The sequence below is a fragment of the Dromiciops gliroides genome, chromosome 2 (genome assembly GCF_019393635.1).
Source record: "Dromiciops gliroides isolate mDroGli1 chromosome 2, mDroGli1.pri, whole genome shotgun sequence".
NCBI lineage: Eukaryota > Metazoa > Chordata > Mammalia > Microbiotheria > Microbiotheriidae > Dromiciops > Dromiciops gliroides.
In genome coordinates, this window is record NC_057862.1 from 300335929 (window position 1) to 300408017 (window position 72089).

The 72089-nt window shown below is 36.0% G+C and overlaps 1 pseudogene; it reads right to left on the bottom strand.

Annotated features, from left to right (window-relative positions):
- Positions 1–37161: 37161 nt before the first annotated feature.
- LOC122738768 lies at positions 37162–51939 on the bottom strand (annotated as a pseudogene).
- Between the last annotated feature and the right edge of the window lie 20150 nt (positions 51940–72089).

Here is a 72089-nt window from a genome sequence, read left to right on the forward strand (position 1 = left end):
AAAGGTGAAAGATGTTCCTTATCAGCCCCTTCCTTGCCCAGCACCTTCCACAACCCCTCTACAATCTTCTTTTCTTCAACTACAGTGATATCTATTTATTCCATCTAAACTGATGTACAGCTATTGATAAAGGAACCTAAGATGGAAAGTAATCAGTGTGCTCATGTGTATGTGTGCATGTGTCTAAATAATACACTTTATGTTCTCCAATATTGCTGCTATATTCTGTCTAAAAATGAGCTAAATGGTTTTAACAAAAATAAGCCATTCAACTTAGTGTAAATGTCACAGCGTCAAATATCAAATATGGAAAATTATTAACGTAAGTGGCCTCCTATTATAAAGCTCATTATTAATAGGCCTATTAGCCCACCATTCATTTTAAGTGACAGCCCCTTATTTAAAAAGCAGCAGTCCTCTAACTCTGCCCATCAAAGACCCCTTTAAAAAAATCTGAAATGTTTTAAAGCAGTGAGGGGAAGAACAGCAGAATCAAGCAAGTGGGGACTCCATTTATTGAAATGCCCATTGAACCCTAGAGGTCATAGAATCTATTCCCCTACCTCTGGGGAAAACCAAATTCAATAAACAAATCCATGCTATACTGATATGTTGTTAGCTATTAAAGGTTGAACTAAACATAAGTTACAAAGTTTTTGAGAGGATGTGATGCCAGCTTCACAAAGACTATATTATTTATAGAAAATATCCCTGGGGTCCATTCAACCAGGAAAAGCTGTGTATCCAGAGACCTAGTGACACTGTGCACCATGAAAGGTCTGCTTGGGGATGATATAGTCAGGTTTATGACTAGGGTGTTGGCTATCAGGAAATTTGTTTTTGTTTCTGTTCATTAATTTATTTTGGGCGCAGAAGTTTGAGAATCTATATCATTGAAAACTGAATATAAAGTATATAAATCAGTGTAATAATGACTTTTAAAATGATGAAGATCTCTTTATATAAGACCCTGCATTAGATGATTTAGGATGTACAGAGAAACATAAAATTTAGTCCCTTCCTTCTCAAAGGAATTATCTTGTGGATGGGGGATGGAGATTATGTAAAAAGATTAACAAAGATGAAAAAGTTAAACAGGACAATTCAAGAGATGGGTTCAGAGGGAAGAAATGTACAAGGCTAAGAGCCCAATGAGTGGCACATTTGTTAAGAGCTATGGGTTGGGGGGGTGGGGGTGGAATGAGCCAACATGGAGGGGAGAAGCCAGGAAGTTGCCCAAGTTCTCCAAAATTACACTTGGAAACAATATTAAATCAAGACTCTAAATGGATTCTAAGAACCTACAAAAAGACAGAGTGAAACAATTTTCCATCCAGCTTAAGATAACGTATAAAGACTTCAGAAAAGGTCTGTCTCACCTGGGTAAAGGGGGAGCACAGCTTCACTTCATCAAAGAGAATGACAATAATGCAACAACATACCAACATTTATGGGATGCAGCCAAAGCAGTTCTTAGGAGACATTTTATATCTCTAAATGTTTGTGAATAAAATAGAGAGAGGAGATCAATTGGGCATGCAAATAAAAAAGCTTGAAAAGGAACAACTTAAAAATCCCCAATTAAATACCAAATTAGAAATTCTTAATATCAAAAGAGATCAATGAAATTGAAAGTAAGAAAACTATTGAATTAATAAATAAAATTTAAAAACTGGTTTTAAGGGAAAAAAACAATACAACAGATAAATCCTTGGTTACTTTGATTTTAAAAATGAAAGAAAACCAAATTACCATCATCAAAAATGAGTGGCATGTAAAACTATAGGTATGGTCACCTTATTTCTGTCCCAAGATTGGGGAAAATTAGCTAGGGTTCCTAATATAGATGTTATTTATAAATTAGAAGCTTTAGCACAACTTTGGGGGCATTATGCATTTATTAAAGTATATTAAATATTAGTAAAGAGATTGCACATGTCTCTGAAAGTTAGGAAAGGGCCTATCTAGGCTAGAGGAGGGAATAAAGCTCAGCCTGGCCTTCTAGCTTAGAGGAAAAATAGAGCTCAGCCTGGCCTGCTTCTTCCTCCAAGTCCTCTGCCAGCACGAGCACCTCCAAGAGAGTCTGACTGAGAGTAACTGTTGTGGAAGTAAGGGTCCAGATGAGAGGTGGTACTTACACACTGCTTCAAGCTAATTGGCTGGTGTCACCCAAATGCATTGGTTCACTGGGCTTGAGGGTAGTCCTGTGTTGAGGTGAGAGTTCACACCCTCTGAGAACACCCTCTTGAGGGCCAGGCAGGTGAGGTTTTAATTGAGTTAACTTTAAGTGAGTTAATCAGTGAAGTCAATCAATCCAATCAATCTTAATCAAATCAATCCCCTTGGGGGGGGTGGGGTAAAACCCTATTATTTTCTTCACAAATGAAAGGGGTGAATGCACCGCCAATGAAGAAAAAATTAAAGCAATAATTAGGAGCTATTTTGCCCAATTGTATGCAAATAAAATTGACAATATAAATGAATATATTTTGTACATATAGGTCCTTTAAACTTTTGTTTTGTTTTGTTTTTTATATCTTTTTGGAGAGTGACCTAGAAGTACTATTACTAGGTCAAAGAATATAGATGGTTTTATATTCCTTTGGCCATAGTTCCACATTGCTCCACAGAATATTTGAATCAGTTTATAATTCCACCAACAGTGCATTTATGTCTCATTTTCCACATATCACCTACAGTATTTGTCATTTTCCTCTGCTTTCTTATTATCCAACACAATATGTATGAGATAGTACCCCAAAATTGTTTTGACTTGTATCTTTCTAATCAATAGTGAGTTACAACTTTTTTCTATGACAATAGATTTTATTATTTTATCTGAAAGGTTTTCATATCTTTTGATCATTTATCAATTGGTTAATGGTTCTTCTTTTAATACATTTAAATCAGTTCTCTATAAGTTTGAGAAATGAGGCCTTTGTCAGAAAAAAAAAGACCCAACTTGCTTCAAAATTTTTTCAGTTACTATTTTTAACTGAGTTTCCCTCCATCCTATGCCCTCCCCATACCATTTACTCTATTCTCTATCTCCTTTTACCCAGTCCCTCCTCAAAAGTGTTTTGCTTTTGACTGCCCCCTCCCCAAACCTGCCCTCCCTTTTATCACCCCCTCTATCCCCTTCCCCTTCCCCTTTCCTTCAGGATAAGATAGATTATTCTACCCAACTGAGTGTCTATGTCATTCCTTCTTTGAGCCAATTCTGATGAGAGTAAAGTTCACTCACTCCCCAGCACATGCTCCATCTTCTCCTCCATTGTATAAGCTCTTACTCCATTCCACCTCTCCTTTTCCCTTATTCTCAATACATTCGTCTCTTAGTTCTTAATTTTATTCTTAAAAGACATCATCCCTTCATATTCAACTAAAACCTATGCCTTTAGCCTAAATATACTCCAACCAGCTGCCCTAATAATAAGAAAATTGTGGGGCAGCTAGGTGGGGCAGTGGATAGAGCACTGGCCCTGGAGTCAGGAGTACCTGAGTTCAAATCCGGCCTCAGAGACTTATCACTTACTAGCTGTGTGACCCTGGGCAAGTCACTTAACCCCAATTGCCTCACTAAAAGAAAAAGAAAAAAAAAGAAAATTCCTATGAGGTACAAGTATCATCTTCCTATGCAATTGAAAGTCAAATTTTGTATTTAGTTCAGGTCTTTTCATCAAGAATGCCTGAAAGTGATGACTTGGAGGTGGAGCCAAGAAGGCGGAAAGGAATCAGCAAGCTGCCTGAGCTCTCCTTCTGTTCCCTCAAAAAGAACATTAAATCAATCCTCTGGACAGATTCTGAAACTACAGAACCTACAAAGAGACAAAGAGACACAGTCTTCCAACCAGAGATAATTTAGAAGACTTCAGGAAAAGATAAGTCTGACTCATGCAAAAGGGAAGCCCAGCACAGGGCAGCAGTGCAGCACCAAGGGGGTCGGGGCAAGTCAGCAGGAAGCTGCGGGCCACAGCAGAACAACTGAGGCCCCCGGAACCTGGCTCAAAAATCTGGTGGCCTAGTAGGACAGCAGAAAAACCTACCTGCACCAGCCAAGAGGGCAAGTTGCCAGCTGTAGGACCATGAACGAATGAGAAAGGAGTGACTAGGCAAACTGATCTAGTGCACTCAGACAGGAAGTGCAGGGGGGTGAACTGCACACACTATAAAGGCCTCAAAGTAAAAAGTCAATCACACAGCACCTATACCCCTGCACAAGAAGTCCAAAACATGGACCCTGGTGCCCCCAGAGCAGACCTCAACTTAAAAAATAAATAAATAAGCTGCAATAATGAGTAAGAAGCAAAAAAGGCCCTCTCCACTGAGAGCTTCTGTATCAATAGGGAAGAAGCCAACAGGAACTCAGATGAGGACAATACCCTCAAATTGCCTACATGTGAAGCCTCACAAAGGAAGATGAATTGGTCTAAAGAAGAAAAAGCCTTCCTAGAAGAGCTCAAAAAGGATTTTAAAAATCAATTGAGAGAGGTAGAAGAAAAATGGGGAGAGAAATGAAAGCAAAACAAGAAAATTATGAAAAAAGAATCAGCAACTTGGAAAAGGAAGCACAAAGATTGACTGCAGAAAACAATTCCTTAAAAAATTCATCTGGCCAAATGGAAAAAAAAGGTGCATAATCTCACTGAAGAAAACAATGCCTTAAAAAAATTTATTTGGCCAAATGGAAAAAAAGGTGCATGATCTCATTGAAGAAAACAATGCATTAAAAATTAAAATTGGACAGTAGGAAGATAAGGAATCCATGAGACACTGGGAATCAGTCAAGCAGAATCAAAAGAATGAAAAAATATAAGAAAATGTGAAATACCACATTTGAAAGACAACTGATCTGGAAAACAGATCCAGGAGAGACAATTTGAGAATCACTGGACTGACTGAAAGCCATGACCAGAAAAATAATCTAGACACCAAATTCCAGGAAATTATTAAGGAGAACTGCCCTGATATCATAGAATCAGAGTATAAAATGATCATTGAAAGAATCCACCTATCACCTCCTGAAAGAGACCCCAAAAGGAAAAGTCCAAGGAATATTGTAGCCAAATTCCAGAATTATCAGGTGAAGGAGAAAATACTCCAAGCAGCCAGAAAGAAGCAATTTAAATATCATGGAGCCACAGTCAGGATTGCTCAGGAACTGGCAGCATCAACATTAAAGGACCACAAGGCTTGGAATATGCTGTTCTGGAAGGCAAAGGAGCTTGGATTGCAGCCAAGAATCTACTACCCAGCAAAACTGAGCATTCTCTTTCAGGGGAAAAGATGGACATTTAATGACATTGGGGACTTTCAATGTTTCCTGAGGAAAAGACCAAGATTGAATAGAAAATTCAATCTTAACATACAAGACTCAAGAGAAGTTTAAAAAGGTAAACAAAGGGGAAAAAAAGGTACTAAATTAGGTTAAACTGTTTACATCCCTACATGGGAAGATAATACTTATAACTCTTAAGAACTGTAAATGTATTTGGGCAGAGAGAAGGACTTTACACAGAGGGTATAAATATAAATTGTCTTTGATGTGATGATACAAAGAAAATTAAGGAGCTAAAAAGGGAATCTATGGGGAGGATAGGAAAGGGGAGGTGGGATGGGGTGAATTATATCATATGAAGAGGTGGAAAAAAAACCTATTACAATAGAGGGAAAGAAAGGAGGGGTGAACATTGTTTCAACCCTACTCTCACTAGATTTGATTCAAAGAGGGAATAACATATATCTTCATTGGGATAAAGAAACTTATCTCATCGTTTACAGAAGCAAAAGGAGAAGGGAAAGGGGGGGACTGATAGAAAGGAAGACAAAAGCAAGGGAGAAAAGGGTAAAGAAAAGATAGGGGGTGATAAAAAGGGAGGGCAGATTGGGGGAGACAGGGATAAGAAGTAAAACATCGGTGAGGAGGTATAGGGTGAAAGAAGGGAGAAAAAGTATAAAGGGGGTAAATAGAATGGAGGGGAATAGACAGTCAGTAATAATAACTGTGAATGTGAATGGGATGAACTCTGCTATAAAATGGAAGCTAATTGCAGAGTAGATTAAAAACCAGAATCCTACAATATGCTGTTTACAAGAAACACATTTGAAGCAGAGAGATACACACAGAGTAAAGGTAAAGTAAAAAAAGCAGGGGTAGCAATCCTTATCTCAGACAAAGCAAAGGCAAAAATAGAACTCATTAAAAAAAGATAAGAAAGGAAACTACATCTTACTAAAAGGTACGATATGCGGGCAGCTAGATGGCGCAGTGGATAGAGCACTGGCCCTGGATTCAGGAGTACCTGAGTTCAAATCCGGCCTCAGACACTTAACACTTACTAGCTGTGTGATCCTGGGCAAGTCACTTAACCCCAATTGCCTTACTAAAAAAAAAATATATATATATATATATATATATATATATATATATATATATATATATATATGTATATATATGTATGTATGTATATATATAAGGTACGATAGATAATTAAGTAATATCAATATTAAATATGTATGCACCAAGTGGTATAGCATTCAAATTCTTAGAGGAGAAGTTAAATGAGTTACAAGAGGAATTAGACAGTAATACTATACTAGTGGGGGATCTGATTAGACAGTAATACTATACTAGTGGGGGATCTGAATCTCCTCTCTGAATTAGATAAATCTAGCTGAAAAATAAAGAAGAAAGAAGTGAAAGAGGTGAATAGATGACTAGAAAAGTTAGACATTATAGATGTCTGGAGAAAATTGAATGGGGATAGAAAGGAATATACCTGTTCCTCAGCTGTACAAGGAAGATTTTCAAAAACTGACCATATATTAGGGCAGAAAAACATCATAGTCAAATGTAGAAAGGCAAAAATAGTAAATGCATCCTTCTCAGATCATGATGCAATAAAAATTACATGTAATAAAGAGCCAGGGAAAAGTATAATGAAAATCAATTGGAAACTAAATAATTTCATTCTAAAGAATGAATGAGGGGCAGCTAGATGGCACAGTGGACAGAGCACCGACCCTGGAGTCAGGAGTACCTGAGTTCAAATCCGGCCTCAGACACTTAACACTTACTAGCTGTGTGACCCTAGGCAAGTCACTTAATCCCAATTGCCTCACTAAAAAAAAAAAAGAATGAATGAGCCAAACAACAAATCATAGAAACAATCAATAACTATATCCAAGAGAATGACAATGATGAGACAACATACCAAAATCTATGGGATGCAGCCAAAACAGTGCTTAGCGGAAAATTTATGGCTCTAAATGCTTACATGAATAAAAAAGAGAAAGAGGAGATTAATGAATTGGGCATGCAACTTAAAAAGCTAGAAAAAGAACATATTAGAAATCCCCAATCTGGTACTAAACCAGAGATCCTGAAAATTAAAGGAGAAATTAATAAGATTGGAAACAAAAAAATCTATAGAATTAATCAATAAAACTAAGAGCTGGTTTTATGAAAAAACCAATAAAATAGATAAAATATTGGTTAATTTGATTAAAAAAAGAAAGAAGAAAACCAAATTACCAGTATCAAAAATGAAAAGGGTGATGTTACCACCAATGAAGTGGAAATTAAAACAATAATTAGGAATTCTGTATGCCAATAAATTTGACAATCTAAATGAAATGGATACATACTTACAAAAATACAAACTGCCCAGGGTTAACTGAAGATGAAATAAAATCCTTAAATAAACCCATATTAGAAAAAGAAATTGAACATGCCATTAATGAACTCCCTAAGAAAAAATCACCAGGGCCAGATGGATTTACAGGTGAATTCTACCAAACATTTAGTGAACAATTAATTCCAATATTATACAAATTATTTGGAAAAATAGGTGAAGAAGGAGTTCTACCAAATTCGTTTTATGACACAAATATGGTGGTGATGCCAAAACCAGGCAAAGCAAAAACAGAGAAAGAAAACTGTAGACCAATTTCCTTAATGAATATATTGATACTAAAATCTTAAATAAGATATTAGCAAGGAGATTATAGCAAGTGATCACCAGGATAATACACTATGACCAGGTGGGATTTATACCAGGAATGCAGGGCTGGTTCAACATTAGGAAAACTATTAACATAATCAACCACATTAATAAGAAAACTAACCAAAATCATATGATTATCTCAATAGATGCAGAGAAAGCTTTTGACAACATGCAGCACCCATTCCTAATGAAAACACTAGAGAGTTTAGAAAGAGGTGGAGATTTCCTTAAAATAATAAACAGTACCTAAAACCATCTGCAAGCATTATATGTAATGGAGATTAGTTAGAGGCCTTCCCAATAAGATCAGGATTGAAACAGGGATGTCCATTATCACCCCTATTATTCAATATTGTCCTAGAAATGTTAGCTTTAGCAATCAGAGAAGAAAAAGGAATTGAAGGAATTAGAATAAGTAAGGAGGAAACAAAACTGTCACTCTTTGCAGATGATATGAGGGTATACTTAAAGAATCCTAGAGAATTAACTCAAAAATTACTTGAAACAATTAACAACTTTAGCAAAGTAGCGGGATATAAAATAAATCCACATAATTCATCAGCATTTCTATACATGACCAACAAAGTCCAGCAGCAAAAGAGATAGAAAGAGAAATTCCATTTAAAGTAACAGTAGATAATATAAAATACTTCGGAGTCTACTTGACAAGACAAACCCAGGAACTCTGTGAACACAACTACCAAACACTCTTTGCACACATCAAATCAGATCTAAATAATTGGAAAGATAGCAATGCCTCATGGATAGGCAGAACTAATATAGTAAAAATGGCAACACTATGTAAATTAATTTATTTATTCAGTGCCATACCAATCAGAATATCTAAAAATTATTTTATAGAGCTAGAAAAAATAATAACAAAATTCATCTGGAAAAACAAAAAATCAAGAATATACAGGGAAATAATGAAAAAAAATTGACAGGAAGGTGGGTTAGCGGTACCAAACCTGGAGCTTTAGCATAAAGCAGCAGTCATTAAAACTATCTGGTACTGGCTAAGAAATAGAGTGGAGGATCAATGGAATAGGCTAGGCTCAGGAAATGCAGTAGTAAATGACACTAGTAATGTAGTGTTTGATAAACCCAAAGACTCCAGTTTCTGGAATAGGAACTCAGTATTTGACAAAAACTGCTGGGAAAACTGGAAGGTAGTATGGCAGAAATTAGGCTTAGACCAACATCTTACACCTTATACTAAAATAAGGTCAAAATGGATACATGATTTAGACATAAGAGATGATATCATAGGTAAATTAGGAGAGAAAGGAATAGTGTACCTATCAGATCTTTGGAAAGGAAAACAGTTTATGACCAAACAAGAGATAGAGTATATTGTAAAATGCAAAATGGATTATTTTGATTACATTAAATTAAGAAATTTTTGTACAAACAGAAGCAATGCATCCAAAATTAGAAGGGAGGCAGAAAGCTGGGAAACAATTTTTATGGCCAGTACTTCTGATAAAGGCCTCATTTCTAAATATATAAAGGGAACTAAATCAAATTTATAAGAATCCAAGTCATTTCCCAATTGAGAAATGGTCAAAGGATATGAACAGGCAGTTTTCTGATGAACAAACCAAAGCTATCTATCCCCATATGAAAAAATGCTCTAAATCTCTGATGATTAGAGAGAGACAAATTAAAACAACTCTGAGGTACCACCTGACACCTATCAGATTGGCTAAAATGACAAAAAAAAGAAAATAATAAATGTTAGAGAAGCTGTGGAAAAAATGGAACACTAGTGCATTGTTGTTGGAGCTGTAAACTGATCCAACCATTCTGGAGAGCAATTTGGAATTATGCCCAAAGGGGGATAAAGATGTGCATACCCTTTGACAAAGCAATACCACTTTTGGGTCTTTTGCCCAAAGAAATCATGGAAAGGGGAAAGGGACCCACATGTACAAAAATATTTATAGCTGCTCTTTATGTGGTGAGAAGGAATTGGAACTTGAGGGGATGCCCATCAATTGGGGAATGACTGGACAAGTTGTGGTATATGAATACAATGGAATACTATTGTGCTGTAAGAAATGATGAGCAGGAGAAGTTCAGAGAAACCTGGAGGGTATTAAGTGGGCTGATGCTGAGTGAAATGAGCAGAACCAGAAGAACATTGTACACAGTATTATCAACATTGAGTGTTGATCTACCGAGATGGACTATATTCTTCTCACCAATGCAATGGTACAGAAGAATTCCAGGGAACTCATGATAGAAGAAAATCTCCAAATCCAGGGAAAAAAAAAAGAACTGTGGAGTATAGATGCTGAATGAACCATACTATTTCTTTTGTTTTTGGTGCTGATGTTTTTCTATTTTGAGGTTTTTCGTCATTGCTCTGATTTTTCTCTTATAACATGACTAATGCAGGAATATGTTTAATGTTAAGTATATATATATATATATATATATATATATATATATATATATATAAAACCTATATCAGATTACCTGCTGTCTAAGGGAGTGGGGAGGGAGGGGAGGGAGGGAGAAAAATCTGAAATTGGAAAGCTTGTATAAACAAAAGTTGAGAACTGTTTTTACATGTAACAGGAAAAAATATTTTATTAATTAAAAAGAGATTATTGGCAGACTCTTTCAACTTTTTCTTTACCTTTAGGTTCTAGAATATCAGGGTAATTTTCCCCTTCAATTTCTTGGAAGATGATATCTAGGCTCTTTTTTTTTTTTATCATGACTTTCAGGAAGTCCAAAATTTTTCTCTCTCTCCTGAATCTATTTTCCAAGTCAGTTGTTTTTCCAATGAGGTATTTCACCTTGATTTCTATTTTTTCATTCTTTTTGTTTTGCTTTATTGTTTCTTGATTTCTCATAAAGTCCTTAGTTTCCATTTCTTCCATCCTAATTTTTAAAGAGTATTTTCCTTCAGAGAGCTTTTGTACCTCCTTTTCCATCTGGCCAAGTTGGCTTTTCATGGAATTGTTTTCCTCATTGACTTTTTGGACCTCTTTTACCATTTGGCCTATTCTGTTTTTTAAGGTGTTGTTTACTTCAGTGTTGTGTGTGTGTGTGTGTATCTCCTTTACAAAGCTTTTGAATTTTTTTTCATGATTTTCTTGCACCACTCTCATTTCTCTTTCAATTTTGTCCTCTATTTGTCTTACTTTGTTTTTGTAGTCATTTTTAAGTGTTTCTATAGCCTGAGACCAATTCATATTTTTCTTAGAAGATTGAATGTAGGAGCTTTGACTTTGTTATCTTCTTCTGAGGATGAATTTTTTTCTTCCTTGTCACCATAGAAACTTTCTATGGTCAGCATTTTTGATTGCTCATTTTCCAAGCCTATTGCTTAATTTTTAACTCTTTGTTAAAGTAGGTCACTGCTTTCAGGGTAAAAGGCACACTGTCCCAAGCTTCAGGGGGTTTGTGCAGCTGTATTCAGAGATACTTCTAGGAATTTGTAAATTTTTAGTTCTTCCAAGGTGCTATGATTTAAGGGGAGGTATCTTTACTACTCTCCTAGCCTGTGCTCTGGTCTACAAGAAATGGTAGGCCTGCTTTTCTGCCCTGGAACTATGAACAAAATCCAACTCCACTGTGTCCACAAGCTCCAGGGTGTTTGTGCTCCTCTCCCACCTGGGACCACCACCAAGACTGTGATCTGGAACCAACTATGGGCTGCACAACAACATGCTGCCTCAATGCTGGCAATGAGATGCCTGTAATCTCCTCTGGCCAATTTTTGAACCCCTTACTGTCTGTGAGCTGAGTTCCAGAAGCAGCTTCTGCTGATACTGATTCAGAAGCTCCCAAAGCCTGCTCCTGGTTTTCTGTGAATTAAGCTGGTTCTATGCTGGGGCTAGGTCTGCACTGGGCTGCACTCCACTCTCACCCTGGTACAACAGACCTTTCCTGCAGACTTTCTTAGTTGTTTTTGGTTGGAGAATTATTTCACCCTATGTTTTTGTGTGTTCTGCTGCTCCAGGAATTGTCTTATGGCATTATTTTAAGGTATTTAGAGGGGTCTTGGGGAAAGCTCAGACAGAGCACTGCCTTTCCTCCACCATCTTGGCTCCACTCATGGAGTTTCACTTAAAGACAGCTGTCACAAACCTTCTATGTCCTCTTCATTTCTACTTCTGATTGTAGAGGGAGAAAGTTTTGGGGAAAGGAATGAAAGGAGAGAGAGAAAGGGAAAGGACTTAGCTAAATATTATGGATAAGGAAATTGTGTTTGTGATTAGAGGGTTTTAGACTAGGGAAGTAAGTCTGAGGGTAAATTTGGGGAGGAGAAATATTGGGGAAATAGAACAAAATATGAAAAATAATTTCTAGGCCCAGATATTGGCCTAGATACAAACTATAAAGTAAATAAGAGCAGGGCAAAAGATGATTAAAGAGGCTATAAAAGGGTTAAGGAGGAACAAATAGAATCTGGAGAAGACACAAGGTAAAAAAGGAGAAAATAGTTGACAAAAAAGTCAAGATAAGTAAGAAAAAGGTAAGGAGATATACCACAGGGTAGAACAGGTTGATGTATTTGATTGTTGGGGTGGGGATGGGGGAGGGGAGGGAGGGAAGTATTGAAACATATATTAGTTCAGTACTTGAATAGTAGGTTTGTTATGACTGGACTTGCTATTGATACTAACAAAATGAAATTATAAAGGCCTGTCAAATTATTCAGAGGTGATAATTGACTATTTTATCCAGGTGTTTAGTGCTGAGGTATAAATACCCATGCACTTTATGAAATAGCCTGAAATCTCAATCAAAATTGATATTAGGGAGAATTATGTAGTTTAAAAAGGAGTGAATTCCAACCATGGGGTGATAACTGGTAAAAATTGAGGGTGATGGGAATGGTCAGTCAGTATAGTTGGAATGTAGATTAATTTGAAGGTAATGGTATGCAGTAAGGCTGGAAAGCAGGTTAGATTCCATGTAAATGGTAGAGTTTATCTTTTTCCCTAGAGTTAATAGGGAATTACTAAATTAAATTGAATTAAAGGATTATTGTGTTGGTAAAAGTTTCCTGATATAACTCCCCTTACTCTAACAAAGCTTTCTCTACCTACAGAACCCTCATACAATGTCCTTTATCCCCAGTATCCCTAGAGGCTTCCCTGGTGAAGCTTCTTCATATCATGAATCCTGATTGGCCCTAGCTTCTATAAGGCAGCTTCCTGGCCTAGAAGTAATTTTTCTAAAAAGCCAGGTGGGCTCCAGGCTTCTCAGAATTGATGCGTACCTGAAACTACACAAGTCAGGAATCGAAGTCAGGATTGACTGATTATATCTATAAGTTTCCAGATAGAGACAGATAGAGACTAACTGGCCTACATTTATGAGTTTTCAAGTGGAGATGGGCAGGGGCACATCTGTAGTTACTATATACTTGCTATATATTATCATTGTATATCATAGCTTTATTCATTTTTTGTGGGGCAATGAGGGTTAAGTGACACAGCTAGTAAGTGTCAAATATCAGAGGCTGAATTTGAAGTCTGGTTCTCCTGAATCCAGGGCCAGTGCTTTATCTACTGTGCCACCTAGGTGACCCCTGGCCAGTTCTATTTTAAAAATATTTTTTCTTTAGTATTTTTATGCCTCTTTTATTGAGGTGTTAATTTTCTTTTTGTGATTTTTTTGAATCTCATTTCTTTTTCTAAATTTTCCTTAACTACTCATCTCTTTTATTTTAACTCTTCCAAGATTTCTTGTTGGACTTTTGTGTCCCACTTGTATTTTTCTTTGATCTTTTACTTGTAGATGTTTTCATGATGTTGTCTTCTTCTGAATTTGTATCTTGGTTTTCCCTGCCAACATATTTGGTTTTTATGGTCAGGTTCCTTTTTTGTTTTCTACTCATTTTTCCATCATATTTCTTCACTTTCAAATTTAAAGTTAGGCTTTGCTCACATTGGAGATGGGGAGACATTTTTCCAAGCTTCAGGTTTTTAATATTTAGTTTGGGGGGGAGTTGCAAGTTTTCAGTACTTCCAAAATTGTATTCTTTTGGGAGAGATGTGGTCACTGCCTTCCTATTCTTTTCTCTTGTATTTAACAAGGACTTCTCATATTTACCCATTTATGCCCTGGAAATGTGGCCTAGAATGGTGCATGGATAATTATAGTGTTGCCAAATGGCATCAAATCCTATGCCCAGTGGCAGCTATGCATCCCTTCTAATCTTTATCTGAGCAGTTCTTATCATCTCTGGGCTAAAAGCTCTTAAATCTGCTGCTACCACTGTTGAAGCCTCCAAGGCTTACTGCTTAGTATTGCCCCTTCATATCTTCTAGGCCAGGCCCTACTCTGGTGTCATAGATCTTTCCTGCTGACCTATGTTGTTTTGGGTGGGAAAATCACTCACATCTATCTTTTTTTTAAGTAGGTTATACATTACAATCATGTTAAAGATATTTGAACATTAGTCATATTGTAAGAGAAGAATTAGAACAAAAGGAGGAAAAAGCACAAGAAATAAAAAATAACAACAAAGCAACAACAAAAGTAAAAATAGTATGCTTCAATCTGCACTCAGATTCCATAGTTCTTTTTTCTTTACGTGAAAGCATTTTCTGTCATGAGTCTTTTGGCATTTTCTTGGATCATTGTATTGCTGATAAGAGCCAAGTCTAACACAGTTGATCATCACACATTGTTGTTGGTACTACGTTCAATGTTCTCTTGGTTCTGCTCATTTGACTCAACATCAATTCATAGAAGTCTTTTGAGGTTTTTCTGAATTCTGTTTGCTTATTGTTTCTTAAAGTACAATAATATTCCATTACATTCATATGCCACAACTTTTTTACCCATCCCCCAATTGATGGGCATCCCCTGATTTTCCAATTCTTTGTTACCACAAAAAAGCAGCTATACATATTTTAGTACATGTTGGTCCTTTCCCCCTTTTTTATGATCTATTTGGGAAATAGAACTAGTAGTGGTATTGGTGGGTCAAAGGATATGCACAGTTTTATAGCCTTTTACCCATGGTTCTAAATCTTACCTCAATTTTTTATTGGCAATGTGACAAGAATTTGATTTGATGAATTATTCTAAAGATCCCCTCCATTCTATGGAGGGGAATGTGAGAAGAGTTCAGCTTGGTTGCTTTCTCTACTGAAGCATCTTGGCTTCACTAATCCAAATGTTGGTTTTAAACCAGTACCAACCACAGATGATATGGTCAGATTTGTGCTTCAGAAAAATAACTTTATGGCTATGTGGAGAGTGGATTGGAGTAAAAAAGAGATAGGTAGATAGACAATGAGATAATTTGAAAGCTATTACTATAGTACAGGTGAAAAAGGATGAGGACCTGCACTAGGGTGGTAGCTTTGTAAGAGGAGAGAAAGACACATGTATGAAATATGTGGTAGAGGTAGAAATTACAATATATGCTCACTATTTGGATATGTATTGTTAGTGAGATTGAAGAGTTGAAGATGACAAGTTGCAAACCTAGGTGCCTAGAAGGATGATGTTGTTTTTGAAAGAAATAGACATTGTAAAAAATATTTGGGTAATGAGGAAAAGGTTATTGAGTACTTTTGGGGGTATATTAAATTTGAGATGCCTACAAGCTATATGGATAAAAATTTTCAACAAACATATATGTGGTGATTGGAGGGGAGCGCTCAGGAGAGAGCGTTTAGGGATAGATGATAGATAGATAGATAGATAGATAGATAGATAGATAGATAGATAGATAGATAGATAGATAGGTCTATCTCAGAGTCATCTGCAGAGAACTGCTAATTAAACTCATAATGGCTGATGAAGTTATCATATGAGGAAAGGAAAAGGGAAAAGAGAAAAAAGTTAGACAGGAAGAGGACAAAAATAAATTTTAAAAAAGCAGTGCCACAAAATCCAGAGAAGATACTGAATCCTGGAAGAGTTGATCAACACTGAAAAAAGTTTTAGAAAGGTCAAGAAGGATGATGATGGAGAAATGACTTAATTTGGGCAACTAAGAAACTATTGGTAACTTTGGAGAGATGAATTTCATTTGAGCAAAGAATTCAGAAGCTAGATTACAGAGAATTTATAAGACAATTAGAGGAACTGGAGGCAATGAGTGTTGATAGCTTTTCCAAGAAGCCTGGCTAAAATGAGAAGAAAGATATAGAACAATAGCTTTTGAGAATGGGAGGGTCTGATGAGTATTTTGCTTTGTTTGCTTGTTTGTTGGTTTGATTTGGACAAAGTTGTAGGCAACCTGAAAGGAATCAATAGGTGAGAGATTGACGATAAACAAGAAAAGGAATGATCATGGGCACAATCTGTTGAATTGAAGGGGAAATGATTGGATCAAATTTATGTGTATCAAGGATATGTTTTCTGAAAATGGCCACTTCCTAAGAGAGTGGAGGAAAGTAAATTATGGAGTGGTAATGTCAATGCATTGTAAGATGAGAAGGGGAACAGAGAGAGCTTATGACATATATGGCTTTGACTGCCTTGGTAACTTATGAGTCTGATTCCTCATTTGAGAGGGTGAAGGAGGGAATACTGTAGGAAGTTTGGGAGGAAATATTTAGAAAAACTGCTAATAAGAAGCAGTTTCACATTAGGAAAAAACAGACATATAAAAACAACAACAATAGCAGCTCAGATTTATGGGCCACCTTAAGGTTTACAAAAATCTTCCCTCACAATAAGCCAGTGAGGAAGGTAGTACAAATATTATTTCCCCCATTTTACAGATGAGAATATGAAGACTCAAAAAGTAAAATGACTTGCCACAGGTCACATAGCTAGTAAGTATTGTAAGCAGGATTGAAACCTTAGCCTTCAGTATAGTATCCTTTCAACTTCACTGTGTATGGAAATAATCCTTTTCTACAAACTAATCCTACTGTAATCTCCAGGTTCAGTTATTTTTCAGTCATGTCTGACTCTTTCTGACCCTTTGTGGAGTTTTCTTTTTTGTTTTGTTTTTTTGTTTTGTTTTGTTTTTTTATTTGTTTGGTTGTTGTTGTTGTTGTTGTTGTTTTGGGGGGAGGGGCAATGAGGGTTAAGTGACTTGCCCAGGCTCACATGGCTAGTAAGTGTCAAATGTCTGAGGCTGGATTTGAACTCAGGTCCTCCAGAATCCAAGGCTGGTTCTTTATCCACTGCACCACCTAACTGCCTCCCCCTTTTTGGAGTTTTCTTGGCAAAGATGCAGCATGTGTTTGCCATTTCCTTCCCAGATCATTTTACAGATGAGGAAACTGAGGCAAACTGGATTAAGTGACTTGCCTAGGGTCACACAGCTCAGAAATGTCTGAGGTTGGATTTGCACTCATGAAGATTAGTCTTTCTGACTCCAATCCTGGCACTCTATCCACTGTGCCACCTAGCTGGCTGTGGTCTCCAGGTACTACCCTGTATACTTTCTCATATTTTCATTTTCTATCCAGGTATCACTTTCCCTTTCTCGCCCCCTCTCTTTTCCTTCCTTCCTCCCTCCCCTCCCTCTCTCTCTCTCTCTCTCTCTCTCTCTCTCTCTCTCTCTCTCTCTCTCTCTCTCTCTCTCTCTCTCTTTCCATCACAGTAATCAGCAAGTTAATTTCGAGGTCACCAGTACATACACAAAGTACCTGAAAATTACCACAAAAAAAGATATTAGAACCAGACTGCTCATAAAAGATCAAGCCACATGAATTTTCTTAATAAGTGGTTAAAACATCTTAAGAGTTTCCGGAGCAATTTTGCTGCTCAAGGATTTTCAATAAGATACTCTGATGAGGGAAGAACCACTTGTATCAAATATTAAGCTACTGTAAATTTACTGTAATTGAATAATTTGCCTCTTAGCTTCGGTTCACTAAAACTGTAGTGAGGTTTTCTTTGCTAAGTGATTGCTCCAAAGTCTATTTCAATATCTGTCATGTCAGGCTAGGCTCACATATGGCACCATTTGAGACCTACTAATTCCATAGCTGAGGGACTACATAAAAGGCCTGGTTGATTGGCTCAAACGTCTATACATATTTGGTTACATTAAATTGAGATTAGTGTTTCCAGTCCGTTATTTAAACACCCAATACTTTTAGAGCCATAGAATGTCAGAGCTAGAAGGATGGCATATTTTGAATATAGAACATGTAGCGTGATAATTGAAAGTGATTTTAGGATCATAGAGCATCAAAAGTAGGAGCCTTAGAATCAGAATATCAGAAATGAAAGAGAATTTGAATCATAGAATATAAAATGTTAAAATTGGAAGGAACCTTATAATTAAAGATCATAAGATGTCAGAGCTAAAAAATACCTTAGAATTATAGATCCCTGAAATTTAGAGCTGAAAAGGAGCTTAGATATTGTTTAGTCAATTTCCATTATTTTACAGATGTAGAAACTAAGACTGAGAGGTCGGTGACTTTCCCAAGGTCATACAGTTAAGTGGATTTCCTACCTTAAATGCCAGTATTCTTTTCATTATATCAATGCTATCTCCCCCATTTTTTTGACATGGCCATTACTATTTTGAATCCACAATATAAAAGAAACTTTCAATTTTTTTATTGCACCATATTTTTTTGGTTTTGGTTTTGGTTTTGGTTGTTGTTGTTGTTTTGCAGGGCAATGAGGGTTAAGTGACTTGCCCAGGGTCACACAGCTAGTAAGTGTCAAGTGTCTGAGGTCAGATTTGAACTCAGATCCTCCTGAATACAGGGCTGGTGCTTTATCCACTGTGCCACCTAGCTGCACATGCACCATATTTTAAAAGTAAAATCAGGCTATCCCTGTGTAGTCAAGCAGAGACACTCAGAGTTAGCTGTAATTCCAATTCCAATTCCAATGTGTTTTCAGTTCTCCCTGGGCACTCACATAAAAGTACTGCCTGTGGGGCATTTTGAAGACTTGTTCCTCTAATATTCAACTTTAGAGACAATGTGGTTTACCAAAAAAAAAAAAAAAAGTCACCCTTCCAGTCGAAATAACAACATTTTTAAGTTGATAGCAAGGAGCCATTTGCTTTATTCTCACACTCTATGGGATGCTATCTGGCATTCTTCAGCAAGAAACCTGGATATGAAACAAGACAGAGGGCATCAACTTGGATATATTCTGACTTTTCTATGGTTTGAATTGATTCAATCACAGTGTCTTCATCCCTGAGGCTTATAAAAGTCTGTGGAATTCTGACTTCTCCAAATCCAAACCAGATCTTGGATTTGAGACTGAAATACATTTCAAATCATCTTTCCAAAACTTGAGGACCATTTTAGGAAACTTAAAAGGCTCTATTTTCCAATGCACTGTGTTTCTTGGCTTTTGTGGAAGATCAATATGGTCTTTTAAAATTATATTCTGGAACCAAAGATAATCATTATATTCTCCTGTGAAGTCACGATGGGAAACTAAATCCCCATTTAAAGTTGACAAAGGGCCACTCCTTTGCAGTTCATTAGCAATTGTCTTTTCTTTTATGTGAAAGGGTTAACTGATTATTACATTAAATTTTGGAAGTATATAACTGTGTCATGTCCTATTTTTTTTTATCAGATTCCCCCTAATTTTCATGTCAAAGAAATGGACAAGAAGTAGAGGACACACATGGCACAATTTCTGCCCCTGAATATTTCAGCAGGTGCCTCTTGGCTAAAAGTCTAGTTGAAAACCTTGCTCCAGGCAAATTAAGAACAGGAGAGAGAGAGAGAGAGAGAGAGAGAGAGAGAGAGAGAGAGAGAGAGAGAGAGAGAGAGAGAGAGAGAGAGAGAGAGAGAGAGAGAGAGAGAGCGCACAAGCTCTAAAGGTGAAATTCTTGGGAGAAAGTTCCCAGAACAGACCATAGACAGGCTGCCTTGTACATAGAAACTAGAGATAGCAGCTATAGCATGACCAGGATTTGACATCTTTAGAGAGACCTGGAATATAGGTCTATTGTACTAGTCAGATCCCCAGGAAGGAGACACCCCCATCATAGCAGATAATTTGATAGTAGTAGTAAGGTGTGTTGGAAATGGCACTAGATTTGAAAACTTAATTATAGTCTGACATTTACAATTTAGACTATGGGTAAGTCACCTTAACTGTGAGTCTCAGTTTTCTTATGAGTAAAATAGAGATGTTTACATATGTTGTGATAGCCCCATTATTATTTGTCCTGATCAGACTACCATATCTGATATATTGTGTTGAATACTGACTATCGCTTTTAAAGAATAGAGTTAGACTGGAGTGAGTGCAGAAAGAGGATGACAACCAGGATATTGAAGAACATTGAGAATTTACTAGTCAAGGATCAGTTAAATGAACTGGGGATGTTTAACCTGGAGAAAAGAAAACTTAAAGAGTGAGTATAAGAGCTGTATTCAAGTGTTTAAAAACTTCTAATATTGAAGCAGGATTATATTTCTTCTGTTTGGCACCAAACGTCAAAACTAGATACAAAGGATGGAAATTATAGAGGAATAGATTTAGGTTCAGTATTTAGGAAAATTTCCCAAAAATTACACTGTTGAGCTTGATGACAGCGGAAACACTCCCCCCCCCCCGCTTTCTTCATAACTCAAGTGCTTAGCACAGTACCTGGCACATAGTAGGTACTTAATAAATGCTTACTGATTGACTTGAAATGATGACTCTTTCCAAGTGACCTGGATAACCATTGTTTGAAGATTGTGTAATAGTTATATCCAACTCCTATAGAAAAGAGCCAATAAACTCTAATAAGGAACTTCGAGGAACACGTATTGACTTACAAAACCATATAACATTATCTATGTTCTGTTGTATTTTGTTAAATATTGCCCAATTACATTTAACCTGGTTCTGATCTTACTTAGAAGTTTTGTTTGTTTGTTTTTGTTTTGTTTTAGTGATTTATCCACTGCACATCTACCTGCCCCTTACTTAGAAGTTTTAATGGTCTTGACACTCCCAGAAGGTGAGTATTTGACAGCTTTGGTATGGAAGTTATTCTTTGGATGCAAATTCTTAAACACTTCAAATTACGTTAATGTTATCCATTCTGGGGAAAAGAAACTATGCCCACCCCATGATTGACTCTCCCATCTTCCATCTCCTATCCCCCATCCCAGAACAATTGTTACCAGGTCAAAATCAACCTCAAAAATAAATCTAGCTAGATATTCACTGGTATATATTTAAAATGCAGGTAAACACACTTTTGGGCTACAAATATGATAGGATAAAGTCAAAGCATTATTTCCCATATAGTAACTCTCTAATGAAAGGGCTCCCCAGAGCCTGGGAAAGCTAGGTCCAGCTGCAGGCACAAAAGGTCTTAAAGCAATACATGTAAAGCTGAAGGGAAAGAATTCTTGGCCTTTAATGATGCATGCATATGCATGGTTCTAGTGGAATGCAAGGAATTATAGTAATTCTATATGGTAACATGAGGAATTTCCAAGTTGAAACTGGATGACAATAGAACTTCATGAAGCATTGCATATTAAGATCATGCAAAATAGAATCTGTGAAGGGAAGGAGAAATGAACAAAGCCCATGACAAATATCACAAGGGAAAACTAAATAATGAGAAAGCATAGGAAATAAATGCTGGCCAGAGAATTAGGAAAGCTGCATCCCAGCCTTTGCTCTAATAGTAAATAGATGTGTGACATAGCTCAAGTCACTTCTCCTATCTGGTCCTAATTTGCCTTTGTTTTGAAATGAGAAGGTGATAATGTTAGGTGTTGAACTTCATCTCTTAATCCTAAGATTCTACCCATGATTCTATGAGTTAAAAATAAGCTCCCAGCTGAATGAATATATATGTCAAAAAATGTTCACATACATACATATATGCATACACACACATACACACACACACACACACACACACACACATACACAAATTCATGCTTACTCCTCACTCCTCTGCAACTTCTATTTATTGTGTCCAGTTTTGACTTCTGGAGTCTAGCAAAAAAAAATCTAAACCCTCTTTGTGTAATAGCCTTTCAAATGCTTAAAGATACCATAGAGAGAGAGATAAATAGATACATAGATATATAGAGACATATGTGTCTATACATGTCTAAATGTATGTATGCATTCATGCATATGTATGAATATGTACATATAATACATATATGTATGTGTATGTATATGCATAAAGGGTAACTTCTTTGTATGAGTATACATATTTGTATATATGTCTATATCTCTATGTCTAGATGTCTATATGTGTTTATGTGTTTGTGTATATATATATGTATGTATACATGTATGCATGTGTATGTATATACACATGTAATATATACACACATGTATAAATTGTCTCTTCTTTCCATGAATACAGTCTGCATTTTAATGAATATATACATACATATACATACAAACACGTACATATGCATCTGTGTATATATACATATATATACACACACAAATACACAGATAGTTCTTGCTTCCCATAGGTGGGCAATTCTGCACATCTCTATGTTAAATGATTTTTTTTGATGGGGCAGAGGGTTAAGTGACTTGCTGATGGTCACACAGCTACTAATTGTCAAGTGTTTTAGGCCAGATTTCAACTCAGATCCTCCTGAAATGAGAGTCAGTGCTTTATCCACTGTATCATATAGCTGCCCCCTAAAGTGATTTTTATGTAATCAGAATTTGCCCCTACCCACCTGCTTCACTTAGCCTATATAACAAAGGCATGCACAAAATAAAACCCTTATGCAAAGCATAAAATACACTAGCATGGAGAAATATTAGATACTGTACTATGATAATAAACAGAATTATGAAATGAAAGTCAAAGTTAATGATGAGATATTCAGATTACTATATAGTGAAATTAGCATACATTCCCAGTATGTTGCCTTTTCTCTACCCACAGCACCTAGCATTTAGCACTAGTGGCTGACAATCCAACTTTTTTTTATGACGTTATTGAGAGATGTTTAGATATTTACCTTTTTTCCTAGTATATTTGACTGGAACAAGTTATATTATCTTTAACTAGTCTTTGATTTCTTTCATCAATTCTCTACATAAAGGTGAACCTACACACTGCAAATTTACATAAAGGAAAAACTGTCTATATATGTGAGGATATGCAAACACATGCACACATGTATGTGTATACATATACATATGTGTATCCTTGTTTTTATATAAACACTCATGATTATATATTATGTGTATATATGGAATTATTTTATCTAAATTAGTTATAACCTTGAATATGGTTTGAAACATGGTGATCTTCTCAAGACTTCAAAACTAGAGTTCTAATGAACCTAAGATTCTGAAATTCTATGATTCTGATTGTATGATCCAAAAAGACCACTGCTCTGAATCTATAATTATAAGTTTGTGTCCTGAAATATAAAACCAAGCAGGACTGTAGCTTTCAAAAGCCTATGTATTGTTTGCCACGGTGATCTTTTCCCCAGTGAAAAGGAGCATGGTGGATTTGTTGGTAGCTGAGTTCTTTGACTTCTTTCTTCCACTACTCTTAAGTACTTTCAAATGTTTCCACTGGTCCTAAGGAAATTAATTCCCTCCCCCATACCTGTACCCTGAAGGTAGCTGCAAATTTCTGGCAATTAACATAATTTTCTTTAGTGGACAAAACTGGTATTTCTCCCAACTTGAAGTCTTTTTACTTGTACTTTCTACCTTTCCTTTTCCCTCCAGTCTCCCTCATCCTTTTCTCTTCTCCCTTTTCTTATTCCTGTAACACCATTATTTTACAAGACCACATAATGTTATGTTGTAATGAACAGGATTAGGCAGTGGACTAAAAATCTGAACACCTATTCTAGATTCCCATGACCTGATGTTTACTTACTGTTTGACCAACCACAAATCATTTCACGTCTTTGAATCTCAATCTACCATTATCTGTAAGATGGGAGTAATAGTCCATGCACTTTTAAATTTATATTTTCATGGTGAGGAAAGCACATTATAATTATTAGAACTCAATATATAAATATGAACTCTTGGTTTTAAAAAAGTGTTCATTATATAGCACTGTATTGTGGCAAAGTGGTTAGAGAATCACACCTGGAGTCAAGATGACCTGAATTCAAATACAGCATCATACACCTCATAGCTGTATGAACCTGGGCAAGTCACTATACTTCTGTTTACTTCAGTTTCCTCATATGTGAAATGGGGATAAATAAGGGGCAGCTAGGTGGTGCAGTGGATAGAGCACCGGCCCTGGAGTCAGGAGTATCTGAGTTCAAATCCAGCCTCAGACACTTAACACTTACTAGCTGTGTGACCCCGGGCAAGTCACTTAACCCCAATTGCCTCACTTAAAAAAAAAAAAGAAAGAAAGAAAGAAAGAAAGAAAGAAAGAAAGAAAAAAGAAAGACAGGAAATGGGGATAAATATAGCACCAACCTCTCAGAAGTGTTGTAATGATCAAACAAGATAATGATTATAAAGTGCTTAACACACAGTGCTTGATACATAGTAAGGTCTATATAAATGTTGGCTATTATCACAAGGGATAGTGGAGGATAAAACAAAGGGGAGGGTTAGAATAATTCCTTCCTTTTATAAATATTAAGTGGTTTATATTATATAAGAAATAAGTAGCACTGGAAAGATACAAATATAGGGCTTCTGAATTTAAATAGAGTGCCTTTTTATGATACTATATTGATATAATGATGTTGATAATAAAAATAATAAGTACTGTTACTCAAGATGGTGGAGAGAAGCCAGGAAGTTACCTGAGCTCTCCCAAGTTTCCCTCAGAAACAACATTAAATCAAATTTGCAAATGGATTTTGGAGCTAACAGAACCTACAAAAAAGATGAAGAGGAAGCCAGCTAGGTGGCACAGTGCATAAAGCACTGGCCCTGGATTCAGGAGGACCTGAGCTTAAATCCAGCCTCAGACACTTGACACTTACTAGCTGTGTCGCCCTGGGCAAGTCCCTTAACCCTCATTACCCTGCAAAAAAAAAAAAAGATGAAGAGGGAGAATCTTCTAGTTTAAGATAGCTGAGAAGGGCTATGGGACTGTGCCTACCCTTTGGCCCAGTAATACCACTACTAGGTCTATATCCCAAGGAGATCATAGAAAAGGGGAAAGGACCGACATGTACAAAAATATTTATAGCTGCTTTTTTTGTGATGGCAAAGAATTGGAAATTGAGGGGATGCCCATCAATTGGGGAATGGTATGTGTGGTATTTGATTGTAATGGAATACTATTGTGCTATAAGAAATGCTAAGCAGATCTCAGAAAAATCTGGAAAGACTTACATGAATTGATGCTGAGTGAAATGAGAAAAACCAGTAAAACACTGTACACAGTATCAACAGTATTGTGTGATCATCAACTATGATTGACTTAACTCTTTCCAGCAAAACAATGATCCAAGACAATGCCAAAAGACTTTGGTGGAAAATGCTCTCCATATTAAGAAAAAGAACTGTGGAGTCTGAATGCAGATTGAAGTATAGTATTTTCATTTTTGTTGTTGTTTTGCTGTTGTTTTGTTGTTGATATTGTTTTTCCTTCTGTTCTGATTCTTCTCTTACAACATGACTAGTGTGGAAATATGTTTAACATGATTATAATGTATAGCCTAGGCTGAGATCATTTTCCAACCAAAGACAACTTGGAGAGTTGGAAGGAGGGGTCTGCTGTTCTGAGGCAGGAGTGGAACCCAACCCCACAGTCATGCTGATACAGATCCAGTCCCAGGCAGGCTGAGCCTGTGAAAGAGACCCCCAGAGCTGCTGAATCAGCTGCAGCACCAGTGTCATCTGGAACTAAGTTCACTGCCTGGTGAGAAAGCTGAGAGGTTGGCAGGGGGGAGATTACATGGGTCTCTGTTGGTGCTGAGGTGGAACTTGGGTTTGCAACCATGCTGGGAACCCAGAAGTAGGCTTAAGTAGCTGTGGCCCAGGTAGGAGAGGAGCTCAGGCTCATTGGAGCTAACAATCACAGCACACAAAGTTTTGCCATCTGGTTAATTAGCAAGTTGTCCTGGGGTTATCTACAGACCAGGGAACAGGCCAGGTGAGTGAAGAACCTGCCTCTCACTAAATCATACTACCTGGGACCCCCTGAAGCTCGGGACAGTGCAGCCTGGAAACAGTGCCCCACTTTAAGGAGCTAAAAATCAAGTAAAAGACAGGCAAGATGAGCAGACAGAGAAAGGTGAGGACCATAGAAAGGTTCTTTGGTGACAAAGAAGATGAGGTACACCCTCAGAGGAGGATAGCAACATCAGGGCTCCAACATCAAAAGCTTCCAAGAAAAATATGAATTGGTCTTAGGCCATAGAGGCACTCAAAAAGGACTTTGAAGATAAAGTAAAAGAGGTAGAGAAAAAAATGGAAAGAAAAATGAGAGTGATGCAGGAGGTTCATGAGAAGAAAGTCAACAGTTTGAAAAGTCAAATTGGCCAAATGGAAAAGGAGGTTCAAAAGCTCTCTGAAGAAAATCATTGCTTAAAAATTACGATTGAGCAAATAGAAGCTAATGACTTCATGAAAAATGAAGACACAGTAAAGCAAATCCAAATGAATAAAAAAAATAGAGGGCAATGTGAAATAGCTCCTTGGAAAAACAGCTGACCTGGAAAATACATACAGGAGAGACAATTTGAAAATTATTGGAATCCCTGAAAATCATGATCAAGGAAAGAGTTTAAACATAATCTTCCAAGAAATTGCCAGGGAAAATTGCCTTGATATTCTAGGATCAGAAAGTAAAATAGAAATTGAAAGAATCCACTGATCACCTCCTGAAAGAGAATCCAGAAAAAGAAAACATTTAAAATCCCTTGTTAAATGCCAAATTAGAAAAGATAAAAAATCAAAGGAAAGATTAATAAAATTCAAAGTAAAAAACTATGTAATTAATAAATAAAACTAAGCTGGTTTTATGAAAAAATTTAATCCAAATTTATAAACTTTTAGTTACTTAAAAATAAAAGAAGAAAAATGAATGACCATTATCAAAAGTTAAAGGGGAGGGGCAGCTAGGTAGCGCAGTGGATAAAGCACCAGCCCTGGATTCAGGAGTTCCTGAGTTAAAATCCAGCATCAAACACTTGACACTTACTAGCTGTGTGACCCTGGGCAAGTCACTTAACCCCCATTGCCCCACAAAAAAAAAAGTGAAAGGGGGGAATGAACCACCAATGAAGAGGAAAAGAAATCAATAATTAGAGTCTATTTTGTCCAAGTGTATGCCAATAAATTTGAAATTTTAAAGGAAATTCATAAATATTTACAAAATATAAATTGCCCAGATTAACAGAAGAGGAAACAAATTTTTTTTAATAGCCCTATGTTAGAAAAATAAATTGAAGAAGCTATCAATGTACACATTAAGAAAAAATCCCCAGAGCCAAATGGATATACAATTGAATTCTACCAAACATTTAAAGAACAATTAATTCCAATACCATAGAAAATATTTGGAAAAATAGGCAAGGAAGGAGTTCTACCAAATTCCTTTTATGAGACAAATATGGTGCTGATACCTAAACCAGGAAGAGCCAAAACAGAGAAAGAAAATTTTAAAAACTAATTCCCCTAATGAATATTGATGCAAAAAATTTAAATAAAATATTAGCAAATGGATTATAGCAATTTATTGCCAGCATAATGCACTATAAACAGAAAAGTTTTATACCACTAGTGCAGGACTAGTTAAATATACTATCAACATAATTGACTAAATCGATAAAAACCTAACTGAAAACATATGCTTATCTCAATAGATGCAGAAAAAGCTTTTAGCAAAATACAGAACCCATTCCTCTTAAAAACACAAGAGAGCATAGGAATAATTGGAGCTTACTTTAAAATGATAAGCACTATCTATCTAAACCCATCAGCAAGCATTATATATAATAGAGACAAGTCAGAAGTGTTTCTAATAAGATCAGGGGTGAAACAGGAATGTCCATTATCACTTCTATTATTCAACATTGTACTAGAAATGTTAACTTTAGCAATAAAGGAAGAAAAAGAGATTGAAAGAATTAGAATAGGCAAGGAAGAAACAAAACTATTACACTTTGCAGATGATATGATGCTATACTTAGAGAATCCTAGAGAAGCGATTTTTAAAAAAGCTACTTGAAAGAATTAACAACTTTAGCAAAGTTGCAGGATATAGAATAAATCCACCTAAATCATCAGCATTTCCATATATGACCAACAAATCCCAGCTGCAAGAGAGAAAGAAAAATTCCATTTAATTGTAATATAAAATTTAATTGTAATATAAAAAATAGGAGTCTACCTGACAAGCCAAACCCAAGAATTATATAAACAAATTACAAAATACTTTTCACAGAAATAAAATTAGATTTAAACAATTGGAAAATCATCAATTTCTCAAGGATAGGCAGAGCTTATACTATAAAAATGACAATTCAACCTAAATTAATTGGCTTATTCTGTGCCACACCAGTTAATATACAGAGCTAGAAAAATAATAATAACAAAATTCACCTGGAAGAACAAAATTTCAAGAATATTAAGAGAATTAATGAAAAAAATGCACAGGAAAGTGGCCTAACTATACCAGATCTAAAACTTTTTTATAAAGTGACAGTCATCAAAACTATTTGGTACTAAGAAATAGAGTGGCTTATCAATGGAATAGGCTATGCACATGAGATATGGTTGTAAATTATTATAGCCATCTACTGTTTTATAAATACAAAGATGCCAGCTTGTGAGATAAGGCCTCGTTATCTGACAGAAACTACTGGGAAAACTGAAAAATATTATGACAGAAAATAAACATAGACCAACATCTTATACCATATACCAAAATAAGATCAAAATGGGTACATTATTTACACATAAATGGTGACACCATAGGGAAATTAGGAGAGGTATATATGGAAAGGGAAAGAATTATGACCAAATATGAGGTAGAGAATATTATGGAATGCAGAAATGAATCATTTTGAGTACATTAAATTTAAAAAAGGGCTCATAAAAACAAATCCAATTAAACAAGTATTAGAATGAAAGCAGAAAGCCAAGAAACATTGTTTACAGTCATACTTTCTGAAAAAGGTCTCATTTCTAAAATATAAATAGAACTGAATAAAATTTATAGAAATATAGATCATTTCCAACTGAGAAATGGTCAAAGGATGCAGACAGATAGTTTTCAAATGAACAAATGAAAGATATCAATACTCATATGGAAAACTGTTCTCAATCACTATTGATTAGAGAAATGCAAATTAATATTACTCTGAGGTACCATCTCACACCTCTCAGATTGTCTAGTATGACAAAAAAAAAAAAAGAAAAGGATATAGTTTGAAGAATATATGGGAAATTTGGAATACTAATGCATTGTTGGTGGAGTTGTGAACTGATCCAATCATTCCGGAAAGCAACTTGGAACTATACCCAAAGGGCTACAAAACTGTGAGTACCCTTTGATCCAGCAATACCACTACTACCAGTGCTATGTTTGAATCCCACAGAGGTCATAAAAAAGGAAAAAAAGGACCCACAAGTACACATGTATTTATAGAAATTCTTTGTGATGACAAAGAATTGGAAATTAAGGAGATACCCATGAATTGGGGAATGGCTGAACAAGTTATAGTATATGGATATAATGGAATATTCTTGGGCTATAAGAAATGATGAGCAGGCATATTTCAGAAAAACCTGGAAAGACTTAAGTAGACTGATGTTAAGTGAAGCCGGCAGAATCAGGAGAACATTTTATACAGTAACAGCAACATTGTATCATGATCAACTGTGATCAACTCTTCTCAGCTATACGATGATCGAAGGCAAATGCAAAAGACTCATAATGGAAAATGCTCTTCACATACAGAAAAAGAACTGTGGAATCTGAAATCAGATCAAAGCATAGTATTTTTACTTTTTTATTACTCTTTGTTTTCTTTCTTGAGGTTTTTCTCTTTTTTTTTTTATTTTTCTTTCACAACATGAATAATGATGCTGCTGATGATATGTGTGTGTGTGTGTGTGTATATATATATATTGTTAAGGGCTAAAATTCTAGCTAGTCTAAAATATCTAATGATTGGTCACCAATAAATTATAAGCTTTAGCAAGAGTTAGACTTTTAAGCATTTATTAAGGAGAATAAGAATTTGGTAAAGAGAGAGAGAAAGGCCTAGAATCCTATCTATTAAAGGGAGAGCACATTTCTAGCTCCCTTCTCTGCCAGAGTCCCCAGGAAAGAGCGTCAGAGCGAGCGCCAGTCTCTTCCTTCCTCCTCCCACTAGCCCGTGTCACTTCCTGACGCCAAAGAAAAGACTCCTGGTCTTGCCCTCAAAGACCTTCGCTTCATGGGCAGAACTCTTCTACAGTAAGTCTCCAGCAGGTGGCGTTATTCCAATCGTTACTATATATATATATATATATATATATATATATACATACACCACCATGTTGAACATATTTTGTGTGTGTGTATATATATATATATAGTATATATGCCTAAAATAATAATTACTATTAGTAATAATAGAAATGTGTGGAACCTTAATGTTTGAAAATTGCTTTCAATAAGGGCACCACATTGATTCAACTGAACTTAGTTCCTATGTTGCTGTGTTGTCCATGAAAGTCTAGTAGTCAATAATTTGGAGGAAACTGTCATCCTTTATGATATTTTCTACTCAAGAAATCAGGAAGACACATCAACAGTCTATGAGCTAATTGTGGGGCTTTAGGACTTCACTCCCAACATAGAACTGCTGGCAGGAACCCTACATCTATGGCAAATTGGGCTCTGAAAATATCACTGACTTGGTTAGCACCTTGCTCAGTGGGATGCTATTTCCTCCACATAGTCATATAAGTAGACATAGAAGTATAGTATTAAAGGCTGTCCTTACTCAAAACTATCATGGTGATTGTTTGCCATGGAGAATTATTTGTGTTCTGGTACAAAAAGAAGGCAAGGTACATTGGAAAAAAATTAGAAATGCCAATATTGTATGGAAATGCTTCAGTAAAGAAAATACCTATCATTAAAGTGAACAAACCATGAGTGCACATGAAATGGACTAAAGTAATTAATAATTTACTTATGTTCCAGCATTACATACTAATTAAATATCAAGCAGATCTCACCAATTAGAACCAGGAATTTTACACTGGTTATTAGCAATAGCAGCCTTAATTCCAAGCCATTAAATGATGTGTTGCCAAATAGTACAAGGCAAGGGTCAGATATAACTTAATTTCTAAACATAGAATAGGTAAAATAAGAGATGAAGTTGTGTAGTTCTTAGTATTTTATTAATAAAAAAATAGATCCTGATAACATTAGAATGCTCTAGTTTACCATAGCTTTCAGACATTCTACTTTAAAATGAAAATTAATCCCAACAATAATATTTATATTTAAAATATTTTTGAAAAGGAGATGAATAAACAGATAGGAATTTGAAACAAAGTTCTCATAACAGTAAGAAGGTTATAGAAAAATTAAATATTTTTAGGCAGAAAGGAAGAAGTTTGGTAGACATTCTTAAAGTATAATGTAAAAAGATCAAAAAGCTATGGAGTCAATTTTGGGTCAAATATACTTCACTTTACCAAATAAAGTAAAGAATGATAATATCCATTTGCCATTGAATTTGTTGAAGGTTACCAAAATATCCTGGCTAAGATCTAAGAAGACATTCAAAAAGCTCACCATGGATGAAATCCTAATGAAATCAGATAACAAAACACTATTACAACGGAGCATGAAACAAACAACTTAGTCATAAATATTTGTGGAAATGGAAGGCTTTTAATGGTAATTCAGGGATAAATCTCAAGAGATAATGAGTCTTACCTTTAAAGAGACTAGACAGTGATCAATGCAATATTTCTAAAAAATAATGATGGAACTTGTACAGCACACTAGTGAAAACTGAAAAACAAAATATATCAATAACAAAATAACCAAAAATGACTATACCAAAAGTCTAAGGAGACATGGCTGGCTGCTTAGAATTAAATATCAAATATGTGCTTAAAAAAAAGCTTTAACAATTTTTCATACAAATACAGGCATCAAAATATCCTAGAGAACTGAAACAATGAACTATATTTGGAATTACACAATTATTGCCAAGCAAAATAGAGTTCATAGTCAACAATGCATAGTTGCTATAATTTATGGATGAGAACACCTTAAAAACATACTAAGAATCCTTTACCTATAAGAGGTGAGGGTTTTTTCATTTTTCCTATGATGTACTGCCTATGCATAACAAAATTCTTCTTTTCTCTACTCCATTTCATATCCATTCTTAGTTTGCTTGCTTTAGTGGTAAATGTCATTTGCATTAAAGTATTTTCAACAAATAGCATATTAGGATTTCTGATTTTTTCCCTATATATCTTGTGTTTGGGTCTTAAAGCCAGCCTATGACCACACACCTTTCTAAATATTTCTTTGACTCATAGGAACAGTTTCATTCACTGTTTGGGATGATAAACAGTTAAGTGGTATTTATAGAACCCAATTTCAGAGTGCCTTCTAGGTCCTCATAGCTACAATAGCAATCTCAGGGCACAGAAAATATCTGATGCAAATTGCTCTGATTCTCATTCTTTTTCTTTGCTATTTTCCAGCCCCACACCCTCATGACATAGACAATAGGATGGACTTTGAAGGATTTGTTATTATTGATATTATCACCATCAGCATCATCTTACCCTCACCATCATCCATTATCAAAAATCAAATTTTCACCTTTTAGAATGAGTTATAGGGGGCAACTAGATGGCACTGTGGATAAAGCACCGGCCGGGGATTCAGGAGTACCTGAATTCAAATCTGGCTTCAGACACTTGACACTTACTAGCTGTGTGGCTCGAGGCAAGTCACTTAACCTTCATTGCCCCACAAAAAAAAGAAAAAAAAAGAATGAGTTATATATAGAAATGGTCTGAGTATAGGTCTCTATCTTATTATTCATTTATATTTAATATGACTGTTCCATGGAGAATAAACTAACAACTTTTGGTAATTTAATAAAGGTGTTATGATGCATGCTCACAGAAATCATTCTGTGTACAACACTCATAGCAAACAGGACTACAGAAATGATGGGCATTCCTTATTATTCCCATGGGATTTTGCTCTTCTCAGTTAGATCTCTATCTCTTGAATGGTTTCCAATCCAAACACCTCAGAGATTATGGATATTTGGTATTCTAACAGCAATTTTAAATGTTTTTGTCGTATTTGAAGGTGTTCTCACCTATAAGTCACAGTAACTATGTATTGTGGACTATTCAGTGCATATATATATATATATAAAATTCCAAAGCCCTTATCAGATAAAAGAAGAGACATAACTGATCAGCTCCTAAAATCTGGAGGGAAAAGTTGAAATTATTGAAAATTTTCAGTTAATTCAAATTCCTGAAATTAAACCTAATAATAAATCAATGAAAAACACAGCATTGAAGTCTCAAATGGTTTTGAGTAGATTAAAATTAAACCAGAATTTTAAAAGACCTTATAAAGTTTTACAGAATGATCTATCTAGCAGACCAACTATAGCAGAGTAATTTAATCTAATTTTCTGCCATTTCCTACATAAACTAAAACATTCCTCTAAAGTATTGGACAGAGTTTGTTTCTTTTCTTTTTTTTTTTTTTAATAAGCACCTGTATATAGAAGTTAATGCAATAGAACAGCCATTCCCATGGCAAAAACCATGGGAGAGAAGGTGGAGCTATCAAGGAATACCCCAAGGGCAAGCATCAAACACTATCAGACACCATGACAGAAGCAATTTGAGAGAACTATTGAAGATCGTAGAAAGAGATTGGATGATTATATTAATATCCATCTGGTATATTCAGTAGAAAACTTTCTCATTATATTGACCAATTCAAGACAAAAAAGGATCATGCAGAAAGGAATTTTAAATACAATAACATCACGAATTCTATAGTCCCTAATTGAATGAAAAAAATTAAAAGGTTAAGATCATGTGGGGAGTCTAAGCAGTACAAAGAACAAAATAAGCAATTAAATATTTATCAAAAATTAAACTATGGGGTGGCTAGGTGGTGTAGTGGATAAAGCACCAGCCCGGGATTCAGGAGTACCTGAGTTCAAATCCGGCCTCAGACACTTGACATTTACTAGCTGTGTGACCCTGGCCAAGTCACTTAATCCCCATTGCCCCGCAAAATAATAATAATAATAATAATAATAATAATAATCTATAAGAGATTGAGAAGGGAAAAAATCAGATTTGATAGGAATCCTGAAGAAAAAGGATATGGACATTCTTTGGTCTTTCATATAGTCAAAAGAAATTCAAAATATCAAAAATATAAGCTGGATGAAATGATAAACAGAAGGCTTTTGTATAATTATATAATGATGATAGAATATTCATGTCAAGAGAGGTAAATTGAAGCTCTATCCTCACTGGAAAATATGAAAGTTCAGAGGCTGGATAAAAATCCATAAGTTTTTTGCTTAAAAACTTTACAATGGCACATTTTTTTACTGTCAAGACACCTTAGAAGTTTTTCCATTGAGATGTCTGACCCTACCTTTCTTAACAGTAGGCATCATATAACTATTTCCTATGGATGAGAAAACCAGTTACTATTCTTAATAGAGAGTAATTATATCTGTGGCTTTATACAAAGAATTCACTGTTTGTGTTACCCCTTCCACCAATCCACCATCCCCCCAAAACAACAACAACAACCACCCTATAATCACAAGAAAAAAATCTATTGTTTAAAGACAAAAATACCCAAGGGCATAAAGAGCAACTATTAATTTGTCATTTGATCTTCTCCAGGCATGAGCCATCAAGCATTAAGCTATTGAGGAGAAAACTGAAGCCAGGAAGAGGCTGATTGGCATCCTGAGGTCAAAATTGATGACAATAGATCTATAAAGTATTCAATTAAAAATCTGTACAATGTTAATGAAAAATCCTCATTGTCAGTTGGATCTATGAAGATTAACACTTCCTCTCTTAAATAATGATGTTTGATATGACAACCTAATGCTAAATTTATAGTGATAGATATATTTAAAGCCTATGATAAATAGGTGAAAAAAATTTACAGGAACATTTTTAAAAAGGATGATTTCATTTCACAAAACTATAGTGAAGACCAACAGCAGTTATGGACTGCTGGACATGGCAAATGTAACTAAAAGTGGTTTCTCTTCATATAGAGCATAAGAAAAAGTTAATACCCAAAAGAAGAATGAAAAATTCAATGGGCTTTCAAGATCCACATAAATCAACCAATAATATGCTGACGAAGATATGGCTGAGTCAATTATATTTCTTTCTGTAAATGAAGAGGTTTATACTAGAAAGAGAGTTAGGTTATTGCAACTAGACAGTTTTTTCTTAAGGAACTAGGTTTTTTTAATCAATGCTAATAATGTAAAGAAGTTACATCACTTGTCGCTATAGGCTAGGGGAGGAAATTAGCATGTTTTGACACCTAGAAATATAGGATCAATGGGTAGAATTATGCTCCACAAGACTTACATGAACTGATCCTGAGTGAAGTGAACAAAACTAAGAGAGCACTGTACACAGTAACAGCATCATTGTGTGATGGTCAACTATGATAGACTTAGCTCTTCTCAGTAATACAATGATCATAGATAATTCCAAAACACTCCTGATGGAAAATGCTATCCACGTGTAGAGAAAGAACTATGGAGTGTGAATACAAATGAAAGCATACTATTTTCATTTTTTTCCTTTCTCATGTTTTTTTTTCCCTTTTTGTTCTGATTCTTCTTTCACATGACTAATGTGGAGACTTGTTTAACATGATTGTATATGTACAACCTATATCAGATTGCTTGCTGTCATAGGGAGGGGGGAAAGGATAAAGGGAGGGAGAAAGATGTAGAAGTCAAAATCTTATAAAAGCTAATGTTGAAAATGATCCTTACATGTAATTGGAAAAAATAAAATTCCATTAAATAAAAAAGAATTATAACTCCAAAAACTCAGCCTTTATAAGTTAATAAATAAGAAATACCCATACAAGAATTACAACATACAAAATATCCTTGAGAATTCAATAAATGAACTGCATCACAAACTAGAATATCATTCCAGATATAATTATTGCCCACAACTATCCAGTCACAATATTTATCCATAAAAAATTTTAAGGAAAATTTTTATAAATGTTGTCATACCAAATATACTTAATTTCCAAATTGCATGTAGCAAAACAAAACAAAACAAAAAAACCTTTCAAAATACAGAGACCTTGTAGAATTAATTAATAGCACCTCAGAATGATTACCTAAAGGCAGACGCCTTAGATTTTCCTGATAAAAATAGCTTGACTTGTCCCATAGATCCATTTAACTGCACAATAGTATAGTTTTTATCTCATCTTAATTATCACCAATGCATGTTTTCCTATGAGTCAATCACCGGATCAATAAAAAGTTGTGTTACTACTATGCCAGGCGTATTACATGTGCAATGGAACTAGAAAAGGTTATAGAGACAGACATTAATCTTTTAGGAGCTGTGCTAGCCCCAGTCTCCATTCTTATTTCCCTTCCCCAGTGCTGGACTTGTGGATACCAGAATCTAGAACAGGAGTAACCAATTCTCTTCTCACATTCATTCAGCATACGTGTATTCAAATTATCTATAATTACAGTGAAGAGCCACCCAGTTCTTATAATAACATGCTTTTGATACTCATCCCCATAATGACATCTTTGACTCCTTAATTTAAGCTTCCTGGTTTTTAGGGAGAGAACGATTTGAACAGTAGACTGAAGGAAACTACTGTAGTGATGAGGGATTTCTGAGCTTGGTAACCTTAAGTTTGGTCTTTGTTGTACACATTTGAGTGAACCATCCATAATTCCATCTGGCTGACCTGTATAATATCCAATTAATTTACTTTTCTATTTATCTATTCACATTCCATCTATTTCCCTTAGCAACCTGACTAGTTGTAGGTAGCTGTAAGTGATGGACCCCTGCTCAGCCATGAAAAAAGTTTATTTTCATTTCACTACTTAGAAGAACCAGCTTGGAGTGGAACATGGACTCTTAGGTATTTACACCTTTAATAGACACTCCATGATGAATTTTCTCCAGACACTAGAAACATTCTCATCTTTCTCTTGGAATATTATTAGGAAGTTGACATGAATGACCACTATATTCTTCATATCCTTTAATGGTATGTAGAGTACTATTCAATTACATTAACTGAAGGACAGTCCATCATTAAGATTCGTAAAATATCATAGGTATGGTGAGGGGTGGGTTCAATGCGGAGGAGCTCTTCTCTCTGGGGGACTGGGGAGGTGATTGATGGCTTGGATATTATGTTTTCTCATGAGTTCGTCCCAGACCTCTGTGTTTTTAGCAGCATCTGCCACCCGGACTGGAATGATGTGACTGGGGCAGTGAACTACAGGGAGCCCGGCATCCACCAGTATCTGTTTCATAAATTTGACGTTGGACTGGCTGGTGCTGCCGGCAAAGGGCTCAGCCTTCAGCGCTCTTTAAGATGCGGACCCATTCGAGGGCTCCAGCCAGAAGCTTGGGGGTGGGGGGTGGGGGGAGGGAAGTGGTGAAAATGAAGCCAACAGTGAAGGATCACACAGTGTCTATTAAAGAGTTCATACTAGCGATATAGCCCCCAACACAACCAAAGGCTTTGCTAAGGGTTCCAGAAATGGTGTCCATTTTGTGCATGATTCCATCTTGATCGCTGATCCCACCTCCTCAAGCACCATGCAATCCCACGGCAAGGACTTCATCTCCAAAGGTAATTGCCCCATATTTATGAGCCCACATCACACAGCTCTTCCAATGGACATACAGCCCCATCCATTGAGTAAACAGTTTCAAACACAATAATCTTAGGGGATTGTCGGGTTTGATTTCTTTAGCAGCTCTCTGAAGTGGCTTACATCATTATGGTGAATTATACACTTCAGCACTCGGCTATTCCGAATTCCTTGGATCATGGACGCATGGTTCCCAAAATCAGAATAAATTTCATAGCCTGGCATCATCTTAGCAAAAGTGAAGAGGGTTGAATCATTAACAACAAAGCAGGGGGCAGCTAGGTGGCACAGTGGATAGAGCACGAACCCTGGATTCAGGAGGACCTGAGTTCAAATCTGGTCTCAGATACTTAACACTTACTAGCTGTGTGACCCTGGGCAAGTCACTTAACCCCAATTGCCTTACCAAAACAACAACAACAACAACAAAGCAGGACGAAAACGGTAATGCTGCATCTTTCCCATGGAGGTCGGCCAATTCTCGTTCTAGATCCACATGAAACTTACTAGTTTCAGAAATATTTCTAGTGCCACCTGCTCCAGCACCATGTTGTTTAATGTTTTCATTACTTGACTGCCCCATACACCTGAGGACGAAGATTCATTCCTCTGTAGTCGTTGCTACACCAGACAGACAGACACCTGCTTTATAGTAACAAGAGAATCTGTGTAGTCATCTGCCATTGGGAATATGTGTGCCCTCCGGTTCATGGTTTTAAACACTCGGTAACTATGATCACTTTCTTTCCCATCATTTTTTTTTCTCAAAGAAACGATCATACTGAAAAATGGAAACAGATTTTGGCAAGTTGTCCTGAAGGAGATGAGATACCCTTTCTGGTCTTTGCTTCTGCATGAGATCCTGGAAATTCATCAGCAAACCATTCTGGTCTTCTCTACCTGTCTTGAGGTTAATCACAGTAGGATTCATTGGTGTTTGAGCAACTTCTTTCCTTACAGCCTGCATTTCCTGCACATGCTCTTGAATTTCTAAACTGGCCTTACAGAACACATTGCTGGTTCCTTAGTTCACCTGAGCTGCTAGGAAGGGACATTTGCCGGCAGGTTCCTGGCTCGTGGCAAAGCATGGATGGCCAGAGGGAAGCTAGAATGCTCCGTTGGCCTGTTGAGAATCATCAGCAGGCTGGACCACAGCTTTGGAAGTTTTGTCCTTCTTATTGGCTGGGGGTGTCTCTTTTACTTGCTGGAAATGAGTTGGTGAAGTGGTCATAGCCTAAGAAGCAGGTTTGGAGCCAACTTCCATCATTTGGGGTCAGTTTTGGGCATAGAAGAGCAGAGATTTGCCAGCCTTCTGGAGGAAGGTTTGCAGTACTCTTGACAAGAATGAGCAGTGTTGAAGGATGGTCTCCATTTTGGGGAAAAGTACAGGATCCTGAATAGCGTCTGAGGAAGTGGTGGGAGTAAGGTCACTACTCTGGTTTCTGGCTCTAGAAGGCCTGTGAAGTCTTTTTAATGGTACTCTTGTCATAGTCTATAGTAACATTATAACTGTTCACTATCCCTCTAATACTCACTTCCAAATGTCTGCTCCTCTAGTCTACTTCATCTGCTAGGAGGGATAGTAATGTTATTGATTTTGTAATTACCTACTTCCATGAATTCTGAAACTCCTTTTTTATCATACTAATTTATTATTTTATCTTTCCCTTTTATCTTTTATTTATGGTCCCCATGTTCATTTCTCATCTTCATTATTACCTCCAATCTTCCAAATTCTTTATCCCTAAGTTTACACACACACACACACACACACACCACCCCCTTGTGCTCACTATACTCTTTTCCTTTCTCTATATTGACTCCTTCGGGAATCAGTTCAAATCTATGCTGTCTTCTACTCTTGAATTCCTTATCCCCTTTCCCTATCATCAGATAAACCTTGCCAATCTCTGATTTTAGATGATTTTCACCATCTGCCTCAATTAAATCTAAGAACAAACTTCTGAATGTAGCAAGCAGAAATCACAAAAGTATGATGACTAATTCCACTACAAATTTATTCCTTTAATATCAACTGGGCCCTCTCTGTAGCAAGGGAATTGCTGTGTGTCTCCCTAATTGTTTCATTATCCAAACTCACTACAGAGGCTATTACTTTCTTTCCGTTCTCAAGCCACCCAAAGTACCTCATCTTCTAAAACTCTTAAATGAGCATCTAAAAAATAAGGCAACTTATAGAGGTCTTCCTCTTTTCCCCTACTGCTCATTTAATGTCACATTCCCCCTCCCCACTATCTCCACTATCACATCTTTCTTGCATGAAGACATGTAAGGGACCTGGAAAGGTTGTTTAACAGTATCTAGTGGCTCATGCAGGACAGTAGCCACATTTTCCTTCTTCTAGAAGAAAAAACTCTTTACTTAACCTTTCACTCTCCCCACAATTAAAAGTGCACAAAAGACTACAGAGTCTTTGAAGTTGTATTCTTGATATAGTCCTTGGGCACCTCTGAAATTAAGAGCTCCTTCTCTCCCTCTCCCTTTTAATTCCTCACTATTTATTTACCTTGAACTGGCTTGCTTCTTTTTCCTCACAGACAACTTTACATCTCCTGACTATGCATTAGAACAAACTTTCCTCCATTTTCAAAAAACTATTCTTCCTCAGCTCAACCTTCTAGATTCCTTGTCTTTTTTTTTGAGACTCAACTAAAAGCCTACATTTTTCAAGAGTCCTTTCTAGTGCCTTGTCTCTGAGATTTCTGCTTATTTATAGTAAATACATATTGTAAAGATGCTATCTATAATATATATGGATATATGCACATAATTATTTGATTGCCTCTGTCTTTAAAATATGAACTCTTTGAGGGCATGGATTATGTTTTTGCCTTCCTTTGTATCTCCAGCATTGAACATAGGTCTTAAATACTTGTTGATAAACTGTTCAATAAAATAACATTGTTCTAATTATCCCCACACAAAACTGCACAATAGTAGTGTGAACAATATGCTCTTTCTAACTTTAATGTTTAGAGGAGTGCTGTCTCAACTTGGTTACCTTATGTACATATGCCTTTGCTTGCTATGTCTTGATGAGCCCTCAAAATATAACCCTTGTTTTAGTATGGCCCTTGTAATGATTGGAATGACACCGCCTGCTGGAGACTTACTGTAGGAAAGCTCCACCATGAAGGAAGGTCTTTGAGGGCAGGACCATGTGTCTTTTCTTTGGTGTCAGGAAGTGATGTTGGCTGGTGGGAAGAGGAAGGGGGAGCCAGACGCTCTGCCTCTCTCTCTTTTCCTGGGGACGCTGGTGGAGAAGGGAGCTAGAAATGCACTCACCCTTTAATAGATATGAATCTAGGCCTTTTCTTCTTTCTTTACCAAATTCTTATTCTCCTTAATAAATGCTTAAAAGTCTAACTCTTTCTAAAGCTTATAATTTATTGGCAACCACTCATTAAATATTTTAGACAGTTTAGCTAGAATTTTAGCCCTTAACACCCTTCTCCCACAAATCGGCCAGGGGTAATTTGAAGACTTCAGATTTTCTAGTTTGTTCTCTGAAATTCAGATAATGTGGAAACCTTAATATTAGACATTTCTAGGGAATGTAGTCATATGCTCCCCACCTTATAAACACAGATTCACAAAGCTTAAGAAATAAAAGCATGTTTCAGGAAAATGTATACATATATATTTGTATATATACAAAATTAAGTATAAATATTTCAACATATCATATAAATAAATATATTATATTTTATATTGATGTATTATATATAAATTATATAAAATATGGTATCTCTATATAGGTATGTGTATATATGTGCATATGTAATATACCTTTAGAAAATACCATATGCCTGTCAGTGAACAACCTTCCCTTTAATTTCTAGTTTGGTCTCAGTTAGTTATAGCATACATCTTATAGTATTTCTTTCCAATTCTTATGCCTCCCTCTCTATCATGTTTTATCTTAGCTGGGTTACTATGCTGTCACTCAACCTAGCATTTTGCTCAGCTTCTAGTAATGACCCTAGTGATCTTTCATGTTTACTCAATCTAGTGTGAATTCTATTCCAGTTTCTGCAGGTAGTACTCCTCTCTCTCCCATTCATCTCTCAATAGCCCATGTCTCAATTCAGTCAACTCCACAGGTAAAAATTGGCCTCAGAGGAAGGGAGAATATGATGAGTTCTTTTTTGTTTGGAATGTAGACTTTGAAAACTTTCTCTAACCCCATTTTTCAGCCCTAGTACAATGCCCTTAAGAACACTATTATCAGTCTTCCTGGAGGTTGGAAACTTGACAAGCATCTTGATTCACAATTTGAATGTAACCTAGCTTTCAGAAACCACAAAGTTTTTCTCCCAACAAAGACTTGGGTCAATGATTCATACATTAACTGTGTGGCTCATTCTATACTCCCCCTATGGTCCAACTCCTAGGGAAAAACCCTCATCAAAATTTGATGTACCTTCTAGAGGTATTTAGAACATGAGATAGAGAAATAGGTCTGGGAAGGGAGAATTTTTCAGTCTCTGTACTTCTGGTTATTGTCTTTTTATTTTAAAAAAATGACAAAAACAACAAACTATCAGGGCACTAGTTGAATGATTTTAAAAAACAGATTTCTTCAGAGAGGATGATTCTCCACATGATTATTGAAGTCTCTATTTCATTTGTGTAGATATAGCTTATTGTTCACAAATAAAGAGGCAGTATTACTCGAAAAAGAGTCAGCTGCAAGGGAACCTGAATTCTAGTCAACCCCACTAGGAACTAACTACTTGACTCTGAGTAAGTCAGTTAATCTCTGTGCACCTCAGTTTTGTCACCTGAAATTTGTGAAATTCGGGGAAATCATATCTAATATCCCTTCTAACTCTAAAAAATTATGAGACTCTGAGTTTAGATTGTCCAGTCTCCAATGAAAAAAGGCAAAATGACCTTATAGAAAAATTCCTCTTCTAATACCAGAATAATCTTGTTTCCCATATTTACTAGCTATGTGATTCAGGGTATAAATCTGTCTTTTCACTGGTTTATGAAAACTTCCCATAGCAATAGAGAGCAGCAGCTAGCCCATCAGATGTTAAGTGACTTCTACATCTATAAGAAGAGCTGGGACTGTAACCCAGATGTTCTTGACTCCAATTTCACCAAATCATAGATCTAGAGTTCCTATTGGTTTATCCATAAATTAAGGATAATAATAGCTACACATCTCACAGAACAGTTGGAGAAGAGTTCTATACAAATGTGTTTCTTATCATCATCATCATCATTGAATGGAAAAAGGAAGAGACAACATGATATGTATACTAGATAGTTATAGAACCTTGATTCCAGTCAGGGAGATGTCAATTCAAACTCTACCTCTGATCCATGTGTATTTTCCATGTGACATTAGGGAAGTTGGTGAATTAATCAGTGCCTTATGTGACTCTCTGACCATAAATTGCACTGTAGATTTTTATGTGTAATGGTAGAGGGGGCTTCCTAATAGCAGTGACATCATAGTTTTAATTTTTAAAAAAGTAAGTGGAATGGGTTGATTTTTAGAGCTAGGATTTTTACCATTTGGGGGTCAGGGATGGGTACAGAAGGAAAAGAAGGGAAGGAGGAGGGAACAGGCATTTTAAATAGTGACTACTCTGTGCCAGGCACTGTGCTAAATGCTGTATGAATAGTATCTCATTTGATCCTCACAATAACCCTGTGAGGTAGACACTATTACGATTTCAACTTTACAGTTTAGGAAGCTGATGTAAACAAAAGTCTAGTGACTTGCCCAGGGTCACACAGGTAATAAGTGACTGTGGTTGGATTTCAAATGCAGGTCTTTTGTGACTCTGGGCCCATTGCTCTATTTACTCCTCCACCTAGCTGCCTCAATATGTAGTATTTGTATAGTGCTTTAAAGATTGCAAAGCACTTTATACATTAGCTAATTTGACTGTCATGATAATCTTGGGACATAGGTGTCATTATTATTCCCATTTCCAAATGAAGTAACTGAGGCATAAAGTGGCAAAGTGACTTGTGCAGGGTCACATGGGTATAAATATCTGGGGCTGAATTTGAACTGAGGTCTTCCTGACTTCTTGTCCAGTGCTCTATCCCCCATGCTAGTTGGCACAATGGATAGAACACTGCTTTAAACAGCTAGCTCTTGGAAATTTTCTATGGAATTTTAGTAATGAGAAGGAAACTACACTATAAAGTTGCAGTATGATAGCTCACCTTTGGAAAGAATTTAATTTTTATGTGAGCTAATAAAGTTGATTGCATTTAGATGGACTTTTAATGTAGAATGGTTTGAAGAGCCAAAACATTTCTGCGTATTTATTTTTAACAAGAGTCAAGATTAAAACACAATTTTCATGGAAACATTACTAGGACCAAATCAACTGGGAGCAGAGGGTGAAGGGCCTGTTCTTGAATTTTAATTTGCACAAAGTGGTACTGCCAGTGATTGGAAATACTTTACCCAAGGAGAGGGGAATTGGCAAACCCCAATTAGTCACACAAATTAAAGAGTTTCCACTCTGTTTCCTTCCCAGGAATTCTTCAAATGCATCTCCAGGAAATCGAAGTTCCTTTGGACTGAAAGCCTAGCCCAGCTGCCAGTTAGGTAATTATTCAAAATAATTGTGATCATCAGATTCCTGAATTGAGGCTTTATTTGCAAAAAGAGCGGAAAGAGCTGAGGACTCAGAGTCAAGAAGATCTGAGTTTAAATCTAGCCTCAAATACCCACTAGGTATGTGACACTGGGCAAGTCACTTAACACCTATATGCCTCAGTTTCCTCACATGTAAAATGGGGATAGTACTAGCACCTACCTTACAAGGTAGTTGTGAGGAACAAATGAGATAATTGTAACGGGCTTTAGCACCCTGCCAGGCACAAGTAAGCATTTTACAAATAAATATTAGTTATCACCTACATTATCCTCCTCCTCACTTTTATTAATCTCTTATGCTAAGGGAATTTGTTTACAATTCACAAAGACAGACATCTGATAGGAAGACAGTGATCTAAAGAGAGTATTTTGAGGAGGTCATTTCAGATTTTCAAAATATACTGTGGTTACCATCAAGTTGGCTCTATCCATCTTGGTACATAATAATCATTTCTGTTTCATATGGAATATAGGTACACACTACCACTGTGATTATCAGGGCTCCACCCTGAGGAGAAAGCATATAACTTACGTCTATAGAACCTCCTGTAGTCAGGTCAATCAAAGCTACCAGCCAATTAGCTTGCAGCTCTGTGTGTGTGTGTGTGTGTGTGTGTGTGTGTGTGTGTGTGTATGGCCCTGCTTCCTGTTTCACAGAGGGCTTCTGGGAGAAATGTCAGAGGATCAGTCTCTTTTTTGTCTGAGATTTCGGCTTGGAGGCAGAACTTCACATGGGCTGCTAGGGATATTCCACATAGATCTAAGCTAGGGTTTTCCATTCTATAAGAGATCTTCTCTCATCCTCTCTCTCTTCAATAACTTCTAATACAATTTAATAAATACTTAAAAGCCTAAACTCTTGCTGAATTTATCAGTAATTTTAGCCAACTTCCCCCCAAAACTGAGGGGGGAGGGCGGGGCAGGTTAGGACCCACATTAGATTTTAAACATCATACCACCATCATCAAAACTAAGACATATACAAATGCAAGGTAACATTATGAAATTGAGCAGTAGAAGTTGGGAGGAACAGGAAATCCTTCATGCAGATAATGAAAATTTAGATGACACTTAAAAAAAACTAAAAAAAAAAAAAAAAACAAGAGATTCCAACAGATGAAAGTGAAGAAGTCATGCATGCCAGACATAGAGGAAAACCAGTTAGGCTCTATATGGAGTGGAAATGGGAAATAAAGTGTCTTTGAGGGAAAACAAGATGAACAGTTCAACTTAATTGTGTATTTCTTTCTAGACCTAAACACAAGTGGCAACATTACATGCGATGACATCCTTGTATGCTTCTTAAGTCTGGAGTCTTAATGTAATAGAAAGCCATTGTGAAAATTCAAATATACTTGTGTTATTCAAGCCTGCTAATAACTTTCATTGAATTTGAATGTTCTACCTGGAGAGGAGGAACCAATAACACAAGTGATTAGCCTTAACAATATATCATAAAAAGAAATAAAATTCATATATTTGAATAACTGATTTTCTATTTTACACAAGAGCTTATGTTTACTGTTTAGCTTTGACACTCCATGCAGAAATTTAGAAACCCGACTTTTCACCTCATAAGGAGCTGAAATTTACATTTCTCAAGGTAGGCTATGACTTTATAAATACATTTTCGTGGGAATCAATACAGTATCTACATTTGATACCCCTCAAGCCTGATCCTCTATGGAAGAGAGAGTGAGCCCTTATACAAGAGGGAAATTAGCAGAACCCTTGCTAAATGGTTGTTGTTAGAGCTGGACAAATTTCCACTATTAGATAATGTAATTATTCCCCAAACTATATTTAATTATCAGGTATGTAGATAAACTGACATTTTTATTCCTTTTTTAAATATTGAAAATTAATTGAAAAAAGCTTTTTAAGGAAGATAATTAAACAAATATGCTATGAAATAGGGCCATGTGCAATTTCATTTTATGTGTAAATTATATGTAGACCCAAAGGGGATGCAGTCTTATTATACAGTCTGCTTCTCCATTAGCATTTCAATAGAAAGACTTTTTTCCTCCTGGTTCTAAGGAAAACAGTAAAACTCTACAGCACATGCTAGAGATGCATGCAAAAGAGGGCTGTAAAAAGTTCATCCACTTCCTTTAAAAAAAAAAAAGTGTTTTCTATTCTGATTACCTGAACTTATACTAGGTGGAGATGGTCAACTCCAATATAAAATGGCAAACTCACTCAAGATTACATACCTGAGATTCTAATCTATCCTCTGCCTAATCATCCACTCATTTGGGATTAGATGGGAGGACAGGCAAGGACACTGATCACATAATCCATGAAGGATAAACAAGAATTTGAATTTCTAAGTAATCATGCTCTGTCCAGTACATGGAATAGGAGTACAACTGTGAATTATAAATTGAGTAGTCCAATTTGAGACTCATAAGAACTGAGTTCTAGGCCTTATTTTGTCACTATCTTGATATTGTGTATTTGGAAAATTAAATTTTCTTCTTGTAAAATGGGAGGTTGGAATAAATTATGTAGGATCAAAGATTTAAAGATGCAATGGAAATCCAGAAGCCATTTTGTCCAATGTCCTCATTATATAGATGAGGAAAATAAAATTGAGGAAGGTGTTACTACCACACAGGCATTAAACATCAGAAATAGTATTCGAACCCAGGTCTTATGTCTTGAAAGCGCCTGCTTTCTCAATATACTGTTGTTTCACCTAAATTTCCTTTTAGATTTAATAGTCAACTGTCTTCTGAGTATAAGTTAATTCCCTTTTACATGAAATTATTTTCCTGGAAATCCATTTCTTTGACTCTCAAAGGTTTTCTGGACTTTCATAATCTCTGATAACAATACAAGACCCTTCAGATAGGAAACACCTTAATCCATCATGATTTCAAACTTTAGAAGAAAATGGTTGTCGACTGTCTGGGAACAACCCCCTGAAGGAATGAAACACAGGATGAAGGAATTCAGCAAAATATATTTTGCCAATAGATAGTGGAAAACTATATTGAAAATATTTAGGAAGGATTTGAAAGACAGACTTTGAGTTGACAGTTTGATCTAGAATAGGGTTTTTTTAAGATGAGATATATTTATATATATATATATATATATATATTACATATGCAAATATTTATATAAAATTGGTTTACTTTGTAATCCTTTGTGTTTCAGCCTATACCTCTAACAGGATTTCTTAGAAGGGTCCCAAAGGCTTCACCAGAAATCTAAAGTGGTTAATGACCACAAAATAGTTTAAAACTCCTGTTCAAGATCCTCACCTATTTTTGTTTCCTAGAACAATGTCATATTTCTTATGAAGCAAAAGAAGGCCAGATGGTTAGGAATAAAGTTGCAGGAAAAAAAGAAATTTGGAGGCCACGTTGAAGCATGTGCAATTAAGCATTCAAAAAAAGTAAGGTAAAGCTATGTCTAGCACAATGCTATAAACATAGTAGTTATTAAATTAGGAGTTATTAGATTAATTAATTAAAACTATCAGTTGTCAAAACTTAAATACCTATTTCCACTGATGCATATTATAAACCCTACTGCAGATGCCTGGCCATTTTTACTTGAAAGTTTTTCATGAACTGGTCCTTATGAAATTTCAAATAACAAAAAACTAATTAAAAAAAAATAAGCCTGGTTCATGTATACCTTTGCCTAACTGTGGCAACCCACGATTTGCTTTCCATACCCAAATAAATTCCTGAATATGCTTCTGAAATTATTATAATTGAAGGTACGTTTTTCTATATAAATTCCTAATAAAGCCTATAATTCCTAATAAATTTCTAATAAGATCTACATGTGATATATATCTAAATCAATCACCAGAATTAGTAGGTCATTTCTTAAAACAATATGTTCATATGTATGTATCCTCTCCTCTCCCCCATTTATCTAGGCCTACACTTGGTTCTAGTGTAATACTAAATTTCTTTTAAAGAAGTGTAAATAGAAACTAGGCCATTTGGAAGGAAATACCAAGAAAAAATAAAATTGTAAAAGAAGCATATGGGGGATATTCAACAAAAGTCATGTTAGCTCATAAAAGATCAAGCTTCCATTGTATTTCCTACCAAGTTATTTACGCCGAAGTTTTGCTTTGAAAGGTCTCAGCAAATTATCTGAACCCTAATGCACAGCTTGAACCCTGAAGTAGCAGATGTTTTGAAGTACTGTAAATTTATAAGGGAAGAAAGGCTTTCAAGGCTCAGATAAAGGGGGAAAAATATGAAAATATCATTTGAAGGGATTCACAATACATGTGATCATGCTAAAATATGTGTCTTTTCATTCCCAAATGATAGTTTATATTTAATATTCTGATTATTTTCCATGTAATTTATTCTATTATCTGTAAAACAAAACAAAAAACCTTGAGAGTAGACATGAAACTGGTTGTGAACCAGAATTGTTGTAACCCAAAACAATCTGTGACTCTTTATTTAGCCCCTTCAGACTAGAGACAGCTAGATATACTTGATAGACCATTGGGCCTGTTGTCATGAAGACCTGAGTTGAAATCCAGCCTCAGTCACTTACTAGCTGTGTGACTCTGGTCAAGAAACTTAACCTCTGTTTGCCTCATTCCCTTCACCTATAAAAGGTGGTAATAAAATTGCATCTACCTCCCAAGGAAGCTGTGATAATCAAATGACAAAATATTTGTAAAGCCCTTAGTACAGTATCTGGCACATAATAAAGCAGTTAATAATACTACCTTCTTTCTTTCTCCTTTCCTACTTTCCTTAAGTTACTTGTGTAGAACCTTCTTGGAATGTTTTCTGTCACTACTATATCTTGGATATCATAGACCATCTCTAGAGATTGGGAAAAAAATTAAAAGAATGCTTAGTAAAATGATTAGGGGAGTTTGAGAGGGAAAATAATCAACCTCCCCAGATGAATATAGAGTGTATACAACTTTATTGAATACTAGATTCTAAATTCTTTGAGAGCAAATGGCATGCCAATTGATTTGTTAAATCAAAAATTGTTTGTTTAGCCTTTTGTTAGGCATGGTAGGAGATATAAAACTCATAACACACTGGTCTTACCAACACATAACTTGCAATCTAGCAAGAATATAAAATAAATAATTATAACACTATATAAGATAAAAATTATATCGATTAATATTCATTTTGTATTTTCTATACTGTCTAATATATTGTGTTAAGCATATGGTGAATGTTTAATTTTTTAATGAATTGATGAATCAATAAGGCCTTAAATATTTCAAGGTAATTCTACTCAGAGAAGTCATTTAAATGGTCACATTCAATGGGAATATAACTGAAGATTCATTATTGAAAGAAAGGACATCTAGACAGACATGAGATCATTTTTATTTATAAATCAAGAATAGCCACTAAATGGAACTCTTGTAAACTGCATATGAGCCTCTTTGAATAAGAATTACTACCTTATTTGGGAACACAGTTGAGAGAATAGAGAAATTATACATATATATGTATGTATATATATATATATATATATATATATATATATATATATATATATATATATATATATATATATGATAGGGGTTCAACTAACTGTGACCTTTAGATAATTTTCTTTCTCTGCACCTTAGTTTTCTCATCTGTAAAATGAAGAGATTAGACTAGATCATGGATACTTAACCTTTTTGTTTATGTGTTCCATGGACCCTTTTGGCCCACTGGCTTCTTATTAGAATATTGTTTTAAATGCAAAAATTAAAAAAACATAGTATATAAAGGAAATCAAATATATTGAAGTACAGTTATCAAAATATTTTTAAAACTTTATGCCTTTATCCTCTTAGACTGCATTAATAGAGATCTGATATCCAGAAGAAGGGAAGCAATATGTTTATTGTTACTCTTTGCTGGTCAAAGCACATCTTATGTTCAATTCAGGATATCCCCTTTTTTTAATGAAGTTTTTATTGATATCTTTTTTTTCATCACCAATATTTCCTAATATATATCTTCTCCCTATGCCATCAAAAGAACCAACATATATAACAAAGGACAAAAGAGAGGTGAGGAATTAAAAAAAACCAACAAATACGTGAAAAAAAGACTACTATAGTTTTGTACAGTGTTTCATGCTCATAGTCCTTATACTCTTCAAGGAAAACTACCTCTTATTTCTTCTTTGGGACCAAGCTTAGTCATCACAGCATTTAGTTTCAATTATTCTGTTACTTTTCTTCCTATTTATATTGTTGTAGTCATTACTATGCTGCTTGGCATATAGTAAGTCTTTAGAAAATGCTTTTACATTCATTTTTTCAGTCAGTTCTGGACAGTACATCTTAAGTAACACATTGAGAAACTGGATCGGTCCCAGAAAAGGGCAAACAGAATGGTGAGAGGACTAGAAATTATGTTAAATACAGATTGTTTTAAAGAACTGAGGATGTTTTGGTTGGAGAAGAGACTTGTTGGAGGTAGAGGAGGTTGGAAGACACAATGGTTATCTTCAAATATGTGAAGCCATAAAAACAAAGAATTTCAGATTTGTAGAGTACCTCAGAGACCAATTCAAACTTAAAGTAAGAATCCTCTGTAGTTCCAGAAGATAGAATGAAAGGGAATTTAAAATGAAACACATTTTAGGATTAATTTAAGGAAGAAATTCCTAACAGTTAGTGAAGCCTTCAAATTGAATGAGCTGTTTTTTGAGATAACAATTCCTTTGTCCATGAAAATGTTCATGCAAATGTCAGAGGTGATTCCATCATTGAAAGGAAAGATTAGCCAGCTTATTTCTAACATTACTTCCAACTTCAATATTCTATTATTGAAAAGTAATTATTTACTACCTACCACAACACAGTTCTGTACTAGGTGCTATATATTAATACTTAATCTCAAAAAAAAAAAAAGAAAGAAAGAAAAAGAAAAAAGAGAAAGATATGATCTTGTTGGAGAGATGTGACTCAAACAGATAAAACACTTTGAAAATACAGCAAAGACTAGGTATGATGGATTGTTGGATTGTCTTTAATAAGATAACAAAAATGTGGTAGACTATGGATGATCATGTCAGGAAAGGGCAGGATATTTGTTACTAAAATTATTAAGAAAAGATGTGTACAGGACTATAGAGGGACTTGGAAAGATTGGCAAGTTTTGGAGATCAGACTGGCTGAAGCAGATGGTATACCTTGGGAATGGTAAGAGATAATGTTGACCAAGGTGGTACTATATTATAGAGTGCCTAGAAAATCTTGTATTTTCTTTTTGCAAGATGATTCTTCATTTTTGTTAAATTTGTCTTCTTATCCGTCATCATAGCACAGAGTTGACCTTTGATGCTGGTTTTCAAAGGCTAGGACATCAGAGCACAATTCCTTGTCATTGCCTACCAATCTGGAAAGACTTCAAGTAGAGGCCCAGGAACAGACTGTGTTGTGTGATTGTTGTCCAAAGACCAGCCTAGCTATATTTGGAACAGACTCCTTACCAGAAGTTTGGCCACTAGGTGTTGAAATTTTGGTCACAGCAACTGAAACACAGAGACGCATCGTCTTCTACATTTGGTGGAAGGATGGCTAACATTGATAAAAATAACAGTTCTTTTGAAGTAAGTATAGGAAAGAGCACTGGAAATGAGTTAGAAGACCCAGGATAGAGTCTGCTTTGACTACTGAATAGCAGCTGTATGAACCTAGAGGAAAATAATGTTACCTTTCTAATCCTTAAATTGTTCTTTTTCAGAGATGAAACTGCTAAAAGTTCCTGTCCTATCTACTAAATGGGATTTTAGTAAATTTTGAATAATAGAATGTATTTAAAGTGCTTTCTATCTCTAATGTTAGAAATCTTAATATTGATAGGAGTCCTAATATTGATCCTAGTGACATTACTACTAATGCTGCAGTAATTAAAATAATACTAGTGATTATAGTAGTACATTGTGATAGTAGCAATTGTATTCTTTTCTTTTGGGGGTAGGGGCAATGAGGGTTAATTGACTTGCCCAGGGTCACACAGCTAATAAGTGTCAAGTGTCTGAGGCCAGGTCCTCCTGAATCCAGGGCCAGTGCTCTATCCACTGTGCCACCTAGCTGCCTCCACAGCAATTGTATTCTTACTTAAAAGTAGTGTTATGGTAATAGATAAAGCATTGGGTGTCCATCTTTCTCACAAAGCTATCTTCTGTGTAAAGGGTGCCCTTGGGGGCCAGGGACTGAAGATATATTTCTAGTTAATTCAGGCCTTCTGAACCAAGAGATAAACAATACCACTAATTCCTTTAGCTATCCAGCTTAATACTCTTTTTATTGGTGTTTCTGATTCCTAATTTAAAAGAATAATATAAAATACAAATGTAAAAAATATAATGAAAGAAAAAATAATATAAAACAAGCTTCAGATAATGGTAAAATAAAGCTCCTTAGTTTGTCTCTTGACTGGGCTTTCAATAGCAGCAGGCCAGAATGCTTCCTCCTTCCTCATTAGGCATACTGCCGCCCTCCCCCAACACATTCTCTCTGCCTTTCTGTCTCTCTCTGTCTCTGCATGTGTGTGTGTGTGTGTGTGTGTGTGTGTGTGTGTGTGTGTGTGTGTATCTCACTCTCTCCATATATATACACCACACTACTACATATTAAGTTGCGTTTGACCTGAGGTGAGAGTAAAAAGATAAGGTTCAAAAGCACTGGTAAGGGCTAGGTACCCTGAGCAGTAGAGGAAACTTGCAAAAAGCCAAAAGATGAAGTCTTTCAAGACATAATAACATTTCACACTTGTACAATACATCAGTGTTAACAAAGTACTTTCCTTACCATAGTCCTGTGAACAAGGTCATACCATTATCATCAGTGCTATCAGGAAATGATTATTTTAAGAAATTAATTAGAGAAGTCCATCACCCTTCCCTGGGACAGTTAACCAAATACTGTCTTATATATCAAATACATTTGAATTAATTCATTAGGAAAAAAAAATCAGGGATTTCAATAATGAAACTAACCACTTTTTAATCTATAAGTTGCTAGAGAACCTTACATTTGCACTTTTTAAAAAACTGGTAAATTTGTCATCCAGTAGTAACTGCCAAGAAGACTGCTGGAATCAGAGAATAGCTGTAACTCCCCACATGGTGCAATCCCACATCATTTCATCTCTTTAAGCTTCCACGTTTTTTGGTTATTTTTTTTTATTGGGGGGGGGGGGGGGAATGGGAGTGAGGGAGAGGTTTTTTTGAGGACTGAATTCATCTGACTTTGCAGAATTCACTCTTGGCCCTAGCCAAAGACCAAACATTGAAGTACTCCCAGTAACTCTTATGTACTTATATAGTATTTAATATTAGAGTTTTCTATGTAAGTCACTTCTATTTATAAACTTGTTAGCTCCTTAAGAGTAGGAGGAGTGTCTGTCATCTCATTTTTGTACCTCCTCTAGTACTGAAACCATTCTTTTTCCCAAACTAGGTGATTCATAAATATTTGATATATTGCATTAAACTATCTTTTTATTGTATTGGGTTATTTGCATTTAATCTCTTTCTTATGGAAAATCTCCCAGGGTATCCTAAGGTTGAATATAAAATCCTTGTGAGACATGACACCTGGAAGGACAGAAGAATGAAACATCATTGGGTCAGAAGGAGCTACTTGGAGGGTTCTATTTTTCTTTGTCTAAGTCTCTGGTGTTTCTGAGACAAAGTGAAAACTCAACTGGATTTTCCTTTTTTCCTGAATTTTTATTATTCATTCTTCCCTAATTGGCTTAGAAAATAACTAACATCATTATTGTTAAACACTCTTGCATTACCAAACTATCACTTGGATCTAACAAATATAATTTTCACATCTCTATATTTGGCTTTTAGTCATTATGAAGCTTCCTGTTAAATCTCCAGGGAGTTTCAATATATAGACTCTTCATTAAATCCCAGGCTTTTTGTTCAGGGGTTCCCTTTTGGCCCCCTTCCTGTAGTGTGGTCCATTCACTTAAAGCAGACACTCAGAATACCATGAAAACTGACTTATTTTTATCTGGAGAAATTACATGAATTTAGACATCAAATAATCAGGATTTATGGGGAGGTGATATCATTTTGCCAGACAGTGATGAGGCAAGATAGGAGGAAGTATAAATGGGGAATAAATTCCCCTGGTTCAAGAAAGGAAGCAAATTCTGTCCATTTAAGTTCCTCCTTAAATGGGTTAGTGAATTAGACAAGGCTTTAAGGGATCACATTATATTTAATCTGAAGTAACAGTGCCTTTGCCTTGTAAGTCACTGCTGACCAGAAGAAAGTATTCAAAGTTCATAGGTTTCCCCTCACCCCTAAGACATCTGCCTCCAGTGATCCTTGAATCCCTTATACCAACCAGATGAGAAAAAATACACTTCTCGTCATTATCCTTGCTGATAAAAGGCCACATCCATTTCTTGAAAAGTAGCTAATAAATGAGGAAAAATAATAATTATTGCACTCCATTGACAGTTTTACCCAACTAAAACTGAAAAATTCTAGCATTCTTAGGATCTCCTTTCTTCAATTATCTGTAGTTATTGTCTAGATACACAATTCCAAAAATGTGGAACCAACTAAAGCACTAGTTGCATTTAACTTTGGCAGGCTCTTCCTACATTCAGTAAGAGGTGAGAGGTGGGGGGTGGAGAGTCAAACACATGACATGCCATGAGTATTTCAGCAGTAAATAAATGTGTGTGTTTATCTACACTTATTCAGAGGTTCATCTTCCACTACACAAGAAGGAAAGTACATTATTCACTTCTCAACTAAATATGGCTTAGTAATGAAACAAAATACATGTTGAGATGCAAAAAAAAAAAGAAAAAGAAGGTTGTTCTTTATTGTTCAAAGGACAAATAAAAATAAAAACAAAATATGGGAATGATACCGGTCTGTAAAATAATGACTATCTACCAATGTGAATAAAATACATTCAGTCACAGATCACAGAATGTTAGAGCTGCAAGAAAACTTAGAATCATGAAGTATACAATGTCAGAACTTGAAGAAGCTTTAGAATCACAGTGCTAAAGACTGAGAATTCCTTGTTAAGCCTCAGTTTATATGATCCTAGATTTAGAATTAGAAAGGACCTTAGAGCTTATTCATTTCAACATCCTTGTATAACAGAAAAGGAAACTGAGGTACAGAAAAATGAAATGACATGTAATAGGTCATGTAAATAGTAAAGAGTAGGAAGATAATTTAATCCTAGGTTCTCCAATTTAAATCCATTACTTGTTTTGCTAGATCACATTGTCACTGAACAGCTGTCCCCAATTGTTGATTATTTCCCTAGCCTAAAGGGGTCATCAAAGTTTTCACTGAAGCTTTTGATCAATGGCATGGTGATAGTGAGATCTGGTGTCTCAGCATGTTTTTTAAAGAGCTAGAACAGTTCTTGAAGGAATGAAATATAACTTGCATAAATCTGTGATTGAACAATAGAATAAGGATATGGTCATTGAGTAAATTAATTAAAATGGGATGCAGGCTGAAGCTTAGGGTGTAGATACTAATTTCAGAACCAGTGCCACATATTTGTAAGTAAAGTTAAGGAAAAGTATTTGAGCACAAACCCTTGGGACCAATTCTATGTTAGGCATGTGTGAGTGAGAAAAATAACATTTGGGTCTGAATCCCCAAAACAAATTACTTATTTATGCATGTAGTCAATCAGTAGTCAACAAACACTTGTTAAGGTCTTACTTTATAATAGGCACCACATGAAGGGCTAAAAAGAAAGAGTCCCATCACATCCTTCAAAAAGCTTCCCTTCTGGGGTGGAGCCAAGATGGCGGAGAGGAAGCAGCAAGCTGCCTGAGCTCTCCTTCTGTTCCCTCAAAACAAACATTAAATCAAGCCTCTGGACAGATTCTGAAACTACAGAACCTGCAAAGAGACAGAAAGACACAGTCCTCCAACCAGAGATAATTTAGAAGACTTCAGGAAAAGGTCGGTCTGACTCAGGCAAAAGGGAGGCCCAGCGCAGGGCAGCAACCCAGCACTGAGGGGGTCAGGGCAAGTCAACAGGAGCTGCAGGCCACAGCAGAACAACTGAGGCCCCTGGAACTTGGTTCAAAAATCTGGTGGCCAAGAAGGACAGTGGAAAAACCTACCTGCACTGGCCGAGAGGGCCATGAACAGGTCAGGTGGGATCAGATGCCGGGGTCTGGTGCCTGGCTGGCTGAGCACAATCAGACAGGAAGTGCAGGGCGGGGGATCTCCACACACCATAAAGGCCTCAGAGTAAAAAGCTGGTCACACAGCACCTATACCCCTGCACAAGAAGCCCAAAACAGGGACCCTGGTGCCCCCAGAGCAGACCTCAACTTAAAAAATAAATAAATAAGCTGCAATAATGAGTAAGAAGCAAAAAAGAGCCCTCTCCATTGAGAGTTTCTGTATCAATAGGGAAGAAGCCAACACAAACTCAGATGAGGATAGCCTCAAATTGCCTACATCTGAAGCCTCACGAGGGAAGGTGAATTGGTCTCAAGAACAAAAAACCTTCCTGGAAGAGCTCAAAAAGGATTTTAAAAATCAATTGCTAGAGGTAGAAGAAAAAATGGGGAGAGAAATGAAAGCAAAACAAGAAAACTATGAAAAAAGAATCAGCAGCTTGGAAAAGGAAGCACATAATTTCACTGAAGAAAACAAAGCCTTAAAAAATTCATCTGGCCAACTGGAAAAAAAGGTGCATAATCTCATTGAAGAAAACACTGCCTTAAAAAATTCACTTGGCCAAATGGAAAAAAAGGTGCATAATCTCACTGAAGAAAACAATGCCTTAAAAATTAAAGTGGGACAGTTGGAAGATAAGGAATCCATGAGACACCAAGAATCAGTCAAGCAGAATCAAAAAAAATGAAAATATAGAAGAAAATGTGAAAAACCTCATTGGAAAGACAACTGATCTGGAAAACAGATCGAGGAGAGACAATTTGAGAATCATTGGACTGCCTGAAAGCCATGACCAGAAAAAGAATCCAGACACCATATTCCAGGAAATTATTAAGGAGAACTGCCCTGATATCATAGAATCAGAGGATAAAATCATCATTGAAAGAATCCACCGATCACCTCCTGAAAGAGACCCCAAAAGGAAAACTGCAAGGAATATTGTAGCCAAATTCCAGAATTATCAGGTGAAGGAGAAAATACTCCAAGCAGCCAGAAAGAAGCAATTTAAATATCATGGAGCCACAGTCAGGATTGCTCAGGACCTGGCAGCTTCAACATTAAAGGACCGCAAGGCTTGGAATATGCTATTCTGGAAGGCAAAGGAGCTTGGATTGCATTACCCAGCAAAAATGTGCATTTTCTTTCAGGGGAAAAGATGGACATTTAATGACTTTGGGTACTTCCAATCTGTCCTGGTGAAAAGACCAGAACTGAATAGAAAATTCGATCTCAACATACAAGACTCAAGAGAAGTTTAAAAAGGTAAACTGAGGGGGAAAAAAAAAGGTTACCCTATTAGGTTAAATTGTTTATATCCCTACACAGGAAAATAATACTCATAACTCTTAAGAATTGTAAATGTATTTGGGCAGAGAGAAGGACTTTACATAGGGGGTATAAATATAAATTGTCTTTGATGTGATGATACAAAAGAATTAAGGGGTTAAAAAGGGAGTATATGGGGAGGAGATGAAAGGGGAGGTGGGATGGGGTGAATTATATCATATGAAGAGGTGGAGAAAAAAACCAATTACAATAGAGGGAAAGAAAGGAAGGGGGAACATTGTTTCAACCCTATTCTCATTAGATTTGACTCAAAGAGGGAATAACAGATACGTTCATTGGGATAAAGAAACTTAACTCATTCTTTAGGGAAGCAAAAGGGGAAGGGAAAGGGGGGACTGATAGAAAGGAGGACAAAAGCAAGGGAGAAAAGGGTAAAGAAAAGAGAGGGGGGTGATAAAAAGGGAGGGCAGATCGGGGGAGGCAGGGGTAAGAAGTAAAACGTCGGTGAGGAGGTATAGGGTGAAAGAAGGGGGGAAAAGTACAAAGGGGGTAAATAGAATGGAGGGGAATAGACAGTGAGTAATAATAACTGTGAATGTGAATGGGATGAACTCTTCTATAAAACGGAAGCGAATTGCAGAGTGGATTAAAAACCAGAACCCTACAATATGCTGTTTACAAGAAACACATTTGAAGCAGAGAGATACACACAGAGTAAAGGTAAAAGGCTGGAGCAGAATATATTATGCCTCAGCTAAAGTAAAAAAGGCAGGGGTAGCAATCCTTATCTCAGACAAAGTGCAGGCAAAAATAGATCTCATTAAAAGAGATAAGGAAGGAAATTACATCTTACTTAAAGGTACTATAGATAATGAAGTAATATCAATATTAAATATGTATGCGCCAAGTGGTATAGCATCCAAGTTGTTAGAGGAGAAGTTAAAGGAGTTACAAGAGGAATTAGACAGTAATACTATACTAGTGGGGGATCTGAATCTCCCCCTCTCAGAATTAGATAAATCTAGCCAAAAAATAAATAAGAAAGAAGTGAAAGAGGTGAATAGATTACTAGAAAAGTTAGACATGATAGATGTCTGGAAAAAATTGAATGGGGATAGAAAGGAATATACCTTTTTCTCAGCAGTACATGGCACATTTTCAAAAATTGACCATGTATTAGGGCACAAAAACATCATAGTCAAAGGTAGAAAGGCAGAAATAGTAAATGCATCCTTCTCAGATCATGAAGCAATAAAAAATTACATGTAAGAAAGAGCCAGGGAAAAGTAGAATGAAAATCAATTGGAAACTAAATAATTTCATTCTAAAGAATGAATGGGACAAACAAGAAATCATAGAAACAGTCAATAACTTTATCCAAGAGAATGACAATAATGAGACAACATACCAAAATCTATGGGATGCAGCCAAAGCAGTGCTTAGGGGAAAATTTATGGCTCTAAATGCTTACATGAATAAAAAAGAGAAAGAGGAGATTAATGAATTGGGCATGCAACTTAAAAAGCTAGAAAAAGAACAAATTAGAAATCCCCAATTAGACACTAAATTAGAGATCCTGAAAATTAAAGGAGAAATTAATAAGATTGAAAGCAAAAAAAAACTATAGAATTAATAAAACTAAGAGCTGGTTTTATGAAAAAACCAATAAAATAGATAAAATATTGGTTAATTTGATTAAAAAAAGAAAGAAGAAAACCAAATTACCAGTATCAAAAATGAAAAGGGTGATGTTACCACCAATGAAGTGGAAATTAAGTCAATAATTAGGAATTATTTGCCAAACTGTATGCCAATAAATTTGACAATCTAAATGAAATGGATGAATATTTACAAAAATACAAACTGCCCAGGTTAACTGAAGAGGAAATAAAATCCTTAAATAAACCCATATTAGAAAAAGAAATTGAACAAGCCATTAATGAACTCCCTAAGAAAAAATCCCCAGGGCCAGTTGGGTTTATGGGTGAATTTTACCAAACATTTAAAGAACAATTAATTCCAATATTATACAAATTATTTGGAAAAATAGGTGAAGAAGGAGTTCTACCAAATTCGTTTTATGACACAAATATGGTGGTGATACCAAAACCAGGCAAAGCAAAAACAGAGAAAGAAAATTATAGACCAATTTCCCTAATGAATATTGATACTAAAATCTTAAATAAGATATTAGCAAGGAGATTATAGCAAGTGATCACCAGGATAATACACTATGACCAGGTGGGATTTATACCAGGAATGCAGGGCTGGTTCAACATTAGGAAAACTATTAACATAATCAACCACATCAATAAGAAAACCAACCAAAATCATATGATTATCTCAATAGATGCAGAGAAAGCTTTTGACAAAGTACAGCACCCATTCCTAATAAAAACACTAGAGAGTTTAGGAATAGGGGGAGCTTTCCTTAGAATAATAAACAGTATCTACCTAAAGCCATCAGCACGTATTATATGCAATGGAGATAAATTAGAGGCCTTTCCAATAAGACCAGGGGTGAAACAGGGATGTCCATTATCACCCCTATTATTTAATATTGTTCTAGAAATGTTAGCTTTAGCAATCAGAGAAGAGAAGGGAATTAAAGGAATTAGAATAGGCAAGGAGGAAACAAAACTATCACTCTTTGCAGATGATATGATGGTATACTTAAGGAATCCTCGAGAATCAACTCAAAAATTACTTGAAACAATTAACAACTTTAGCAAAGTAGCAGGATATAAAATAAATCCACATAAATCATCAGCATTTCTATACATGACCAACAAAGTCCAGCAGCAAGAGATAGAAAGAGAAATTCCATTTAAAGTAACGGTAGATAATATAAAATACTTAGGAGTCTACTTGCCAAGACAAACCCAGGAACTCTATGAACACAACTACCAAACACTCTTCACACAAATCAAATCAGATCTAAATAATTGGAAAGATATCAATTGCTCATGGATAGGCAGAGCTAATATAGTAAAAATGACAATACTGCCTAAATTAATTTACTTATTCAGTGCCATACCAATCAGAATACCTAAAAATTATTTTATACAGCTAGAAAAAATAATAACAAAATTCATCTGGAAAAACAAAAAATCAAGAATATCCAGGGAAATAATGAAAAAAAATTCACAGGAAGGTGGGTTAGCGGTACCAAACCTGGAGCTTTACTATAAAGCAGCAGTCATCAAAAGTATCTGGTACTGGCTAAAAAATAGAGTGGTAGATCAATGGAATAGGCTAGGCTCAGGAAATGCAGTAGTTAATGACACTAGTAATGTAGTGTTTGATAAACCCAAAGACTCCAGCTTCTGGAATAGGAACTCAGTATTTGACAAAAACTGCTGGGAAAACTGGAAGATAGTATGGCAGAAATTAGGCATAGACCAACATCTTACACCTTATACTAAAATAAGGTCAAAATGGATACATGATTTAGACATAAGAGGTGATACCATAGGTAAATTAGGAGAGAAAGGAATAGTGTACCTATCAGATCTTTGGAAAGGAAAACAGTTTTTGACCAAACAAGAGATAGAGTATATTATAAAATGCAAAATGGATGATTTTGATTATATTAAATTAAAAAATTTTTGTACAAACAGAAGCAATGCATCCAAAATTGGAAGGGAGGCAGAAAGCTGGGAAACAATTTTTGAGGCCAGTGCTTCTGATAAAGGCCTCATCTCTAAAATATATAGGGAATTAATTCAAATTTATAAGAATCCAAGTCATTCCCCAATTGAGAAATGGTCAAAGGATATGAACAGGCAGTTTTCTGATGAAGAAACCAAAGCTATCTATTTCCATATGAAAAAATGCTCTAAATCTCTAATGATTAGAGAGATGCAAATTAAAACAACTCTGAGGTACCACCTGACACCTATCAGATTGGCTAAAATGACAAAAAAGGAAGATAATAAATGTTGGAGAGGCTGTGGGAAAATTGGAACACTAATGCATTGTTGGTGGAGCTGTGAACTGATCCAACCATTCTGGAGAGCAATTTGGAATTATGCCCAAAGGGCGATAAAGCTGTGCATACCCTTTGACCCAGCAATTCCACTTTTAGGTCTTTTGCCCAAAGAAATCATGGAAGGGGGAAAGGGACCCACACGTACAAAAATAATTATAGCTGCTCTTTACGTGGTAGCAAGGAATTGGAAGTTGAGGGGGTGCCCATCAATTGGGGAATGGCTGGACAAGTTGTGGTATATGAATACAATGGAATACTATTGTGCTGTAAGAAATGATGAGCAGGAGGAGTTCAGAGAAACCTGGAGGGTCTTGCGTGAGCTGATGATGAATGAGATGAGCAGAACCAGAAGAATATTGTGCACAGTGTCATCGACATTGAGTGTTGACCTACTGTGATGGACTATATTCTTCTCACCAATGCAATGGTACGGAGGAGTTCCAGGTAACTCATGATGGGGGAGGATCTCCAAATCCAAGAAAAAAAAAAAAGAAGGAAAGAACTGTGGAGTGTGGATGCTGATTGAACCATATTATTTCTTTTGTTTTGGGTGCTGTTGGTTTTTTTTTTCTTTCTATTTTGAGGTTTTGCATCACTGCTCTGATTCTTTCTCTTGTAGCAGGATTAATGCAGAAATAGGATTGATGTTATTATGTGTATATATATGTGTGTGTATATATATATATATCTATATCTATATGTATATGTATAGAGATATATAGATATAACCTATGTCAGATTGCCTGCTGTCTGGGGGAGGGGGGAGGGAGGGGTGGGAGGGAGAAAAATCTGAAATTGTAAAGCATGTATAGGCAGAAGTTGGGAACTATCTTTACATGTAATGAAAAAAATAAAATACCTCATACATTTAAAAAAAAAAGCTAGAAAAAGAACAAATTAGAAATCCCCAATTAGACACTAAATTAGAGATCCTGAAAATTAAAGGAGAAATTAATAAGATTGAAAGCAAAAAAAACTATAGAATTAATAAAACTAAGAGCTGGTTTTATGAAAAAACCAATAAAATAGATAAAATATTGGTTAATTTGATTAAAAAAAAAGAAAGAAGAAAACCAAATTACCAGTATCAAAAATGAAAAGGGTGATGTTACCACCAATGAAGTGGAAATTAAAGCAATAATTAGGAAATATTTTGCCCAACTGTATGCCAATAAATTTGACAATCTAAATGAAATGGATGAATATTTACAAAAATACAAACTGCCCAGGTTAACTGAAGAGGAAATAAAATCCTTAAATAAACCCATATTAGAAAAAGAAATTGAACAAGCCATTAATGAACTCCCTAAGAAAAAATCCCCAGGGCCAGTTGGGTTTATGGGTGAATTTTACCAAACATTTAAAGAACAATTAATTCCAATATTATACAAATTATTTGGAAAAATAGGTGAAGAAGGAGTTCTACCAAATTCGTTTTATGACACAAATATGGTGGTGATACCAAAACCAGGCAAAGCAAAAACAGAGAAAGAAAATTATAGACCAATTTCCCTAATGAATATTGATACTAAAATCTTAAATAAGATATTAGCAAGGAGATTGTAGCAAGTGATCACCAGGATAATACACTATGACCAGGTGGGATTTATACCAGGAATGCAGAGCTGGTTCAACATTAGAAAAACTATTAACATAATCAACCACATCAATAAGAAAACCAACCAAAATCATATGATTATCTCAATAGACACAGAGAAAGCTTTTGACAAAGTACAACACCTATTCCTAATAAAAACACTAGAGAGTTTAGGAATAGGTGGAGCTTTCCTTAGAATAATAAACAGTATCAACCTAAAGCCATCAGCAAGTATTATATGCAATGGAGATAAATTAGAGGCCTTTCCAATAAGACCAGGGGTGAAACAGGGATGTCCATTATCACCCCTATTATTTAATATTGTCCTAGAAATGTTAGCTTTAGCAATCAGAGAAGAGAAAGGAATTAAAGGAATTAGAATAGGCAAGGAGGAAACAAAACTATCACTCTTTGCAGATGATATGATGGTATACTTAAGGAATCCTCGAGAATCAACTCAAAAATTACTTGAAACAATTAACAACTTTAGCAAAGTAGCAGGATATAAAATAAATCCACATAAATCATCAGCATTTCTATACATGACCAACAAAGTCCAGGAGCAAGAGATAGAAAGAGAAATTCCATTTAAAGTAACGGTAGATAATATAAAATACTTGGGAGTCTACTTGCCAAGACAAACCCAGGAACTCTATGAACACAACTACCAAACACTCTTCACACAAATCAAATCAGATCTAAATAATTGGAAAGATATCAATTGCTCATGGATAGTCAGAGCTAATATCGTAAAAATGACAATTCTACCTAAATTAATTTACTTATTCAGTGCCATACCAATCAGACTACCTAAAAATTATTTTATACAGCTAGAAAAAATAGTAACAAAATTCATCTGGAAAACAAAAAATCAAGAATATCCAGGGAAATAATGAAAAAAAATTGACAGGAAGGTGGGTTAGTGGTACCAAACCTGGAGCTTTACTATAAAGCAGCAGTCATCAAAACTATCTGGTACTGGCTAAGAAATAGAGTGGAGGATCAATGGAATAGGCTAGGCTCAAGAAATGCAGTAGTAAATGACACTAGTAATGTAGTGTTTGATAAACCCAAAGACTCCATTTTCTGGGATAGGAACTCAGTATTTGACAAAAACTGCTGGGAAAACTGGAAGATAGTGTGGCAGAAACTAGGCATAGACCAACATCTTACACCTTATACTAAAATAAGGTCAAAATGGATAAATGATTTATACATAAGAGGTGATACTATAGGTAAATTAGGAGAGAAAGGAATAGTGTACCTATCAGATCTTTGGAAAGGAAAACAGTTTTTGATCAAACAAGAGATAGAGTATATTATAAAATGCAAAATGGATGATTTTGATTGTATTAAATTAAAAAATTTTTGTACAAACAGAAGCAATGCATCCAAAATTAGAAGGGAGGCAGAAAGCTGGGAAACAATTTTTGAGGCCAGTACTTCTGATGAAGGCCTCATCTCTAAAATATATAGGGAATTAAATCAAATTTATAAGAATCCAAGTCATTCCCCAATTGAGAAATGGTCAAAGGATATGAACAGGCAGTTTTCTGACGAAGAAACCAAAGCTATCTATTCCCATATGAAAAAATGCTCTAAATCTCTAATGATTAGAGAGATGCAAATTAAAACAACTCTGAGGTACTACCTGACACCTATCAGATTGGCTAAAATGACAAAAAAGGAAGATAATAAATGTTGGAGAAGCTGTGGGAAAATTGGAACACTAATGCATTGTTGGTGGAGCTGTGAACTGATCCAACCATTCTGGAGAGCAATTTGGAATTATGCCCAAAGGGCAATAAAGCTGTGCATACCCTTTGACCCAGCAATTCCACTTTTAGGTCTTTTGCCCAAAGAAATCATGGTAGGGGGAAAGGGACCCACATGTACAAAAATATTTATAGCTGCTCTTTACGTGGTAGCAAGGAATTGGAAGTTGAGGGGGTGCCCATCAATTGGGGAATGGCTGGACAAGTTGTGGTATATGAATACAATGGAATACTATTGTGATGTAAGAAATGATGAGCAGGAGGAGTTCAGAGAAACCTGGAGGGTCTTACATGAGCTGATGATGAGTGAGATGAGCAGAACCAGAAGAACATTGTACACAGTATCATCAACATTGAGTGTTGACCTACTGTGATGGACTGTATTCTTCTCACCAATGCAATGGTACAGAAGAGTTCCAGGGAACTCATGATAGAAGAGAATCTCCAAATCCAAGAAAAAAAAAAAAGAACTGTGGAGTATAGATGCTGATTGAACCATACTATTTCTTTTGTTTTGGGTGCTGTTGGTTTTTTTTTTTCTATTTTGAGGTTTTGCATCACTGCTCTGATTTTTTCTCTTGTAACAGGATTAATACAGAAATAGGATTAATGTTATTATGTGTATATATATATATATGTATATGTATATAGATATATAGATATAACCTATATCAGATTACCTGCTGTCTAGGGGAGGGGGGAGGGAGGGGAGGGAGGGAGAAAGATCTGAAATTGTAAAGCTTGTATAAACAAAAGTTGAGAACTATCTTTACATGTAACGGAAAAAAAATACCTAATATGTAAAAAAAAAAAAAGCTTCCATTCTAATGGGGCAAGCCAACGTGTATGTATGTATGTATGTGTGTATGTATGTATTTCATACACATATGCATGTGTGTACATATGCATGTGTGTGAATATATACATGCATTATACAAGCATATATACATATGTGTGTGTATACACATACACACACATACACATAGTCACCATATCTTCTCTTCTCCTTCACCTCCTTTTGCAAAGGTGCAAAGAGAATGAGGTCTTGCTGTTTTGGGACCTTCTTCAAAATAGCTATTTCAGAAAGAATTCCACACTATTAGAAAAGAGGTCCACAGGAGTAGACTGAGGAGGCAATTGAGGCACAGTGGCATACTCTACCTCTGTGATTCTAGGACCAGGCTGAGGCAGGAAATGCACATCAAAAGAGGTGACCAAGACTTACTGTGCAAAGATGATGGAGTGAAGAAGGAACCTTCTGGAGCTCTCCCAAATTTCCTCTCCAAACCAATATAAAATGGCCTCTGAATCATTCAAAGAGCAGAGAATCAGCTTACCAGCCCCCAGGAAAGGTCTGTCTTACCTGGGTAGGAGAAAAGTGAGGTCCAAGAGGAACAACAGGAGCAGGAGCTTCTGGGCTTACAGCAGGAGGCCTGATGCAGGACTCTGAGCCTGGGGCAAATCACCAGTGAGACTCTGCCCACCTGCAAACAAGGAGCAACCTAGGAAAGTGAGGTGTCTGGGCAGAATAACAGGGACCCTCACCAGGAACGCCACAGCTGGCACAGACCACCAAGGAGGATTTGACTCCACTGCAGACCAGCAGTAAAGCCCCACCCAGCAGAGAGACTCTTTCCAGGACAAACCAATAGCAGGGGGTTCACAGCGAAATTACTCTTCCAGGGCCTGCTAAACAGAGAAGCCCTGCTAACAGAGGAAACCAATCAGCAGAGCACCACACCTGGGGCTAAAAAACAACAATATCACTCTTCCAGGGCCAGCTACCAGAAAGACTTTGTCAACTTTTGCAACTCATCACCCAGACACCACTTTTGGAGAAGGCCCCACGTCCAGGGGAGGACAAAAGGGAGGACTAAGCTCCCTCCACCCCACCCCCCCAATACCAATGAGAAAGGAAGCTTACTTTAGAAAGAAAGCAAGCAACTAAGCCCTGAAGCCCAGTGAATGCCATCAGTAAGACCTACAGTCTCAAAACAAAAACTTGGGATAATACAGGAATAAAATTCAACTCTCTCAGAAAAACATCAAGGCACAAAAATGAGCAAAAAACCAACCAAACAAAAAACATTTACTATTTTTTTTAAATCAAAATTGTATTTTATTATTTTCTAGTTACATGTAGAAATAGTTTTCAACATTTGTTTTGATAAGATTCCTAGCTCCAAAATTGTCTTCCTCCCTCCTCTCTCTCTCCTACATCCCCCCCAAGACAGAAAGCAATCTGATATAGGTTATATATGTAAAATTACATTAAATATATTTCTGCATTAGTCATGCTGTTGTGGTGAATAAAACTATATGTGGTTGCATTATTTCTGTCCCAAGTTCAGGGAACATAACTGGGACTTATCATATATAAGTTACTTAGAAATTAGAGGCTACTGAACCAGTTTGGGGGCACTAAGCATTTATTAAAATATATTAAATATTAGTAAAGAGAGCACACATGGCTCTTAAAGATAGAAAAGCCTAGCTAGTATCTAGGGAGAGAGAGAGAGAGAGAGAGAGAGAGAGAGAGAGAGAGAGAGAGAGAACATGGCCACATGGCTTTCCTTCTGTGTTCCCAGGCCAAGAGACAGATCAGAGAGCTTAAGCTCTCTGAGGGAAGGACAAGAGGCCACCCTTACACACTGCTTAAAGCTAATTGGCAAGCATCATTCAAATCTACTGGCTCACTGGATTTGAGGGTGGTTTGGTGTAGTCATACTGAAGTCAGAGCCCAGAGAACAGATCCTCTGGAGGGAACAAGGCTTTCAGGTGGGTATGGTTTTGAATGAGGTAACTTACTGACTCTGGGCTGGATGTAAGAAAGGTCAGGTCAGGCCCTCTCAGTGGAGGACTCTGGGACTCCCAAAACCCCTATTATTCAAAATTTTCTTGCACTGTGAAAGAAGAATCAGAAAAAAGGGAAAAACCTCAAAAAGAACAAAGAAAAAAAGTAAAACCAATGTGGTTCAATATGCATCTAGACTCCATAGTTCTTTGTTCTGGATATGAAGACCAGTTTTGATCATAGGTCATTTGGAATTATCCTGGACCATTGTATTGCTGAGAAGAGTCAAGTCTATCACAATTGATCAACATACAATGTTGTTGATACTGTATACAATGTTCTCCTGGTTCTGCTCATCTCAGCATCAGTTTATGTAAGTCCTTCCAAGTTTCTCTGAAATCTGCCTTCTCATTGAAAAAGCCTTGAATATTGACAGTTACTACAGTGATAGGGAAATCAAGGCATAAACATAGTGGAGGACAATAGTAACAAAATGGCTACAGGTGAAGCCTCAAAGAAAAATGTAAATTAGTCTCAGACCCAAAAAGAATTCCTTGAAGAGGTTTAAAAAGGAATTTAAAAATCAAATTAGATAAGTAGAAGAAAAATTAGGGAAAGAAATAAAAGTAATACAAGAGAACTATGAAAAAGAAATGCAAAAATTTACTGAGGAAAATAACTCCTTAAAAAAAATTAGCCAAATAAAAAAAGAAGTACAAAATGGCCATTGAAGAAAATAATTCTCTAAAAATTAGAATAGAACAAAAGGAAACCAATGACTCTATGAGACAACAAAATACAATAAAACAAAATTTTTTAATTTTTAAAAATATAAGAAAATGTGACATTCTTATTGGTAAAACAACTAACCTAGAAATTAGATACAAAAGAGATAATATAAGAATTGCTGGATTACCTGAAAGCCAGGAATAAAAAAAAGAGTCTGGATAATATCTTTCAAGAAATTATCAAAGAAAACTGCCCTGAAATATTAGAACCAGAGGGAAAAATAGAAATTGAAAGAATCCATCAATGATGGCCTGAAAGAGTGCCCCAAATGCAAACTCCCCATAACATCATAGCCAAATTTGAAAGCTCACAGATCAAGTAAAAAGTATTGCAAGAAGTCAAAAAGAAACAATTCATGGAAATACAGTCAGAATTACACAGAATTTGGCAGCTTCCACATTAAAGAATCACAGGACTTGGATTATAATATACTGGAAGACAAAGGAGTTTACAAACAAGAATCATCTACCCAGAAAAATTGTATATATACTTTCAGGGGAAAATTGGACATTTAGTGAAATAGAGGATTTTCAAGCATTTCTGATTAAAAGGTCAGAGTTGAATTAAAAATTTGACCTCCAAATACAAGACACAAGAGAAACAGAAAAAGGTAAAGCCTAAATAAGCAAAACTGTAAGAAATTAAATAAAGTTAAACTGGGGCAGCTAGGTGGCACAATAATTAGAGCACTGGCCCTGGCTTCAGGAGGACCTGAGTTCAAATCCAGCCTCAGACACTTAACACTTACTAGTTGTGTGATCCTGGACAAGTCACTTAACCCCAATTGCCTCACTAAAAACAAACAAAAATAAATAAACAAGGTTAAACTGTTTATATTTCTATATGGTAAAATCAAGCCTCTGAAATAATTCTGAAATGACAGAACCTACAAAAAGGCAGAGAGACACAATCTTCCAACTTGAGATAATTTGGAAGACTTCAGGATGAGTAGGCAGAGAAAACAGAAGACCATCCAAAAACTTCTTTGGGTAAAAGGTACACCATGATACAACCTCAGAAGAAGAAGATAATAATAGGGTCAAAGCTCCAACATCCAAAGCTTCCAAGAAAAATATGAACTGGTCTCAGGCCATGGAAGCTCTCAAAAGGGACTTTGAAGAGAAAGTAGGAGAGATAGAATGAAGATGTAGAGAAAGAGAGGGAGGATTGGAAAGAGAAATGAGAGCAATGCAAGAGAGCCATGAGAAAAAACTCAACAGTTTGCAAAGCCAAATGGAAAAGGAGATTAAAAAACTGTCTGATGAAAATAACTGCCTAAGGATTAGGATTGAACAAATGGAAGTTAGTGACCTTGTGAGAAACCAAGACAGAGTAAAGCAAATCCAATTGAATGAAAAAATAGAGGGCAATGGGAAATATCTCCTTGGAAAAACAGCTGACCTGGAAAATAAATCTAGGAGAGATCATTTGAAAATCATTGGACTACCTGAAAACCATGACCAAAACAAGAGCTTAGACACCATCCTCCAAGAGATTGTGAGGGAAAATTGCCAAGATATTCTAGAAGCAGAAGCTAAAATAGAAATTGAAAGAATCCACTGATCACCTTCTAAAAGAGATCCCCAAAGGAAAATCTCCAGGAATATTATTGCCACATTCCAGAAGTCCCAGTTCAAGGAGAAAATATTGCAAGCAGCTAGAAAAAAGGAATTTAAATACTGTGGAGCTCCAATAAGGATAAAGCAAGATCTAGCAGTTTCTACATTAAAGTACTGGAGGGCATGGAATATGATATTCCAGAGGGCAAAGGAACTGGGACTACAGACAAAAATCATTTACCCAGCAAAGCTAAGCATCATTTTTCAGAAGAAAGCATGGAATTTCAATGAGAAAGAAGACTTTCAGGCATTTGTTATGAAAAGACCTGAACTGAATAGAAAATTTGACTTTCAAATACAAGACCCTGGAGAAGCATAAAAAGATAAACAGGAAAAAGACTTCATGAGGGATATTAAAAGATCAAACTGTTGATATTCCTACATGGGAAGATAATACCTCGAACTCATAAGAAGTATCTCAGTAAGGAATTAAAAGAGGACACAGGTCTGAACTGAATACGAAGGGATGCTATCTGTAAAGCATTTATGTTTTGTTCTTTGTGGGGCAGACAGGATGGGGTGCCATGTCTGGGGCCAGATTTGGGCTTGGGGCCTCCTGGGTCCAGGGCTGGTGCATTGTCCATTGTGCCACCTAACTAACCCATAATGACATCTTTAAAATAGGGTTGAGGTGTAGAAGAAATAGACTGGGGGAGGGGGAAGGGGAGAGATGGTCTGGGGAGAGGTTGTTCACATGAAGGAAACAAGAAAAAAGCTTACAGAGGGGAGGGGAAAAGGGGGAAGAATTGGGGAGTGAGTGAACCTTAATATCATCAGAATTGACTCAAAGAAGGACTAACATACATACTCAAGCAGGTGTAGTAATATATTTTTGCCCTGAGGGAGGGGAGGGACATAAGGGGTGGGTAGAGGGGAGGGAGGGAAGGGCAGATTGGGGGAGAGATCAGTATAAAGCAAAATACTTTCGAGGAAGGTAAAGATGTTCTGCATAACTGTACAAGTACAACATATTGAATTGTTTGATTTCATAGGGAGGGTTGAGGAGAGAAGGAGGAAGAAAATTTGGAACACAGAATTAGCTCAAAGACCTTAAACTCAAGAGAGTTGGCTCATGGAGAGAATAACATTTACACCCATTTGGGAGGAGTAATCTATTTAACCCTACAGGAAAGTATGAGGGGAAGAGGATCAGGAAGGAAGGGTAAAAAAAAAAGGGAGTGAAGAGTGGGGGAGGGGACAGTCAGAAGTAATACACTATTGAGGAGGAATAGTTTAAAAGAAGATAGAAAATAGAGTAAATACCATGAGAAGGGAATAGAATGGAGGGAAATAGTTATGATGATTGAATATAATGGCAAAAAGTATGGTACCTACTTTGCTGGCCTAATATGAAGGAAATTCTTTGTCAAGTTTAAGGTACTTTATATAGGTTATGATGAACAGGATACTATCAGAAAAACTTGAAAAGACCTACATGAACTGAAGCAGAGTGAAATGTATTGTATACAAAATAACAGCAACAGTGTAAGACGATCTGCTGGGAAGCATGTGGTTATTTTCAGCAAGGCAATGATCCAATATAACCCTGAAGGACTTATGAAAATGGCAGCCCATGTACAGAGAAAGAAGTAATAGTATCTGAAAATAGATGGGAACACATTTTTTTATTGAGGCAGTTGGGGTTG